Here is a 72089-nt window from a genome sequence, read left to right on the forward strand (position 1 = left end):
ATAATAATTTCAGGTTAGATTTTCAAAAATCCAAAGTTGATTTTTCTGTGGAGAGTCCTTTTAAAGTTTGCCAGGTTTTTCTTAGATTTTCTTTATTTTGACATCTGTAACTGAAAAAATTTTGAAAATCGGACCATAAACATTGAAGATAAGGAGAAAAATGTGAAAAATATAAAAATAGCCTAAAACCTGCTAAAAATCGGTCCGAACGCCAATGATGTTTTATAGTCAATTGTGCTCCTTAATGATGGGAATGTTGTCAAAAAATTTCAGCATTCTATCTTTTATAGGAGCTGAGTAAATCCCATTTCCCCAATAGCGTTACGGACTGACGGACGGACTGACTGACTGACGGACGGACTGACTGACGGACGGACAAAGTGAATTATAGAGTAGCTTCGCTACTAAAAATTTTGGGGGGGGGCGAAATTTTTTTTTTTTTTTTTTTTTTTTTTTTTTGGGGGGGTATACCCCCTCACTTTTAATTTTAGTTAAAAAATTTAATTTTTTTGGGGGGGGATTTTTCATTTTGGGAAGGGTTGGGGGTGTCCCACCCTCCTAAAAAATAATTATAAACCTTCTCGGGACCTATGAGAAGCTACCCTGTTAAGGAGAACCCGATCGGTTCAGCGGTTAGCGAGATCCTTTGGTACAGACACACAGATACACAGACACACAGACAAACAAACATCCTGTTACTTTAGTATAAGGATAATGCCTTTTAAAAAGCCCAGCTTTTCTATAATTAGGGTCGGTCCGTACGTCCGTCCGTCTGTCCGTACATAACGGATAGCTTTTTTCCGTTAATTTAGGCATGTTAGAATTGTCCTATCAATTTCAAGCTCTGCATGATGTTTTCTGTAGTAGTTAGGTACGATTTAGAAAGCCTAACAACTCTATTATAGTTACCAGAATGTCCGTACGTCCATTAAAACGAGTTGATTTTTAACCTTTTTAACAACAGTTTTTTTATGTGATATAATCATCCGATTGATCTGATTTTTGGAGTACTAATTCCCAATTACAATAAGGTACAATATTATAAGCCAAGCGTCACTATAATTAAGTCCTAAAAATGTCAGTATGTCCTAAAACAGTATTTTGTATTTAAGAAGTTTTGAAATAAATTTACGTATTATTTTGTCTAAACTTCAGTTTTGATACTCTACAAGAGTTAATATTCGTTTGTCATACCGTTTCAGAGCTTCGCTTTTATGGATGTTGTCACCCTCGTTATTAGCATTCTTACAATTTTGATTTAAATTAAAGCTTTATCAATTTTCAACATAACTATTCTTGTTTACGTTGAATCTTAATCTTTGTAATTTTTAAAAATTTATATTGATTTTTACTTTAAATATTTACTTTTTAAATATTTGTATACATAGCTTTTTACTATAAAAGATATGAAAAATATATCTAAAAATGTATAATTTTGCCAATGTTAAGCCTTGAATTATTTATTTCTTAGTTTTGTACATTTAGTTCAAACAGATTTTATATATTTGTAAATATCGAGAAAACAAAGCTCCGAAACGATAGGACAAACGGACATTAAAACTTGTACAGGGTGCGGCACATAAATCCGGACATTTTTTAAACGGCCATAGCGTCAAAACTACCAGGACGTTTGACCCCACTATAGAAAGCTTAGGTAATGACCTTCTAGAACAAAAAAATCTTTGGACGAAGATGGACGTGTACACCGAGCTGGCCGCGCATATGTTCAACAAGGCAGATTCCAAATGCGCCGGTGGTTTAATGCGCAAAATCACAAAACGTAGGGCCCGATAGGGAAGGAGTTGGCATCTTGACCCCAAATTTTGTGGGTGTCTTAGGCTCATTGAGACACACATTTTTCCGTGTTTAAATCCATTTTAGCTCAATACTAGCCGAAATGAGGTCGATTTTTCAAGATTTTGAGCCTTAAGAAAGTAGGGCCCGACAGGGAAGGAGTTGGAAATTTGACCCAAATTTTTTTGTGTGTCTTAAGCTCATTGAGACACGCATTTTGAGTACTTAAAGTCCACTGTAGCTAAATCTTAGCCCAAATAAGAGCAAAAACATGGATTTTGTCAATTTGGCGGTTACTCATGTTCCTAAGGAAATGTGGCCTCCCAGCAGCCCGATCTTAATTCAATGGAATTTGGGCCTGGGGCTACTTTGAAGCATGCACCAATAGACGTGCCCATACCACAAAGACCTCCCTCATTGCCACTATCATTGAGAACTACGCCAGCTTGGACAGGTACATTTTGACCTGGACCTGCCGGCGGTTGAGGAGGCCGGTAGAGGCGGTGATTGAGGCTGGCGGCGATTTTTTTGAATAATCTACTAGTCATATACCTATTTTGCCTCCCAGTTTTTAAAATTCAATAAAATCTTTAAAATTGACGATTTTATGTTCATTTGTTTAAAAATTAGAATTTGTCCGGATTTATGTGCCGCACCCTGTATAGTGTAAAAACTGAATAATCAGAATATAAATGAGTAAGAGTCAAAGCAAAATTGTGAGTAAATTTGTCGAAAAACTTCTTGATTTAAGGACATACTTACATTTTTAGGACTTGAATATAGAGTTGCTTAGCTCAAAATATTGTATTTTATTGTCCCAGGAATCAGTATACCAAAAATCATATCAATCAGATAATTATATCATATAAATTTTTTTTAAAGTGAAGTGTTGAAATGGACGTACGTATATTCTATTAGAGTTGCTACACTTTCTAAATTGTACCTAACTACTACTGGGATCACAATGCAAAATTTTAAATCGATAGTGCAATTCTAACGTGCCTAAATTAACGAAAAATCTAAATATTTTTTATTTCTTAATAATCTAAATAAAATTGTACATACATTTTTGCAAAATTGAACAAATACAGGATACTTAAAAGAACATACCTTGATGTTTAGGATTTGATTATAGAAATGATTCAATTATAATATTGTACATATACAAAGTTTAAAATCGATTGAATAATTCTAACACATCAAAATTAATGAGGAGAGCTATCCGTCACGAACGGCCAACCCTAATCATATAGAAGATTCGCTTTTAAATATATGATGCTTTAAATAAAAAAGTAAATTTGTACTATCTCCTTTTATACCTTTTTTCCTTCAGCGTGTCAATTACTTTTATTTTCCCTCTTCAAATACAGTTAAGTTATCATTATTTATTTGCCTGTCTCGGCAGCCGCAGTCTCAAACGAAGTGTGCGGCCTATTTGCCTTAAGAAACGAATAAGCTGCCAAAAAGTCCGACCCTTTTCAGTGCCTGTAAAAAATTATGTTGGTCTGCCATTGGTAATTTAGTCTTTGAATTGGCTTATCATTGGTAATTTGTATTGTATGACGTCATTTTTTTTATAGGCTCTATAAAGAACTTCATCAAAACAACTACAGCTTACAAAATAAAATTAAGTTCAACCAACCATAGTTTTGCGGCATCCGATCACTTTTTTGTTGTTGTTGAAGTATACTGTGTTCTGTATTTTCCGACCCTATTTCCTTAATAAAAAAAACAGATCAGCTCCAAATGGATTTCCTATTCGAGCCCTAGTTTCCTAAAGTGTACAGCAGATAACCCAATTATTGCAGACCCTATTTTCAGCTACTCCGGAAATTTGTGAGAACAAAGCGATTTATACATTATACATTCAAAATTTTAATGTTTAAAATTTTAATATTTTTTTTGGACGTTTGAAGCTTTTTTAGCCAGTAGCAAAATTTGAGATAGGACGCGGACGCTAGGTACACTTTCGGAAACTAAATTGGAGTTCATCAAAAAACAATACTTTTTTAATGAGAGGCACCTAGTTGACTGAAAATGTACAATTACTGTTTCTAAAATGGATTTATTAATGTACGGGGATATTATGACAGGTGAAAAATTGGCGTCAATTTAGGTTGCTAACATGGACCTCACTTATTGTTTAGTTCGTTCATCCAGTTAGATGGACAGGGGATGGGGTAAAGGGGGTGGATTGGGAGATTTAGCCAGCTACAAGTTTCACTTTACTAGAGTACATTATAATCTGGTTTAAGATCCAAGTAATAATAAAGTGTTGATTAATGTTTGGTTTTAAGAATGTACTTAATTTTTTACATTATAGTGTAATAAATAAATTTTTAGAAATTTTTGTACACTTGAAAAAAAAACCAATCTGTACAAAATTTGTTTAATACAAAATCAGACTCTAACCTAACCCCTCATCAAATTTTCCATGTAATTTGCTATGGATCAACTGAAAATTGAGTACCCATTTCTTGCCAAATTTCCGAAGTTGTACAACAGATAACCCAACTATTGCAAATGCTATTTTCAGCGATATAATCTATAAATGATTTATAAATTATACATTTAAAATTTTAAATTGTCAAATTTTGATTTTTTTTAGCTAGTAGAAAATATTGAGATAGGATGAGGGTGCTTTGTACACAATCTGAAACTAGAATTCAGCTGACCTTGTTATGAGCACTTATTATGAACAATATCATGGTTACTTCTTTATAGGTATACTAGCGGCTACGCCCCCAGAGGCCTCTAGGGGCACTTGAGGAGGAGAGAGTCGAATTTAATAATTTAATTTCTTATTTTATATTTTAAAAGAAAAAGCAAAAAATTTTTTTTTTTGGGGGGGGGGGGTGGTTGCTCCCCCTCATTTTTAATTTTAGTTAAAAAAATATAAAAAACAAATTTTTTTTGGGGGGGGATTTTTCATTTTTTGGGGGGTTGGGGGTGTCCCACCCCCCAAGAAAATAATTATAAACCTTCCCAGGACCTATGAGAAGCTACCCTGTTAAGGAGAACCCGATCGGTTCAGCGGTTAGCGAGATCCTTCGCTACAAACAAACAGACAAAAACTCAGACAAACAAACAGACAAACAAACAGACAAACAAACAAACACACAAACAAACACACAAACAGACAGACATCGTTCTACTTTGTATTATAGACGAGATCATTCGCTACAGACAAAAAAACCTTACTAATTTATATTATAGGATTACAATTAAATTCAGAGATCTTTAGCTTCAGACAAAAAAAAACCTTACTACTTTATCTAATAGTAATAGTTGCTTTGCTCCTATCCTACAGGGAGGAAAAAGGGTGTCAGGAAAATAGTCTAAAACCACCCCATGCTATTAATAAAACTTCAAGAATATTAAATAACAATTGAAACAAAAATAAAACAAAAAAGATGTACAAAACATGAAACCTAGATATGATCATCAGTATAAATTAAAAATATCGGATAACTGACTATAACAAATTTATGAGTTTTTTGTACAATTACATTGTTCTTAAATAAATTGATGTTACCCAAGATAACAGTCTGTTAAAGCATAACAAGGATGACAATGCCTATAATAGCGAAGCAATTGAATGATAAACTTTTTATCAGAGTTAGGCCGGATACCGAATATCTGGATGATTTATAATTCTGGAATCTGGTTCAGGCCGAATATCTGGCCAACCTTTGATATCCGGCAAATTACAGGATATCCGGCATTAAAAATCAGCCGGATATTCGGTATCCGGATAGTTTTAATATTCGGTATCCGGCCAGATATTGAAAAAGGCCGGATATCCGGCCCATCCCTACTTTTTACATTGCTAACAGAGATCTTAAGGGAAAGGGTTTTTTAATAATACTAAAATTTACAAAACAAATGAAACCAATAATTTTTTAGAATGATTATTTCAGTGGTATTTATTTACTTTTTAGACTTGCGTACATTATTTGACTACAATTAAGGTAACTGTTACCACTTTATGGTATAAAACCAGTAGGGATTTAAAAGGATAAGACAAAGGCCGATATATTGATGTACATCCTCAATGATACACAAAATTACCCCAAAGTTTACAAATATTTGAAAATTTAAAAAAATCTTTCACTATTTGTAAAAAGTAACCAACATTTTTTAGCCAAAGCATGTGTGTTTACCCAAATGTAAAAATTAGTTTTCTTTTTCCGTTTTATAATCACTATCGGCTGCGCCCCCAAACATCTAGGGAGTTTGTAGTAGTAGGGTTAGGGAATGGGTAATATAATAGCCTAAAACCATCCCCAAACATAATATAGCCTAAAACTATCTCGAAACCTATGTCAAGCTTCCTTTATTTGGCTCATTAGTCAATTAAATCTTAAGCAGTGGACCAAAAACCCTTCAACTTTATATTAAAAGGTTCACATATTGGTTTTGGTGCTTCTAATAACCTTTGTCATACTGATGCACAACTTTTCTGATTCGGCGGTTTTTATTAAACTTACTTTTGTGGGGCAGTGATAGTACTCCAGTTATACTATTTAGTAGCGAAGCTACTCTATAATTCACTTTGTCCGTCAGTCCGTCCGTAACGCTATGGGGGAAATGGGATTTACTCAGCTCCTATAAAAGATAGAATGCTGAAATTGTTTGACAACATTTTCATCATTAAGGAGCACAATTAACTAAAAAACATCAATACGGTCGGATGGCTTTTTTGCAGGTTTTAGGCTATTTTTTAATTTTCCACATTTTCCTCCATATCTTTGGTGTTTATGGTCCGATTTTCAAAATTTTTTCAGTTTAAGATATCAAAATTAGATTTTCCGTTTGGAGAAAACAACAATGACGGTCAGACTGTCTTTTTGCAGGTTTTTTTGCTATTTTTAAAAGTTTTACATTTTCCCCTACATCATTGGTGTTTATAGTCCAATTTTCAAAAATTTTCAGTTATAGATATCAAAATTAAATTTTCCGTCGTTTGAAGAAAACAACAATGACGGTCAGTAGGTTGAAATTATTGGACACTACTAGTTGTTAACTAACCAATCATAATTAAGTAAAAGTACCCAAAGTTGATCCAACGATAAAGTGACTATAAAACTTTGGGTACCAGTGTAATTAACATCCCAATGTCCCCTCCCTCCTGTAGAATACAGAAGTTTTGTACCTTTTGTCTTTATTAAAAGCATTATAATTTATTCAAATAAGCATAGGCGTCCAAGGGGGGGGTAATGGGGCGATTACCCCCCCCAAACGAATTTGGGGGTGCCGTAGGCACCCCCAACCATTTAGGAGGGGGTATTTACCCCCCCCAAAATGGAAAATCTCTAACAAAAAAAATTTTTGCGCCGCATTTTTAATACTAAATTTTTGATAGAACTTAAATTACCCCCCAAAAAAATTTTACCCCGGGGGTAAATTTTGGGAGGGGTAAACAAATTTTACCCCTGCCAACAGATTTCAGGGGGGGTAATTACCCCCCCCCCCCCCAAGCAAATTTTACCCCCGGGGTAAAAATTTTGGGGGGGGTAAAAAAAATTTGCGGCGCGCTTCGCGCGCCATTTTACCCCCCCCCAAAACCGAATTACCCTTCCCTTAACAAAATTTTACCCCCCCAAAATAAAAAGCTCGGACGCCCCTGCAAATAAGTTCTTAAAATCATTATACTTTTAATTCAGTATCACGTATAAAAAACTAACCAGTCTTGTACACCTAAACCATAAAATTAATTTGGCTTTCGCGCCATGGATGGAGGCCCCTTGTTTTTTTATATTAGGTCACATTTAAAATGATTTTTACCTCCACCAAAACAATTTTGAATGCTTAAATACAAGATACTTAACCCTATTCCAGGGGGCTCAATTTATCCTTGTTTTGGGTTGTGGGGAGAGGCAGGTTTGGGCTTTCTTAGCCCACCCTCTCTCAAAAAAGGAGTCATGTCAATAGTCGCAAAGCCTTTCTATAATCCTACCCAAATATAGCCAATCATTACAACGAAGAGAAAAAAAGGACAATGAGATCCATTAGTAGCGTAGCAGGAATAGTTTTAAATATTTACTTTATCATTAAAACTAGGTGGAAAAATTGCACTACCAATTTCAAACATTTCCTGATGAAGCCTTTAATATGAGGTAAAATTGAGAAAATCGTTTAAGATTTATAATTCATGCTTTAATGCCTTATATCCTTTTGAAACATGTTTAGAATTGATGTAATTTTTTTATGTAAATTAGTTAGGTTTTTTTGTGTCTGTAGCTTAAGACCTGAACACTGAATATATGAGGTTCTCCATTTAAGAAAAGATTTACATAGGTCCTTATGCAGTTTAAAGCCATTTTATATTCATTTCATAATGAGACAATTGGGTTGGTTTTAGGTCATTTACAGCTCTCATGTACCCTTTCAATTACAGAGCCCACTATAGAGGCTAGGAGCGCAGCCATTAATAATAAAAATAGCGTCTATATAAACTACTCGATATATAGGCTTCTTTAAAGCGTTCTTTTTTTCCTATGATTTTTAGGCTTCGCTAAAGTAAACGTTAACATTCTTGTCCAATAAAATCTTTAAAAGGAACTAAATTAATTTTGGTATTTTTACTGGTGTCTATACTGCTACCAGTTACCATAAAATTTAACATTAAATGCGTTAGATTTTTACAAAGAAGGTGTCCTAACTTTTGTGATATTTATTAATAAAGCTAGTCGGTGCTTTCTGTGTTTAGTAGATGTAAAATGATCCTTAGAATTTATATATACAATTGTTTTTTTTTGTAGACCTCTTATTTTTGAAGTAATTGAAGTTTTAAAAAAAATTGGTTTTAAGGTACTAAAATGCAACAAAGAAAGAAGCCAATTGCCATTATGAACCAAAAATATAGGATCTTTAAATTGGGAGTGGGGACAAAACCACGACAAACAAAACCGCGACAGGGACAAAACCGCGACAGGGACAAAACCGCGACATAACAAAACCGCGACAGGGACAAAACCGCGACAGTGACAAAACCGCGACAGTTACAAAACCGCGACAGTTAAAAAATAACAGAAATATAACTATGTAGGATTTTTTTGTAGAAATACATGGCCGCAGCGCTCGGCCTCCTGGCCTGCCTAGCCGCGGGCGCTCGGCCCCCTTGCCCATAACCTAACCTAACCTAATTATTGTAAAAAAGATATAAAAAATTTGAAAAAAATCTACCAACCCCTTTTTGTAAAATCCACGAAATTCTAAACTATAAATAAGTTAATGTACATTAAACATTCAAACATATAGGTTAGGTTAGGTTAGGTTATAGGCAAGGGGGCCGAGCGCCCGCGGCTAGGCAGGCCAGGGGGCCGAGCTCTGCGACCATGACCTTAATTAAGATTTTTTTATTATAGATTTTTTTGCAATGTCGCGGTTTTGTCACTGTCGCGGTTTTGTCCCTGTCGCGGTTTTGTTATGTCGCGGTTTTGTCCCTGTCGCGGTTTTGTTTGTCGCGGTTTTGTCCCCTCTCCTTATATTGACACCTTACTTTTTGAATTCTGTCGGGTAATTCTATGGATCATTTTACATCTACTAATCCCTAAAAGCACAGACTAGCTTTTTAAAAAAAATTTCACAAAAGTTAGGACACCTTCTTTTTTTTTACTTAATCTAACATTAAAGGTGTAAGATGTTAAAAGAAAATTGGCCAACACCTTATCATGCCTAAAATAGCCTTAAACTATTCCAGGACCTATGTGAAGCTTTTAGCGAAATCTTAAGCTTCAGACAAAGAAAACATTACTATTGTATAATTTGATGCTATGTATTGTTTGTTAGTCAGTTATGCTAAATTTACGATTTTAAATGTTTGGGAACGATTATAGAGTTACTATGCTTTCAAAATCATACCATACAAAGTTCTAACATGTCTAAATTAACGAAAAAAGCTAACCGTTACAGACGTATGTTCTGACGAACAAAGTGACCCAAATTATATTGAAGCTTCGCTTTTAAAAATCATATTAATTCAAACTTTATTAAATTGTATATATCTAAATAGGTAAATCTGACAAAAACATCTAGTTTTAATACATGTAATAATACATAAATTTTGACAATTAAAGGTACACACAAAACAAGGGCTCGGCAGCTGCGCGTTGGCTACTTAAAAACTGCCAAAAAATTAATGCATTATTAACCAAATTATTTGGGTTTCTAATCAAGTTCCCAGTAAGTTTTTTTTTACATAAAACTAGTTTTAATCAACAGCATTTGCGCATCTTTTGGATGGCTGCCGAGCCCTACAAAAACAATACTAGAATATGCACTAAAAATAAATGTAAATATCACTGATATGTTTTTATATAAATTTTTTTCTTATAAAAGTATGTCAAAACATTTTTAACAGTAATAAATGTATATAAATATATATTTTAATCCATCAATTCAAATTAACATTTTTTTCTTTTTTGGATTACTAATAAAATGCAATTATTTTATTTACAGGCAAAATTATGTTTTCTTAAAATAGAAAAAAAAATCTTCCCCATCGAGAGACACCTCCTAAATGCTTTTTCCCCGCAGGGTTAAAGTTCAACTTTTTTTTAGTACTGTTCCTTGATCAACAAAGTATGTTCTTTTAAAAAGAAATTTTTCATTTTTTTTTGTTTTTTTACAGACAAACATTTTAAGGGTACATAAAACAACAAAGTTATTTTTACATTGAAATTTAAGAAAAATATAAATATTGCTTGTTATTTGAATGTTATATAAGTATGTACAGCGACTACCCTTAACTAATTATTAATGATATATGTCAATTATAATAATCGAGCAGCTGCGCCCCTGGCATCTAGGGGCTATATAATCAAAGGGAAAGGTTGAAAAATAGCCTAAGACCATAATCAGACTTATCTATAATATAAAGTAGCTTGATGTCTGTCCGTCTGTCAGTCTGTCCGTCTGTCTGTCCCTTAAGATCTCGGTAACCACTGAACCAATTGGATTTTACTCTTCAGGGTATATACCTACTGTTCCTGTGGTGGTTTTAAGCTATTTTCTTGGTGGGTGGGACACCCCCAATTCCCCAAAAAACAAAAAAATCCCCCCCCCCACATTTTTTTTAGGTATCCTTAGGAGATATCCTTGGTCCTTTTTTTGTAGGATATATCCTTGGTCCTTTGTAGAAGATTTCCTTTGAAGAAGATTTCCTTTGTGGAAGATTTCTTTTGTAGAAGATTTCCTAGGTCCTTCTTATTTTTTTTTTTACGAATTTTACCTTACACTTTTTTTATCATCTCTTGGGGCAAAGCCCCTAGAGGCTAGAGGCGAAGCCGCTAGTTTATAATATAATAGCCTAAATCGTTCTTAAGACTTATGAGAAACTTCTCTGTAAAGGAGAACCATATCGGTTCAGCGGTTAGCGAGATCCTCCGCTACAGACAAAAAAGCTTACTACTTTATGTAATAGATTAAAGAGGACGGATATAGATTGACGGATTTTTTTAATACTGATAAAGATTAAAAATGCTAAATAAACAAGTATGATTTAGTCCAGTAATAGACGTTCAAGGATTGGGATGAAGGGGTGTTTACTCCTTCTACCCCCCTTAAAACTATTAAAAGAACGTGTCCTAACTTTTGTGATTTTTAAAAGATAGATAGTCCGTGTTTTTAGAAAGTAGAAGATGTAAAATGATCCATAGAATTTAGATATGCAATCGGTTTTTTTTGTAGGCCTCTTATTTTTGAAGTAATTTAAGTTTATTTTAAAAAGTTAAGTTGGTTTTAAGGTACTAAAACGCAACAAATAAAGATGAAAATTGCCATTCTGGACAAAAATAGTAAGATATTTAATTTGACACCTTACTTTGGGAGCCCGTCACGAATGGGTAAAAAAGCACAAAAGTTAGAACACGTTCTTTACAAGATTACCCAATCAAACCTTTAAAACCTCTCATTTTACCCCTCAAAAAAAAAAAAAAAAAAAATTGGACGTTCTTCCTTTCTTAATTGACATTTTTAACCTTTATGCTTGGTTTTTGTTTAACATAAATACATAAGAACTATATTACATATATCCTACATAACATAATGATAAAATTACAACATATTTTACAATATTTAAAGACTATCTTATTCTTAATAATATTTTTTTTTTATAATTTTAACAACGTAAAAAAGAAGCCTGCTTCTTATGAGTGTTTTTAAATATAATTAGGTCAATTTGATAATAAATATTTTAATGAGATTACATAGCTAATTACAATATGTAGAAATAACAGGACTCGGCAGCCGCGACTGAGCCTCAAATTCAAGACAATTTTGGAGATTTAAAAATATTTTTTGACAAGAGGGATTGTCATATTTGGGTCTGATTAATTTTTAAATGTGTAAGAGGTTGATTTCCCTGTAGCTTACAAGCGGTTGAGACGCGGCTGCCGAGCCCTGAGTAAAAAATTGAAAAAAATAAAAGTCCCAGCCACTCTGTAATAAGGGTTTTTCCGAACGCCATTATGTGTATTTAAATTGTCTGTAACTTTTGATGATTTAAGTTCCAAAATGTCAAGTAATTTCTAGAAAATAACTGCTAAAGTATTTTCTTTCCTATTAATTTGTTATTACTGCGCTACTTATGTACGGACAAGAACGTCAACATCCATAAAATATGACAATTATAAAATTTCCGTTGATGATTGGGCGTCTATGGTAACCTCAGCGTTTGTAGTAAAAATCATGATTGTATAGGCGCGGCTGGCTAACCAGTGCAACTGAAATAAAAAAGCTTATTAAAAATTTTATCGAGTATTCTAAGATTAGAGAAAAAAAAACTAGAGGGAGAAAGGGTTAAACAATTGTGTCATATATTTATGTTGTGATGTCATATATTTAAGTTTGCAGACATATGTTAGTTGTTACTCTTAATTACTCTTTAATTGCTCTCAGAAAGAATAAAGAGAAAATATATTTAAGTCAGTTGATATTGAGAGTCCTAACACAGAACATTATCTGGTTTGGGTTCGAGTCTTTATTAAGACCAATACAGCTATTTACAGACATCCTACTACTTTAGATAGTTTGCATAGGCAGATATTCTACCCCTTCAAAGTGCATAGTTAATTAATACATTGTATTAATTAAACAGACAGTCATCCTGTTGTTTGGTGTCCTGATATACAGACAGACATCCTGCTACTTCAGAACTATCCAGCTTTGAATAATCAGTAGTTTTGACTTATTAACATATTTAATCATTTCTAAATATAGTATCAATATATAATCTTATTTACTCAAAAACTGCATTTAATCCAATATAATAAATACTTAAAAATCTGTTTGCATTTTGAATTGAACATTAAGTCTACTCTATCATTAACTTATGTAAGTCTGTCTATATCACATTTGGCGCAGTCTTATTGTGCTACGTGTTATTTAGACCTACTGCTGAGTTAAGGGTGGGGGAAGTGGTGTTTAATTTGGAGTCAATCACTTTTTGAGATATTTTTTTATCTCGGATTTTTCACAGTTTTGTTTTATTCTTTTATATTTTTAACTTGATTTATATTTCAGGTTTCTGTGGAATTTCATTCTTTAACTCTTCTGATCTAAATTTCACGGCGGATCTAGTTCTCGTGCTCGGATATGGCTGATGGTGAAAAAGGAGAGCGGGGTAAAAATGAAGGCAAGCGTGGACGGCCGCCTAAACGTCCTCGGGAGACTGACAGTCAGGATGATGATGGAACTCCCGAAAATTGGGAGGAGGAGGATGCTGCGGCTGAGGATGCTGGTGCAGGTGCCAATGCGAATGTGGAGTTGGCGTTGGGCGAGGTGGAGAATGACGTTGTGCCTGAAAGCATAAAAAAATATGTTAGGGCAATGTTGAAGGAGCATACGACTGTCAAATGTCAGGTGGATAAGTTAACGGCGGCGAATAAACGGCTGGAGAATAAGGTGAAAGAGTTTAAGAACTCTGATGAGCATAAGAAGTTAGGTTATGATGTTGATTTGGCTACTATTAAGAAAAAGGTGGCGCAATTGCCAGCGGATGGGGATATTAGCGGTTTTTTGTATGAGACAAGTATGGGGGCTAGTGTATCTGCAGTCAAAGCGACGGGAGATGATTCGTTTAATACATCTTTCATTAATCGCTTGAGTGTGGAGGCTAAATTGGATTCTACAAATTTTGAGGCTAAAAGGGTGAAAAGTGCTCCTGGACATTTGAAGTTTTCGCAGATTGAGTTTTTGGGTCCTGTTGGGAATGGAAATTGGATGAATGTTCGTGAGAGTTGTCTGACCGAATATGAGAATCAATTGTTGGATATATTTCCTTTAATTGAGGAAAGGGCTGAAGTGCTTAAGGCCTATAAAAAGGTGGCCGGCGGTAGTGTAAGCCAACAGACTGTAGAGGAGCAGTTTAAGGAGTTTTGTCTTGTAAGAGGAGTCAAGTGGGATAGTGATTTTGTGCGGGATGCTCCATTTTGGGATGGAAACATAGATTTTGAGGATTATTTCTTATCCTTATGGAGGGTTGCTAGGTTCGCAAAGTTGGAGGATCCTATGCTTTTCAAGGACGTCCTGTACAATAGGATTTTTGAGTGCAAAGGGAAGAAGATGGGGAGGCTTATTACGCCGGAGGCTAATGCTTCCCTAAGTGCTTTAGGTTATTACCTGTTGATAAGAAGGTTGGTGATACCCTTTGCTGATACAGAGTCGGCTACCAAATTCTTTTACGCCCTGAAACAAAAGAGTGGTCAGAATGTGGATGTGTTTTTCAATGCTAAGTTGCGGCTGTTTAGGCTTATGCATCCTGGTCAAATTTCTAGACAATCTTGGCGTGATTTTTACAATAATGTGGCTAAGAATTTGCTGTTTTCTGATTTAGCTAGAGATATGGCTAATTTCATTGAATCTATGCATTACCTGGAAGATTACAGTGCTTTCTTGACTTATTTGATTCGCAGAGGTCAGCATTATATAAGCTGGGCTCGTTCTGGACACGTTTCACCTGAAAATGTAACGTCCTGTTATTCTCAGGCTATGGAAGGGTTGAGGCTAGAGGATTCTAGGGAGGTAAAAGCTAAGCCTGTAATCAGTGAAGTGCATGTATCTGATATGGAGGGCAGGACTGAGATTGGCGATAATAATGCGTGGATTGAAGGGGATGATGATATTCCTTGGGATCAGGTTGAGAACGTGATTGGGGCTCTGAATTCGAAGGCTAAAACTATGATTTGTTGGTATTGTGGGAAAAAAGGTCATGTAGTGGCTAGTTGCTGGCAGAAGAGAGACGGCAAGCCGCCAGCTCCTGATTCTCGCATAGGAAAGACCAAAGCTAAGTTTTTCTCAGCCGGTAGCGAAAAGAAAGAGGGTCCTGGAGTGCCTAATAATAGGGTAATACCTGAGCAGTTTCTGAAGAAGACAGTCAATCAGGTGGGGCCTGTTGTGGATTCTGAAAAGAGCAGAGATGAGAAACAGTATGAGGCTATGATTGCTGACATAGCCAGAAACAATTTTCAGCAATATCCTATGTAATGGATACGATTGATTCGATATATAAATTTCATTTTGGGATGAAATTTATAGATCGTTCTTTTATTCGTATTCATTATATAGGCTATAGTACTGTAAATAGTTAATTTTGCTGTTTTGTATTCACATTATTGCTCTCAACTTTATAAAGTATTACTGTCTTGCTTATTCTTCAGTCAAGGTGTGATCGTGTTAATGAAAACATTATATATATATATATCTACTATATATTATATTTTGATAGGTACCTATGCAAGGTTGAAGTAAATGTTAATACTTCGAGAGGTACTTACTTGTATAAGAATAGGCTTGGAGTGTAGCTGTGTGATGCTGGTAGTCTGGGAGATGTACAGGATTTCATAAATCGAACAGTATGTTGGCGGCTGGTGACAGATGGGGGGCTGACTGCTGTGTAGTGGAATGATGTATATCTAAAATATATGGATATATTAATTAATTATAATGACTAGTGTTTTCAAGAGATTGTGAAGTTTTTGAAGATAACGAAAATGCCTATTTGTGCGGATTTAGAATTTTTTGTGCCTGGGGCTGATATTCCGGTGAAGGAGTTAGGAATTATTGATACAGGAAATAATTTTAATTCTTTGATATCTAGAGAAATTCTTGATAAACATGGAATTGAGTTTTGTCCTGCTAAATTATCAGCGTATTCAGTAGATTTAAAGAAAGTTAATATTATTGGATATGTTGAGTTGAAATTTAGATTTGCTGGAACTCAAGCTGTGTTTACGGAGATATTTTATGTACCTGAGGTGACGAGTAGGTTGGTAAATCTTGGATCTGATTTCCTGAAAAAGAATAAAATTAATATTTGTTTGGATGAGGATAAGTTTGAATTTTGTGGGGAATCTGTTCCTATTAATTCCTGTTTACAGAAACAGGTGGTGGCGGAGATACAGAAAATTCCTATTTTGTCCGGACGAATGAATTCTGAAATTCCATCTAAACCTACCTTGCCAGGGATAAAGGAGGGGGGTGGGTTTGGAGAGTTATATTCAACGAAGTATAATGTGAAGTTGCTGGATAAAACTATTTTTTATCCTGGAGGATCTACCGCTGTGGTGCATGTGACTGGATTAAAGAATGATGGACTTTGGTACGTGTCCCCTAATTCTTCTAAGATGACAAGTGGCAATGGGATTATGATTATTGAGGGGGTGTATCAGCCACGGAAAGATGGGTCCTGCGTGGTTAATGTAGTTAATGCGTCAATAAAACCTATTACCTTGCTGAGAAATGTGAAGATGGGGCATTGTTTCATCATGGATAATCAAGATGTCACCTGTAATAAAACAATTAATGAATTGGATAAGCCAGAAAAGTTGTCGGGGCAAAAAATGCATGAACGGGTACAGTTTATTATTCAAAAATTGAAGTTAGATGAAAACCAGATGATTAAGGAAAATCCAGAATTGAAACCTAGGATTATTAAAATTTGTTTGGAAAATTTTGATATCTTTTCAATGAATGATTCAGATATTGGTGATTGTAGATTAATGACATATAATACAGAATTGTTACCTGGAGCTAAACCTGTGAAGGCCAGAAATATTCCATTGAATCCAGAGTACGATGCTAAGTTGAAAGAGCAGTTAACCAAATGGCTGGATGCCGGCATTATTGAGGAGGGTTTCTCGGATTGGTCTAGTCCTATTTTTGCTGTGAAAAAGAAGGCTGCACCTGGAGCAGAGGCTAAGTTGAGGTTTGTCATCGATTTCCGCAATTTGAACAACGTGACTAAGCGGGTGGCGTGGCCGCTGCCACTGATTTCTGATAATCTGACGAAGCTGGGTTCTGGCAAGGTGTTCAGTACTCTTGATTTGACAGCTGCCTACCATTCGATGACTATGGATGAAGACTCTAAACCGTTGACAGCTTTTAGTGCAGCAAACAGGATGTATTTGTTTAACAGGTTGCCATTTGGGTTGTGTAATGCACCCAGCCTGTTCTGTGCTCTGATGGATAAGGTGCTGTCTATCCTGCCAGGTATGTATGGATTCTGTATCAGTTACTTGGACGATCTGATCGTGTTTTCATCAAGTCCAGAGGAACATGTAGAGCATCTGCAGGCACTGTTTCAAGTTCTTAGGCAGGTCAACCTGAAATTGAATTTAGATAAGTGTGATTTATTGACTAGAGAATGCCATTATTTGGGGCATATTATTAGTGCCGATGGATTGAAAATGAATCCTGCATATTTGGAACGGATTAAGGATTGGGGCAAGCCTAGAACAGGGAAGGAGTTGCAGAAATTTTTGGGATTTACTAATTATTACAGAGGATATTTTGCTGATTATGCCAAGAGGTCGTGCATGTTGGATAGTCACAGGAATGACACTATAATAAAGTGGACAGAGGAATTGAACAGAGTATGGACTGAATTTATGGAAATGTTCAAGACTGAGATGTGTAAAGGCTATCCTCAATGGGATAATCCTAATCTTTTTATCGTGGATGTAGATTATAGTTCTCAGTATTTAAATGAAAATGAAATAAGGTTATGGATATTGGAAAGGAGACAGTTGTCGTCTTATGAGAGGGCGGAGTTATCGGGCAGAAAAGAACTATTGTACAATCTTATTGGCCATATGTATGTGCTAGAGGGGGTTGTAATTTTCAGACAGCCTTTGGCCGAAGGGGGTTTTGTCGAGAGGCCTGTAGTGCCTCTTTCTTTATACAATGATATATTTGATTCAGCTCATGGTGGATATGGTTCTGGACATAGAGGTGTGCAGGAGACAATACGTAAAATAAATGAGAGATTTTTTATGCCTGGCGTGAACAAGTTTGTGGAATTGAGAATACGAAGTTGTATTACATGTTTGAAAAAGGCTGGAAGTAATCCTAAACATGTTTCACCTATAACTCATTCTGTTCAAAGTAGTGAAGTTTTTGCTAATATGTCAGTGGATCTAGTTGGTCCTTGGACTCCATGTTATCATCAGGGACAGACGGTTAAATTTGTCTTAATCATGGTTTGTTTATTTTCTAGATATGTTTTTACATGTCCGTTGGTTGATGCTAAAACTGAAACAACTGTAAAGGCTATATTGGAAAATTTTGTACCTACCTATGGTTTATTTAGGGCTTTGAGATCGGATAGAGGTACAAATTTTACAAGCAGTGTGTTTAAAGGTGTGATGAAAGGATTGGGGGTGGATACTGTCCTAATTCCCCCCAGGAATCCAAATTCGAATCCTGTAGAGAGGCAAAATCAAAGTTTGTATGCTGCTTTGAAAGTAGATGAAAATCATGGAACAAAGGACTGGGCTAAAAAATTACCTTTGGCTACGTTGGTGATTAACTGCTCCAAGAGTACTAGAACTGGATATTCTCCATTTTTTCTAGTTTTCGGTCGGCAGCCACGTATTCCCCTCGATTTTCTATCACCAGTCCCGTCTGTTGAATCTTCATCCTCGCGGTCGTATTTGGAATTTCTGAAAAATATGGAGGATGTAATTAAGAGAATTTCTACAAAATCCAAGTTATATTTAGAGGTTCAAAATAAACACAGAGTACAGAGGGAAGCATTAAGAGTGACAGATGTTTGTTATGCTTTCTTTAATATTGTGAAGACTGACGTGTCCAAGAAATTACAGTCTTTCTATGGAGGGCCTTTAGTTAAGAAATTTTCGGATGCATTGTATGAGTTGGCACCTTTTGGGAATAATTCCATCAAGAAAAATCAGGTTGTGGCTAGGGATAAAATTCGAAAAATTCATGCTCGAACGGAAGTTTTAGGGGAGGAGGTTAATTTTAACGTTTTTCCTTTACCTGAAATTTGTCCGTCCGATGAGATATTTTTGGAGGTTGACAATATGCCTGTAGAGAGAGAAACTGTAGAGGAGAGAGAGAGTGAAGATGTTGTGTATTTGTCATCTGAAAATGATGGTTTTGAATTAGCAGAAGAAAGACAGAGTGACGAGATTCAGGAGAAGGAGAGTGAGGTTGAGGTTGATAATGACAGAGTTTCAGGGGATGGAAATGAGTGGAACGTTAATAGAGAAATTATACCTGTAGGGGAAGGAGTAGAGGTGGGAGTGACAGATGAATCTGTGGTGCCTGCTCCTGTAGTTGAGGGTAATTTTGACGAGGTTGAGCTTCCATCGGAACAGTCGTTTTTGACTACGGCGCCGCCGCAATCTTCACCTGAAAGATTAGTTACAATTAAGAAAAGTGGATCACGGGTGGCGAAATATTTATGGGACACTGGGAGGAGGTTAAGATCTCAGGTAGGGGGTCCTGTGGTACATGTTCAGATAGGAACTCGAGGACTGAGAAAGTAGGGAAAGGAGAGCTGATAATAATTATTTTTGAAAAAAAAATATTATATAAATACATATAAATATTTAAAAAGTATATTATAATAAGAGTTCATGAATTGTTATTTGATTATTTAAATAACAAATATGTGCTGACAAAGCTAGTAGGTGGAAAGTTGTCCTGCAATGAAAGGCTAAATCAGTTGATATTTGCGGGTGAATTGGTGAACAGTTATCAGCTAATAATGTCTGGTCATAATAATAAATTCAAATCAGGTAAATATTTTTTAATTTGGGGATTGTGTTTGATACCCTGTGGGGCTGATGTGATACCTGTGCTAGTAAAGGAGTGTGTTGGTGACGGTCCTGAGTTGAGGGCTTCAGAATGTACAGTATTTGGTCAGCATGAGTTTAATGGAACAATCAGCGGTCATCTGTTAAAAAAAGTGGGAGTGAGATTTTTGCCTGCGGTACAATGTCACGTCGACAGAACGGTTCACACCTGGTATTGTGGCAAATATAGCCACTTACATTTAGGGGCACCAGCTGTTGTTAGTAGTGATGAGTTAATTTCTAGTGAAGATTGTAAAAGGATGGAGGAACAGAGGGTGTTAGACATAGATGGACGACGGTTGCCTGTAGCGTTTTATGACCGGTCAATGACTTATTTCATAAATGGTACCATTCTGTATGATGATATGATGACGTATGGGATTGACCCTCAGTGCAGAGGGGATGGTATTTATTTAAATAATACCTTTGTGCCTAATACTTTTCAAGAAGTTCAGATTACAAGTTATTTGAAAAATATACAAATTTCAATGTTACCTGATAACAGTTGTTTTCTTGAGGATCAGTTCATTGGTGCACATTGTCTGGAGTCTGATCTGCGGCTTGGGCTTGATCGAGTGATAGTTCACAATAAATCACAGGAAGATAGACGTCATTTTAGTTATTTTCGGACTGTTGAAATTGTAAATTTAACTTTGTTTACATTTTCTAATATGGCGGATGATGCTAATAATCAGGGTGGCCAAAGTTGGTTGGCGATATCTCCACAGTTTTCGTTGGGATTGAAACTGGGGAAAAAAGTGGAGTTTTCTGACTTTCTGACTGATTTGCATTATTTTCATACTAACGTTCCTGATGTATTTTTGTGGATTACAACTGCTAAAAAGAATTTTTTTCCTTGGATGCGAAAAAAGGAGGAGGATGGTGCTTTATTATTACAGCTAACGTCTTCATATCATCAGGTGGAAAGGATTTTGCAGGCAGAACAGGGGTGTTGGGAGAATAATTTGTTTCATTCCAACATCAAACAAGTCGGAAATTTGTTGGTACAACATCTAGGGGAGATGGAACTTGTGTCTGTATGTAAAAAAAGATGGTTGAATGTGACTTTAGGAGCAAATTTGCCGTGTTATCTTGGTCATTTTTCTTTGTTCATGGATGATAGAATTGTTGCTGTAGAACCGTTCACAAGATTAGTTAAAAATGTTTCCTTGTTGATGGTTGTCGAGTGTAGGAAAAATCCAGTATTTGTGAGAGTTAAACATGGATTATATTTAGGCAACAAGGGGGCAGGAATGCAGCTGGTTCAGACTAAACGGCTGGAGGATAGTTGGTTGAAGGTACCATTGAATTTTGAGGATCTGTTGGATAAGGGAGAGAAAGGACAGGTGTTGGAGTCTGTGGAAGAGGCTAAACTTTCGGAATTGGCTGCTAATTCAAATGCTTTTGTTGTAGAGGTTACAGAAGATTGGTTTGTACATTTGTATAATACCTCGATTGATTGGTTGACTAATAGTTGGCAGCATTTTGTTATGGCTGTGATGGGTGCTGCGGGGGTGGTTGTTGGATTGCTGTGTGTTGGTTGTTTAGGCAGACTGTGTAACTGCGTTAAATTTTCGCGTTATCGGGAAAACAGTAATTAAAATTTGGCATCCCTGATAAATATAATTTGTGTAAAGTATTTCGTTTTGAATGTCGTCTTATATATGAAAAATGTTGAAATATTAAAATATTAAAATGTTAATATTTAATTATTGATTATTATCAGGAAATGGAGATGGAAACGAAAGGCGGTATCAGCGGCCGTCTGGTCGGCGGGAGGAGCGTGAACCGTCTGTTGAGATGTTGGATGCTAGTAGAGCTAATCGGCGGCATGTTGTGTATAGAAGAGATGATAGGAGGCAGTATGATGTAGAATCGCCCAGGTATGAGCCTGGGTATGATGATGAAGACGATGTTGGCAACGTGAGCCTTGAGGTTGAGCTTGATTCCAGGGATCGTCTGCCTAGTGAACAGAGTGGTTCAGAGCTAGACAGTTGGATTGAGCCTCCAACGGACAAGCCTGAAAAGGTGGCAGATACTGGTTCTGGTGAGGGACGGCGCAGGTTTGGTAAGTTTGTGCCAAATCAGGCTGCTGGGTTGGTCAGGACTAAGGGAGCCAGCAAGGCTTATGATGATGCTGGGGAAGGTACTTCCAGAAGGGGAGCCAGCAAGGCTTATAATGATGCTGGGGAAGGTACTTCCAGAAGGGGCGTGGTCAAGCGGCCTGCTGGGGCAGATTCTCTTGGGCCTAAACAAAAGAGGGAGTTACCAGATTTACGTGCTGAGGTTGAGAGAAATAAGGCTGAACGCAAGAATGACAGACGTGGCTTGGCGCCGCTCAGTGATGAGGATATAGGTAGAATCAGTAATTCTGTCGCTGTGACTCTAAAGCCTATGATTGAGGAAAAAATTCGTGAAGCTGTAAGAGAATCAGTCAAAAGTTTGAACACTGCACAGAAACTTTGGCAGACGGACAGTCATAATCGGATTAAAGATATGTTGGCCTCGCATAAGAGGGATCTAATGGACTGTATAAGGAAGGTCGATACGGAGATGCAGCAAATGGTGGCTACTACTGCACAGCAAAAGGCTTCTTATGTGGTACAGAGTGTACAGACAGCAATGACTGATAATTGGGAAAGTAGTTCAACCAAGTTGGGACAGCAGGTGGGCCAACAGGTGGAAAGTGTTTTGGCAGGACAGGGAACTAAGGTTCAAGAGGCTATTTCTGAGATGGCGCAAAAAGAGGCTGAAGTGCAAAGGCACCTGTCTAATATTTTTAGTGAGCTTAGCGAGATCCGGCGCAGAATAAACAATGACTTACCGGCGGCGGCATATTGGCAGTTGCAACAGGCTGAAACTTCTGGCGGTGCTGAGGCTAACAACGGGGTGATGATGGTTTCGGGAGGTGTTCAGGTCACTGGTGGTGTTGATATGGAGGTGGCAATGCCGGCAGATGGGCCAGCGGTTGCTGCAGAGGTGGCTGTTGCGAATGATACCGCCTCAGCGGTAAATGATGCTGTGATGGTTGCTGTAGGAGGGCCCGTAACTGCTGCAGCGAGTAATGCTGTCATGGCGGCAACAGTGGGTGTCTTGGCTGAGGTTGGTGGAGGGGCGCTGAACACTCCTCCTCCAGTGGGTGAAGGAGAGGAAGGACTTGAGGCCGGGGTTAATTTCGATGTAGGTTCACCCAGTGAAGACATTGATCCCAGTTTATTGGATCAGCCTGATGGATGGTGAAACCATGCTTAGCTGGATGGTTTCAGAAGGGGGTAAATGTCATATATTTATGTTGTGATGTCATATATTTAAGTTTGCAGACATATGTTAGTTGTTACTCTTAATTACTCTTTAATTGCTCTCAGAAAGAATAAAGAGAAAATATATTTAAGTCAGTTGATATTGAGAGTCCTAACACAGAACATTATCTGGTTTGGGTTCGAGTCTTTATTAAGACCAATACAGCTATTTACAGACATCCTACTACTTTAGATAGTTTGCATAGGCAGATATTCTACCCCTTCAAAGTGCATAGTTAATTAATACATTGTATTAATTAAACAGACAGTCATCCTGTTGTTTGGTGTCCTGATATACAGACAGACATCCTGCTACTTCAGAACTATCCAGCTTTGAATAATCAGTAGTTTTGACTTATTAACATATTTAATCATTTCTAAATATAGTATCAATATATAATCTTATTTACTCAAAAACTGCATTTAATCCAATATAATAAATACTTAAAAATCTGTTTGCATTTTGAATTGAACATTAACCCATTAGTGCCGAACCGGGCATCAAAACCCGGTTCCGAAAAATGGAAAAAAAACCGGTTTCCGGCTTCATAATTGCATCATTCTCAGAATGAATCCCCCCTCTACTACCCTGACTTTCATTTCCCCCTGGAGCAGGCAGTTTAGCTTACTTCCGTTTGCTGGTATAGCTCAACAAAATTTGAAAATCATGAAAATTCAAAATACCCTTCTAACTTTTTTGTTTTTATAGTAAAGTCGCTGATTTTTTTTGTGAAATCTAATGTTTATTGACAAGTACATCTATTTGTGAATTCGTTTTATTCAAATTATAATTTTTTATATGATTTTTTAACCTTTTTTTTACGCCCTATTATGACCCGGTTCGGCTTGGCCATAAATACCCGAAAATTTTAAAACCCGGCTCGGTTTCGGTTTTTATTACCCGGTTTTAACTTTTCAACCAATAAAAATAACAGTTTACATCATTAGTAAGGGTTTGAGCCACCCTAATAACCCTAGTAATCTCTATAGGTGTCACCCAATAGTTTTATGCTCGTTTTCTGATATGTAACACCCAAATTTTATATGTTCTTTTTTTGTAGTGTGTGTCTTTTAAAACTTCGAGCAACGGGTTTTTTTACCCGAAAACGGCGGCACCTATAGCCGAAACACTAAATTTGAAATAAATCGCTTCGTATTATACTTGTAGCTCTTTAGATTACATGAGGTTGTGTAGTTTTCAATTACGGATCGTATCAAAGTTCTAAAAAGTGTTCATCTCACTTTTGGCGTTCAAAAATTACATTTTTCGATTTTTGGTCAAAATAACCGGGTTTATACAGGTCAACCGGGTTTTAAAACTGGGGGAAAGCACCAAAAACGGGTGTTAATGCCTGGTTGGTATTTATGGCCAAGCCGAACCGGGTTTTTTTGCAACTTTCCTGTGCACGCCACTAGAGCAAAACAAAAAAATACGAATTCCGTTTTGACCATTATAAAGCTTCCCTGAAACTTACAGCTCGATCGGCCCATAAAAGTGGCGCTCGGCACTAATGGGTTAAGTCTACTCTATCATTAACTTATGTAAGTCTGTCTATATCACAATTGTATCACCCCATCGCAACCACCTTGTGCAACCTTTCCATTAGTTCATTAAAAATGGTGTCGCTTTTATTAACGCAGCCAAGTAGCAGAAAATGATTTAGAAGCAGACGAAGAAGGTCGTTGAAAAAGGAGGTGAGTAAGCTGTTTATATATACATCTATACTATAGATTTGTTATTTTAAGTGTTTTAAGGGACGATGGACAATAAATTGATGTACAACAACCCAAATTTCAAATTACCCCATATGTAAATTACAATTGGAGCATAGATAAGACATGTTTATAAAACTTTGAATTCCAGTATAATTTACTCTTCTATTCCCTCCCTATGTATTTTAAAGTATATTTTGGCGATGATTTTATGCTTGTCAAGGTTTGACTTCTAAGGCTCCTATAACCTTTAGTAACAAAAAACACAAAGTCCAGCCTTAATGCCCATACACAAAGTCCCCAAAGTTTTATAATAATGTTTTCTTATTCCTTGGCTTAACAACGTTAGGGACTATTGTTGAATTGTGATTGATTGGTTCATTAACTTGAGTGTTTAAACTTTTCAACCACTAATCTACAGAAGGGGTATTTTTGTGTATCATTGTGACTGGGGAGAGGGATGTTTATTACACAAGCCCCCAAAGTTTTATGATAATGTTTTCTTATTCGTTGGCTCAACAACTTTAGGGACTATTGTTGAATTTTGATTGGTTGGGTCATTGAGTACCTAAAAGTTTCAACTACTAATTGTAATCTATAGAGTAGGGATAATTTTGTGTATCAACATTGTGAATGTAGATTTATCCGCCATTATCTTATCCCTTTAGATAACTGAGTATGGCGCTCTATAAAAAGCGAAATGTAAAAATACTCATTTTTTATAGCATATTTTTATGATAACAAATTATATAATTGTATTTCTTTACAAAAATATCTTTTTTATTAAAAAGTTGACACACAAATATATGGATGGTAAAGACATAAAAGTAAATAAAAATCCTTTCAACTAAAAGAAAAGATGGCTAGAAACACCTTATTCGATAAGCGGGTCGAAAAAGACCACCCAAACCTTACAATTGAAGCGGCTTTTAGTGCCAAATAAAAAATGACGTCATAGAATACAAGGACCAATGATAGGTAAGTATACATTTATATTGCCTATCCTTGGTTAATTTTATTGTATGGCGACATTTTGTATTAGGCGCTATACGCTGCTTACTTACAATTTTTATTTTTAATTAAGATATTTGAAGAATCTTGTTTTCATAAGTAGAAAAGCAATATTAACATCTCAAACTATTTTGAGGAAAAGGAACAATAAAAAAGTTTTGAAAGGGCTTTTTATGGCTACTGAAAAGCAGTCAATAAACAGTTAGACTGCCAATGATACATCTAAGAAATAGTAAGTTCCTTTTTGTTAACTGCCATCACAAACTACCCATAGATATAAAGGGATAAGACAATTGGCGATAAATTGGAGTACATCCCAAATCATGATATACAAAATTACCCCTTGTGTAGAAAGCAATTAGTGGTTGAAACGTTAAGTCTCTCAACTTAATGAATCAACCAATCAAATTTAATAAAGTTCATCAAAGTTGTTAAGCTAACAAATAAAAAAACGTTATAATAAAACTTTAGGGACTTGTGTAATAAACAACCTAATGTCCCATCCCTCTCTGTAAAGTCCAGACTTACAGCCAGGCCTATATACTCTTATCTTGTATATTTGCTACGCTCATAAAAAATTATAGGAATTGATGGGACTAATATAGTGTTTCATTAGGGAAAAGAAAGATTTTGCTAAAAGATAAAAGAAAAGAAAAACATAGTGTTGTACTGTCTTTATTTTTGGACTTGAAAGTCCCGCCTTTCATGCCCGATGCCAATGATCAAGGACGTCCAAGCTTTTTATTTTGATGGGGATAAAGTGAGGATTTACTAAGGATTGAGGGGGATATTCTAATGTATTATTAAAAAAAATTGAAGGGGGTAAAATGAGGGGTTTTAAGGTGGAAGGGATAAACACTCCTTTACTCCCACCCTTGGAGGTCTATGTTTTTCATTTAAATTTTATTAAGGAAAAGAACAGTTGTGCCATTTTGTGAGCTTGGGCGCTTCCCTTACTCTGGATGATTTTGCAATAGAAACTATTCAAAATTAGGTATGGTAAAACCAAAGACCCTAATTTTTTTTTCTTAAGATAAAATATTTCTTTTTGTAAATTTTAAGATAATATCAATTTAACTGGTGCATACAAAAATTTAATATAATAAAGACAAAATAAATAGAACTTTTCTTTTTATTATTTTTACTTTTCTTCAGAATAAAATTGTCTATATGGTAAAAGTCTTATTGGATATTCAAACACTTTGAAACAATAAACGATGACAGGCAAATTTTGGGTTCGATTTATTACAGTATATACGGATTTTCTTCGAGTGTTACAAATATTATTAGTAAAAGGGTTTATTTATTAATGTAATGTATACAACTAAGGTTTAAGACAAATTAGACAAATTAAAATAAGACATTTTAATGCCAAGGTTAAATAAAAGTGTACGTGTTAATTGTTTAATTTTTAAATAATGGATCAAATTTGTAAATAAAAAATGTTATATAGATGTCAATGTAGAGTATTTTTTGTTTAGGTATCATCCTTTTTTTATATATATTTTATTTGCCTTTCTAGTCAGGAATAAGGTGTAGCCAAAAAGCGAAATAAGTCTAACAAATTATTTGGGGGGCATATACAAAGATCGTCGATTATACTATGTGTTGCACTTCAACGACAGCTAAAAATCACGTATATGTTTCATGAAGTTTTTTTCGAATTATTTTCGTTGTTAGTATTAGCTGCTTTCTAGTGTTTGGCAGCCAGAGCTGCTGAAGCAACGTTTCTGTGGCTGAATAAAATACATTCTGTGTTTAAAAACTGTTTTAAAAAGTTACCTGTTTTTCTTGCTCCCTAATAACACAATGGGTTGCGGGATCCTCTTGTGAAGTTCTTCGATGTCTAAATATTTGAATATTCACTAAATAATTAGTAATTTATGTGGCGCTAGCCCCCACCCTTATTTGAAATAAAGAATGAAATTAAAATGGTTTTTCAATCCATTATCTTTATGATATTGCATAAGCAAAAGGCTAATCCATGTCTGAGTTAATAAGTATTCCAGCGAGGGAGGGGACAGAAAAGAGGTTTTTAATACCAATAATTAAAAGCGAAGCTTTTCTATAATTAGGGTCGGTCCGTCCGTCCGTCCGTCCGTCCGTCCGTACGTCCGTCCGTCCGTCCGAGATAGATAGCTTTTATTCGTTATTTTAGGCATGTTAGAATTGTCCTATCGATTTCAAACTTTGCATGATGATTCCTGTTGTAGTTGGGTACGATTTAGAAAGCGTAGCAACTCTATAATCATTACCAGAATGTCCGTACGTCCATTTCAAACATGTTGATTTTTCTACTTTTTTAACAACAAATTTTCAAGTGTTTTAATTATCCGTTTGATCTGATTTTTGGTATATTGATTCCTGGGACAACAAAGAACAATATTATTAGCGAAGCAACTCTATAATCAAGTCCAAAAATGTAAGTATGTCCATAAACATTATCCTGTTTTTAAGCTGTTTTTCAACAAATTTACCTACAATTTTGATTCGACATTTATACATTTATGTTCCGATTTTTCAGTTCAGATACTATACAAGTGTTAATGTCCGTTTGTCCTACCGTTTCAGTGCTTCGCTTTTATGGATGTTGTCATCCTTGTTATATTCTACATTTATTAAACTATTAAAGAAGAATAAATAATTATACTTACAAAATGCTGACAGAATATTCGCGCGCAGATTTGAACGCAGATATCAGGGTTGTCCAAATAACGTCGCGAAATCTGAAATGAGCATTGATTAATAATAAAGAACCAGGTAGCGTATTGGATGACATAGTTTTAAATTTCAGTATCCCTTAATAAGCTGTTTAAAATCAGTATTTTGGTGTTTTCTTGTAAAAAAAAACTAGCGTTTTATTGTATGTCTATAACAAGTTTGAGAAAAATTTCGAAGATTTTTGAAATTCAATCTTATGCTATCCCGGGTTGAGCTGCAAAAAACACATATTTTCTGCATATGTATGCAAATGTGCTTATAAGGTTTACAGCCTTTTAATATTCTTAGAGAATGGATGAAGTATATACATGGATATTTTGATAGGGTATAAAATGGCGTTGTTAACATGAAAATTACTTTTTGGTTAGTTCGTTCATTCAGTAGGAGGGAAGGGGATAGGGTATAAGGGATGGATGAACGGTATCGTTATTTTATCCTACTGCGATTTTCACTTTATTGGATAACATGAAATTCTGTTTTAAGATCCAAGTAATAATACATCCATTTTGTAGAATAGCTTTACTACAATATGATAAGTTGTACATACCTTCTATCCTTACAGCAGTAGATTATAAAGTTGACTGAACAATTGATTGTTATGAGGGCATGGGACACACTATTGTTTTATTTAAATATTATAACATAATTAAAACGAATTGTCAATTTTTCCAATATACATCTAGCGATTTCTGAGAGACAAATAACGTTTTTTAGTGATTTTTTTAGGTTAGGCTAAGTTAAGTAAGAAAAGATACAAGAATAGTTATTTCTTTCATCGTATTATAAACCGCTTTCCGCGGATATAGAATGTGCAATTATTTTATTAGTTTTTTAGTCCCGAGGTGCCGAAGACACGGGTTAAAAAAACTGGTTTTAATCTTATGATTGTACATTTCTATATTCGTAGAAAGCGGTTTATAATACGATGATAGACATAGTTTTTTCGTATGGATGAGAACCAGTTCCTATCCACCGGATTCGAATAAATACGAGAAAAACTATTAAAATAAAAAAACAAAAAAATATTCAGACTAATAATCTTACTAATTACTAATTTTTTTACCTTTTTAACATTCGACCATTAAGAATAAATGTGTTATGAAATGATGTAGGAGAGGGGGGGGGGGGGAGGAGGGGACATAACCCTCTTTCAATTTTTTGTAAATTAAATGTTAACACCACCATAGTTTTGTTTGCGAGTGTGTTAAGCACGCCCCCTGGCTTACAAACGTCATAATTTTCAATTTAAAGTCAGACTAAGAAATTTTGGCATTCAACAGCCAGTACTGGATTCTTACGTTTTTAAATATATTACTATCACATTACGATCTATGTATTTCTTTTTATGTTCCTAAATCTGTATATTGTTATTGTATACTATCATCCAAGTAAGCTTTTTTGTCTGTAGAGAAGGATCTCGCCTACCACTGAACCGATATGGTCCTCCTTTACAGTAAAGCTTTTTAAAATGAATATAAAGCCCCTAGATGCTAGGAGCGCAGCTGCTAGCTTCAATATCAACATGCTATTATACCAATTAAGAACTAGATACTAGCCTGTTAATTATATCGGCATTATGGCAAAAATTATAAATTACTATTAGAAACCCATATAGGTCTGGCCTAATATTCATGTAAGAACAGCGGAACAACCAAACGAACAGATTGCGTTATAGAGAAGATTCTCATTTTTCTAGAATTTCCAATTTCCAAGTCAAGAATAGAGTAGCTACTCATTAATGGTCTGCACATAAACATTTTTTTACAACTATTTCTAATAGTAATCGAGAAAATCAATTATACAATTACATTCGACGCATTCGACTGTGATTCCTTGAGTTAGAACGACTAAAGGAACCACTTGGACCGCATAAATTATTAACCAATTCATGCATTTTGAAATACATTTCAAATATGACTGGCTAAAAATCATAATATACAAGAAGTACACATAAATTTTATATTGTTTCATCTCATAAAAACTATTGTAGCTTAATCGATTTTGTCAGTCAGATCCTTTTACCTGTTGTATTATTTACTTACATACTTTTTAAAAGCGAAGCTTTTCTACAATTATGGTATGTCCGTACGTAACATATAGTTATTTTCGTTAATTTAGACATGTCAGAATTGTCTTATCGATTTCAAACTTTGCGTGTTGATTCCTTTAGTAGTTAGGTACGATTTAGAAAGTATAGCAACTCTATAATCATTACCTGAATGTCCGTACATCCATTTTAAACATACTGATTTTTTGTATCTTAGAATTATCCGATTCATCTGATTTTTGCTGTTTGTGATTCCTATTACATCAAGGTACAGTTTTGTTAACGAAACATCTCTATAATCAAGTCCTAAAAATGTAAGTACGTCCTGAAAAGTATCATGTATTAAAGTTGTTTGCAACAAATTTACTTACAATTTTGTTTAGTCTCATGTGTTAGTATTCCTATTATTCAGTTCTTACTCTCTACTTAAGTCTTAATGTTCGTTTGTCCTTCCATTTCAGATCTTCGCTATTATGGATGTTTTCATCGTTGTTTACATTGAGTTTATTAAACGCTTATTAATCATCAAAGGAAGTTTTTAAGATTAAGTGCTACTTAATAATCTCGCCAATGACAAGACTTGTATGGTTTTTTTTTTCATTTTGAGGTCAAATGGTTCTCGGTAATGTTTTTATTAATTTAGGAGATGCTATTCTTATCTTCCAAAAAGAAATTCCCCCTCCCTTCAATTTTTGAAAACTAAAATTTAGGCGGGTGGGTGGATCTTACCCACTTTTAAAGTGTGCAAGGCTTATGTGCTAAAATTTAAGCTTATAATATTAAATTTCCTAACAACTATGCTCATTCTTGGACCCCATACCGACTGTGGACTTAAATCTAAACATTAAAATTTATTATTAAATATAATATTTAGGGTCGCTCAACAAAACATTCTGACATCATAAAAATGAGGGATGAGGAGAGGAGGAGTGGGAAAGATAACTTCTAAAAAATAGATGGATAATCCCTCATTTTTATGACGTCACATGCTGATTTTTTTTTACGACTTTCTCCCATCACATATTAATTAGCGCAACTTTGTAGTTATGTACATATCATCATTTTATTACAGTTTATTGTTACTTTTAAATCAATATTTTGTTCCATCTTAGCACAAGTTTTAAAATCATGTTTTTAGAAAAAAATGGAGGATTCTACAGCCATGCATCCTCCACCTGTAAGCCTAAGTTAAATAAATCATTTACAATCAAAAACAGATGGAAATCTAAACCTGACCCAAACATAGCAATCCATCTTTTTAAAAGAATTTTAGAAGATCCAATGCAAGTTTAAATTTTAGGCTTAGTCGCGGCTAACGCACAGCTGCCGAGCCCTACATATATGTTCTTCACATAGCTACTGCTACAGGATTTGTGAGAAATATAAGTAGTGTAGCAATGTAAGCAAATAAAATGTAAATATACAAGTACCTAAATTATCAACGAAACCTTCTAGGCTAAGTTACTTTTCTTAGGAACATAAGTAAGTATGGAAGTAAGTACATAACCTATTTAAAAAGTAGCTGCACCACTAAAAAATAAAACTTACTTTGTATAACCGCCCAAAGTTCAACAAAATTGATGAAGAATTTTAAACTGTGACATATCAAAAATACCAAAACTGAAATAAGAAAAGAAATTAAAATCAATTTATTGAATAAATAATACTTGGTAATTTTAATAATATTTCTTTTTGTGGAATATGAGAATAGTTATCTATCGCATCTTATTATAGACTAGCGGCTGCGCCCCTAGTATCTAGGTGCTCTATATCGAAGAAATATGGAAGGGCAGAAAAATAGCCTAAATCCATACCTACCCTGACTTTTTATAAAAATAATATAGCCTAAAAAAATCCCAAGACCTATAAGTAGCTTCACTGTCAATGAGGAACATATCGGTTCAGCGGTTATCGAGATCCTTCGCTACAGACAAAAAAGAGCTTACTACTTTATATATTAGGATAGCTTTCGGAGGATGATGTAATAAAAGATTATAAGATTAAACCAGTTTTGTTATGTCTGAGAGACCGAAGGCCTGGGCTAACAAAACTGGAATTGATTTAATCATTTTATTTAGTTGTTAATGGAAAATTGTCTATACTACTATTCTTTACGTGATTTTTTAGTTTGGCTTAGAACCTGTTCTAATCCAGCGGATTTTAATCGGTTTAGAAGCCATACTAGAAAAACTTCTAAACAAAGTTAAGTATTCAAATCCATGTTTTAAAGCTTATTAAATGTTACTTTGAACTTAGCGAAGTGTTTGATATATAATTTGGAACTTAAAATTAAAAATTTGGGATCTACTGCAGTTCACAGTAAAATATTTCTGGTAACGAATATTGCCAAAAATCTATGAATTTGAAAGGCTGCAAGCTGCCAAACAGCTGAACGTACACATCATGCCAACACACTGTTTTAAGCGGCATAAGAAGGACTACAAATAATCTGGAATAGCCATAAATCAATAATACATAATTATCTCGCAGTGCAGAGAAATGCGCAAAAAAGGCCTATTTTACGCGTTTTTTCTTCAGTGAAGCTTTCCCTGTGCATCATTGGATCTTGGCTATTCCAGATTATTTGTAGGCCTTCTAATAACGCTTTAAATGGTGTGCGGGTATGATCTGTACGTTCAGCCGTTCGGCAGCTAGCAGCCTTTAAAATTCATAGATTTTTGGCAATATTCGTTACCAGCAATATTTTACCGTAAACTGCAGTAGATCCAAAATTTGGTATACGAAAATTGATTTAAATAATAAACCTTTTAACTACTTTATTAAAATTTATAAATGATATAGCACTTGATAAAAACTATTTTGCCTTGCAGTTACAGTTTTTATTTTTTGCAAAAAGTGAATGTAAAGTATAGTATAAAGTAACTTTGAGTTTAATTTTTTTTTCTTCAATTTTCATAAAAAATGGGTCTTAAATACGATCCTATACCTGATTTTTCAGAATAGCTGAGAACTGGTTTTTAATCTAGCGGAAATTAATCGGTTTCTAAGCTATTTTGGAAAATTGTTTACCTATAACAGTCAAAACCGTTGCAACAACCATTTCTCTCTTTTGTTGACCTAAAATCAAAATTGAGATTATACTAATAGCGGAGACGTGCTAGCGTTTAATTTTGAGGGGGTTAAAATGATGGGTTTCAAAGGTTTGAGGGGGGTAATCTAATATATTTTTAAAAATTTTGAGGGGGTTAAAATAATGGTTTTAAAGTTTGAGAGGAGCTAACACCTATTTATCCCCAACTGTTGATGTCTAAATATGTGAGTTTTTGCTTAAATCAAAAAATCTCTAAAACTGGATGACCAATGGGGTTGTCAGATATGTTTTTATATGTTATTTTCCATATCAAGGCGCTGAGAGTAGTATGTATTTCCGTTTGGTGACGAAGACGAAAAAAATCCCTCAATAAATTTGCATGTTACGTCATAAAAACGAGGGATTGTCCATCTCTATTTTAAAGGTTTTCTTTTCCACTCCTCCTCTCCGCATCCATCATTTTTATGACGTCATTGAGGGACTTTTTTCGTCTTCTTTGGTGACATAAGCTTGCATGACATTGTAAATTTCTTATGATAGGAATCGAAATATTGCAATAATAGACGGAAAGTCAGTAGAATGAAAATAATAAGTCATAGAGTAGAAGTGTATTGATCTAAATAAACAGTCATGGCTTTATAGATAGATAGACAAACAGACATACTTATGGATAAAGTATAATACAGTATTAAATAAAATTCTCACAAGAAAATATAAAGAAATGCATATAAAGGATGAGCGAAAAAATGAGTAGTCTTTAAAAATTGCGCGGCTTGTGTTAATTGTAAAAAAAGGTACGCATACTGTTAGAAGAACCGCTATGAAGACTACTTTTAGGAAATATAAATGCGATCCGTGTGCTACACATAGTTTAGGAGCTACGTGTTAAAATGTCCCAACTGACTTAAAACTTTTTTTTACACCCCCTTTAGATACACATAACAGACATACGTACAGAAAATACAAGTAAAATCTAGAGAAGCTTCACTACAAAATTAATTTGTCCTACCTGACGAATTAATCAACTGTCGTCGGGCTCTGAAAACAAACAAAAATTAATTATTTTTGAGAAAAAAAATCAAGAAGAAAAATCTCTTTAAATAGACGACAAAAAATCCCTCCACCCCCCATTTATAAGTTACTAAATTTGAATTTTTAATTTTTAAATTCTTCAATAAATCCAAAATAGTTTGATTTTTCTGAATTTTTATAAAGTGTGTAAAACATCAGCCATGTGACGTCATGAGGAATGAAAGGAGAAGTGGAAAAGAAAACCCCTAATAAGAGATGGATAATCAGTAATCTTAATGACGTCACATTGTTGATTTTTGAGACACTTTGAAAAGCTTCGGGTTTTTCTAGTTACAGCTCCAAGCTAGAAACGAGTTTTAAGCAGGGGAAAGGTGTAGACCATAAAGGTTAGGTTTGTTAATCCTCAAGTAAGTTCATAGTAAAAAACTTTGTTTTGACAAAATATGTTTTAATAAATCTTGATAGTACATATTATGAAAAAATATTATTTACAATTTTATAAAAAATATGGAATATGTAGGGATCTGAAGGGATAAGACAATGGCCTATGAATTAATTTACATCCCCTATGATGATACACAAGGGTACACCTTATGTAAATTGAAATTAGTGGTTGAAAAGTTTTAACACTCAACTCTATGTCCACTCCTCCCTGATAATACGTCCAATAGTATTCCTTTTGTTTTGTAACAAAAAGGACAAAAGAACCAACTTTTTGTAGATTAGCCAGCTTCGCTACTAAAAATACAAATGTTTCATTCTCGGAATCTTTTTGTTATTCACAGGTATTTATTTGCTGATACATCAAGTAGGTATGAAGAGAGAGAGAGAGAGAGATAGATAGATAGAGAGAGAGAGAGAGAGAGAGAGAGAGAGAGAGAGAGAGAGAGAGAGAGAGAGAGAGAGAGAGAGAGAGAGAGAGAGAGAGAGAGAGAGAGAGAGAGAGAGAGAATGAGAGAGAGAGAGAGAGAGAGAGAGAGAGAGAGAGAGAGATAAAGAGAGAGAGAGAGAGAGAGAGAGAGAGAGAGACAAAGAGAGAGAGAGAGAGAGAGAGAGAGACAAAGAGAGAGAGAGTGAGAGAGAGAGACAAAGAGAGAGAGAGAGAGAGAGAGAGAGATAAAGAGAGAGAGAGAGAGAGAGAGAGAGAGAGAGAGAGAGAGAGAGAGAGAGAGAGAGAGAGAGAGAGACGGAGAGACGGAGAGACGGAGAGACAGAGAGACAGAGAGAAAGTGAGAGAGTATGAAAGTATGAAAAAAAGACACTTATATAAAAAGTTGCCTATCATTAATTAGTTTATGGATAATTTATTATTTGGAAAAGAATTGGTATGACTAACTTATACTTTAGGCCAGACGGACGTAATGACAACATATTCTGCTTATAGAGATGCTATGCTTATAAAAAATGAAAATATGAAATGTTTTATTTCTAAGATGCTGAGCTTTTAAAAAAACTTATAGTGGTCCTCTCAGCAAAAATAAAACAAAAGATTTTTAAACAATATTTTTTTTATATAATTATGGCTTGTCTGTATGTCTGTCTGTGACCCCGTCAATCTGTAAAATATGTTTAGAGGTCGCACATCATTTAATAACCTATATTATATTAGTAATTTTGACCAACAAAATTCAACCTTTATAAGTTTAAATTATTGGCAGAAAACTGTGTGTACTAAAGGTATCCAAAGTTTTTTAACCCAACGAATGAATGAACGTCAATATAAAACTTTGGATAGCAAGTATATCTTCTCATAGCCTTTAAAAGTAAATCTTTTCAAACATATGTAATTTTTTTCAAATTTAAAGTAGTAAGTTTTTTTGTCTAAAGCTCAAGATTTCGCTAATTACTGAACCGATTTGGTTTTCCAATTTCGAAAGACTTTGTCTCAGAATTATTTTATTTCAAGATTAAAGTCTTTTGATGGTTTAAGGCTATTTTTTCAATCTTTAATTACTTTTAAAATATTATGTTGAAAGGAAACTGTTACTTTTTATTGTTGGAATTTTATAGAAATGCTTTGCTGGTAAATGTAATAAGCTTATAAAAATTCCCAGTTTAATTAACTAAAAGAATGTTTAATAATCTGGTTTTATTACGTTCCTTCATTTGAAATTAATTATCAACATTTTTCTTTTTAAAAAGCGAAGCTTTTCTATAATTAGGGTCGTTCCGTTACAGTTAGCTCTTTTCGTTAATTTAAACAGGTTAAATTGTCCTATCGATTTAAAACTTTGCATGCTGATACCTACAGTAAGGTACGACTTAGAAAGGGCAGCAACTCTATAATCGTTACCAGAAAGTAAGTACGTCCATTTAAAATAAGCTGATTTTTGTATGTTAAAATTATCCTATTCATCTGATTTTTTTATTACTGATTCCTTTTACAACAAGGTATAATGTTATAAGCGAAACATCTCTATAATAGGGCTCTAAAAACTTCAGTATGTCCTTAAACAGTTTTGCAACAAGTTTAGTTACAATTTTTTATAGACATATGCATATTCAGTTTATTCAGTTCTGACATTTCAGAGCTTCGCTTTTATGGATGTTGTCATCCTTGTTAAAAATAGGTTTTGTTAAGGTTTATTTGTTATTTGTTAGTATACAATTATTTTTATTTTCTAATATAAATGATGAAAGGTAAGGTATAGCTCATATAATTTATTTAGACATGTTAGAATCACCCAAATAAAATAAAAAATAGCATAGAATCCAAGTAGACGATTCTGCCTGGCTAGCCTGAAATAAAATTGGAAATTTTGAAAGTCCTAAAAGTCAGCATGGCTTTTAGTAAAATCGTATGATTTTAGAAATTATCCAGATAAATTACTAAAATTAATACCTTTTTAAATAATTTACTGAAAGCCTTACCAACTGGCATTCGACCAATAAATTAAACTTTAAATATTGGCAAAACCATATATAAAATTGAATTTAAACGTGAATTTAGTAAAAAAATGACAAACAAATATTTGGACAAAAATAATGATATTGGCACATTTGATATATTTTCTTTTTGAAAAGTATTATTTCAGTTTTGTCCAAACTGACCAATCGTACAGTTCAAGTTGGTTATTAGTTTTTTTATTGCGCAAGCGTGACTTTTCTTCAATTTTCCAAGATATATTTTAGGTTTTCAATTCTATACTTTATCTTCTTTGGAATCGCCCTAAAGATTTCAAACTTTGGATAATGATTCCAAAAACAGTTAGGTATAGTTATGCTGATAGCGACTTAACAATAACAATTTTTAAATTTTGGCAGCAGTTTCAATTCTATAATAAGCTATAAAAATTGGAAAGGATTTTAATGAATATATTAGATTTGAAATCTGCATAAAATTTTAAGGAATTTTTTTTATAAAATTCGTTTTTTGTAATTCTTTATCTATAAGCGCAAATACAAATTAAGTTAAATAATTTTGACATCTGTGATTGGTGGATTGAAAACTATCTGCGCCCTGATTGGAGAAGCTTAAGTGACGTAAATCATTCAACCAATTAGAGCGCAGGTAGTTTCCAATCCACCTATCCTATTGGTCAAAATTTATAAACTTAAATTGGATTTGCGCTTTTAAATAATGAATTATATAAAAAACGAATTTTATAAAAAATCCTTAAAATTTTATGCAGATTTCAAATCTATTATATTCATTAAAATTCTTTCCAATTTTTATAACTTATCCTATAATCTTAAATTTAGAAACAGTAATTTTTCGTAACCAAAAACGTCCAATGGGGGGGGGGGTAAAGGGGTAATTACCCCCCCCCCCTCTCAAGTTGGATGCATTGTTTTTTGTAACCTTCACTATATATTAAGAATCAATTAAGCGTTAATGGAAGTATATTTTATGTAAGATTTATCTGTAATTAATGAATATTTGTTTTTTTTTAATAAGCAAAGCTACTCTTTAAATCTATAAAATAACTTTTTTTGTGTTATATTTTGTTTTTACATTTTATCTCTTTTATCATGAACTCTAATTTTCCTTTCTTTTTTGCTCATTTGTGCGATTTAGTTTTAAAATGGATTTCTTTGAATATTGAATTAGTTGTTACTATATTTGTTAACGTTCGTCTGTCTTTTCTCTCTGACTGATTTGTTAAGCCTCGCTATTATGTATGTTGTAATCCTTGTTCGTTCCTTACTTATAGTTACAATCTAATAGTAATTGTATAATAGTATTAATGTTTTACTATACATTTTTATTATATTCTTTTAATTATTTTCTTTTAATAAATTGTCGAATTAATTTCTTTCTTATAAAAAAAGTTTAAGCTGGCCAAATGAGGAATAGTTTTTTTGTCGCATCGTATTATGTTCAGCTTTCCGCGGACATTAAAAATTAAAAATTGTAAGATTAATAAAAACAGTTCTTTTATAGCCCCGAGGGGCCAAAGGCAAGGTTAACAAAACTGTTGTTAAAATTATAATTTTTATTTTATATTCGTAGAAAACTGGCTATAATACGATACATAATATTTAAGTATGGCTTTTAATATTTTTTTTTCACAATTTTGGCGAATATAATTCGTCCATTGTCTTATCCCAGTAATCCCTAGTTTAAGCTAAGGTAAATTTTGAAATATAAATATTAAATGGCCTTGGTATAAAATTAATGCACCCAAACCAAATCCAATATATTCTATTTAAAACGAGGACGAAAAAAAATTAAATAGCGAAGCACAATACCACATTAGAAGACAAAGTGATTTTACGGAGATTTCAGAGCTGGATCTTTAAATCATTTTAGTGGTGAGTCAGATCGGGGTGAGCCGAATTTCAGCCAATCACAGCGCGGCATTTCATAAAATGCTGTGCTCTCATTGGTGGAAAGTTGGCTCACCCCGATCTGGCTCACCACTAAAATGATTTAAAGATCCAGCTCAGTTAAACAACTTATACAGAACCACCATTGGTATAGTGAATCTTCTAGCAAAAATTCAGTTGTCTATCGGAATTAAATAGATAGAAGCCAAGAAAATCATTTTAATAAACATTTAGACGACATCTCGAATTGTAGAATAGTTTTGCAATTAAAAATTTATATAGCCGCTATAAATTTACAAATCAGAAAAATTTCCCCACAAAATTTTGTTGAAAATTAATTCCTATTAATGCATCGTCCATTTCAATGTTTTATGGAAAACATTATTCTGATACAATAGATTATGATTTTAAAATTTCTTTTTGGTATTCTAAGATAATAAATTGAGAATTTAAAGTAATGAAAATGATTACTTAACTATAATAATGGATAGCATACGTGGATATATTGACAGGGGAAAATTTTTCGTCAATTTGGTTTGCTAACAAGGACCTCATTTATTGGACAGTTAGTTTATTTAATTAGAAATGGAGGGGATGTGGCCAATGGGATGGATCGGTTTTGTTGATTTAGCCAGCTTCGAGTATTACTTTATTTGAGTAAATGAATATCTGGTGCAATATATAAAAACTAGCGGCTTCGCTTAGCCTCTAGGCGCTTTGCCCCAAGAGGTAATTAAAAAAAATATATGAGCTGCAACCACTAATAATTAAAATGCTTTTTTGTTTTTTGGGGGTTTGGGGTGTTTCACCCCCCAAGAAATTAGCTTAAAACCACCACAGGACCAATAGATATATTTCCTGAAGAGTAAAATCCAATCGGTTCAGTGGTTGTCGAGATCTTAAACTTCAGACGGACGGACAGACATCAAGCAACTTTGTATTATTGTAGTAGTATTATATCTGGTGCAACATTCATATATAAATATATGGAAAACTATCTGCCATGATATTTTTCTAAATTCCTGAATAAACAAGGATGACAACATCTATGAAAGCAAAGCACTGAGACGGTAGGACAAACGGACATTAACACTTGTATAGTGTCAGAACTGAATAATCATAATATATATGTATAAGAGTCAAAGCAAAATTGTAAGTAAATTTGTTGAAAAACTGCTTGATTCAGGATAATGTTTATGTACATACCCACATTTTTAGGAGTTGATTATAGAGTTGCTTCGCTTCTAACATTATACTTTGTTGTCCCAGGAATCAATATACCAAAAATCTAATCAATCGGATGATTAGATCACATAAAAATCAACATGTTTAAAATGGACGTACGGACATTTTGGTGATAATATATATAGTTGCTACGCTTTCTAAATCGTACCTAACTATTAAAGGAATCACCATGCAAAATATGAAATTGGACAATTCTAACATGCCTAAATTAACGAAAAAAGCTATCCGTTCCGGGCGGACGTACGGACGGACCGACACTATTTATAGAAAAGCTTCGCTTTTAAAAATGAGAAGTTCCGTCAAAATATTTACAATATTTATCTAAATATTGTAAATTCAGTTTTCAAAATATGAAAATTAGTAAATTAGCATGAAGTCAGAGATTTTAAGGGATCAGACTAATTATAAAAACATCCCTTCTGTAGCTTAAAATTTCTATCCCAAAATTAAAGAAAATACAATATGTTTTACTTTTGACTAGAGGAAAAGTTGATTGCAATGGAAATTTTTGTTTGAATTCCCACTCTTTAGATGAAAAAACAGCAATTTAAATTTTCTATTTTCTTTGATCCTTAAAGTACAAATATGATTAACATAAATTAAAAGTACTTAATATTTTAGTTTATGTTAAATTTAACTTTTAAAGTATTTTAGTATTACAATATAATTAACCAAGGATAAATTGATATAGGTAGCGCAGCCGCATGGGATAAAAATACTAACCTTATAGCCATAAAAATGGCGCAATTCAGGTAAGATAATGACACTAAGGGCACTAAGTGGAGTAGAAGGATGGACATCACTGTAGACACCTAGTGACAAATATATCAACTATATTTTCATACAAATAATTCAGATAAGATTAGGATACTAAGTAGAGTAGAAGGATGGACATCACTGTAGACACCTAGTGACAAATATATCAACTATATTTTCATACAAATAATTCATATAAGATAAAGACACTAAGTAGAGTAGTAGGATATAATACATCACTGTAGACACCTAGGGACAAATATATCAACTATATTTTCATACAAATAATTCAAATAAGATGTATGCATCAAATTAACTTTTAAAAACATCTTTTTGACACTAATGTAAGATAATTTTGATAATAAATCTATTGATCTCTTCTCAAAGATAGATGTATAATTTTCCAAGAATTAAAGCTTAAGCTTTAGCTTTATTTTATCTCTGTGGGGAAAAAGACCAAATAAAAAAATAATCCTTTGATTTTGTGTTTAAAATGAAATTATGAAATTGACCTGAAACCAGATCAAAAGCAGGGAGGAATATTTCATTTAAAAAATCTCTTTTGCCTCTTTTTTTTATCTGAGATTACAATGCCATAAAAAAAACATTACATTTTGCCAAAGGAAATATTTATGAAAGTAAAATAGTTTTTCTGGAGATTTATTATACCTTGTTGGGTGAAAACAAACCTACTTCCTACAAAGGCTCTTAGTGTGTTTATTGTTTACTGCTTAATCCCTTAAACAAATAAGTGGACCAGAACCCCCCCCCCCCCCCCACCTCAATTTGATTATTTTCCACCCATGGACATAAAATAAACATAAAGTCTATGTAATTTAATTAAAAGATTTGTTTGTGCTTCACTTTTAACTGGAGGGAAATTGCCGTGGTTTCTTTGTCTTAATTCTACGTTATGAATAATTAATTGTATTCGTCTGCAATTTTAAAGAGGGAAAGACGATCTGAAGTATTTTAAGTTTTCCCAGTCAAACGGTTTATTGAAATAAAATAGCTCTTACGCACAAAAAATTAAATTTCAAAAATAAGTTATAATTAAATATAGATTAAACCTTAAAATTTGCAGTATAGAATAATATTGACTTTTAATATAGAATTAAAATCATAACACATTAACAAATTCTTATGAAGTCTTCAGAAAAACATTTTAATAAAAATTGTTTTTCATCTAATTTTAAAGTTTTTAGAAATTAGTTTAAATGTAATTGCGAAACAAATTAAATTGAACTTTAGAAAGTAGTATGTTGTTTGTTTCTTTCTTTCTATTGAATGTTTGTCTGTCTAGTTAACTATATATCTTTCTTTTTAGCTATTAATTTAGCTATCTATGCCTTTCTATCTAGCTTGACGGTAGATGTCTTCTTATATTAATAGAAAAAGAACCAAGATATTTTTTATCAATCTATTTATCTAATTTATTCATCTATCTTACGAGCTCTTTATCTATCTAGCTACCTATCTATCTTAGTACCTGGCTGTATAATGGATGTCTTCTCATTTCAGTAGGAAACGGAATCAATATGGACATATTTGCTACCTATCTATCTTTGTACCTGGCTATATAATGGATGCCTTCTCATTTCAGTAGGAAAAGGGACCAAGATGGACATATTTTCGATACTGACACTTCCATTTGACGATATTATAGATCTAAAAATGAAACAATGTTAAAATAAATCATTATTCAGTGCTGAGTACTTTTTAAATGGTAATTAAACAGGGGGTATAACATCCATAAGTAGCGAAGCTCAAATATTATTAATATATATCGGAAAAAAGTATTATAGAGCAGTGTCATACAATAATCATTAAACTTGATTAAATAGGGAAAGTACCCTTTAAAATCACAAAAACTTCAAAATCTAGAAACCGATCTAGCACCCCAAATAACAAACAGATGGACAACACATATGTCATAAAAAACACTAAAAATTTCATCTGTCTATCTTGTCTATCTGATTTAGGATCCGAGAGAATCACGTTTCCCCCATAGCGTTACGGACTGACGGACATACAAAGTGAATTATAAAGTAGCTTGGCTACTAACAGCTATGTGACATTTATTACAAAACTTTACTTGACACGACATTTCAAAACATGTAACTAATAAGTTACGTAGCCTAAAGGCTAGAGGCACATTCAATATCCTATGTTATAAAGTAGTAAGATTTTTTTTGTCAGTAGCGAAGGATCTCGCTAACCACTGAACCAAAATGGTTCTCCTCTATAGTCTTATATGTTCTGGGAAGAATTTTAACTATTTTTTAGAAAGGTATTTCCACCCTCTCAAAAAAAATGCCTCCAGGCCTCCCCCACCCAAAAAAGCAGCTTACAGTGCCTAATAAAAATAAAGCAATACAATGACCAATGATTTACCATTGGTCAATATAAATGTAAACTGGCCTATCATAGGTCATTTGTAATATATGACGTCAATTTTTTATAAGCACTATCAGCTGATTAAAAAAATATTTTTTACTTTTTCTTTTTAAAACTCAAATTGAAAAAACTTTTCTCATTTTTAGTGCTCTTAGGGGCGCAGCCGCTAGTGATATATAATACATTATTTAATATGACATTTCCGTAGTATATACAGATTAATGCCAAAAGCAAGTAAGAACATTAGTCTGAGAATAATGTAAATGTTATAAATTAATTATAGAGGCGCAGCTACTCTTAATATAGAATTTCCTTGTATATGTCTCATATTATTATAAAAAAATTTCTCGTATTTATTCAAATCCAGTGGATAGGAACCGGTTTTCATCAATACGAAAAAACTATGTCTAGCATCGTATTATACCCAGTTTTCTACGAATATAGGAATGTACAAGCTTAAGATTAAACCAGTTTTTTAGCCCATGCCTTCAGCACCTCGGGGCTAAAAAAAACTAGTTTTAATCTCATAATTGTACATTCTATATCCGCGGAAAGCCGTTTATAATACGATGCGAGAAATAACTATTCTTAAATCTTTTGGGATATAGGAGTTATGGCACTTTGATAACGGCTTACATGCAAACGGTTCATTAGAACTGGGGGAAAAAAGGATGAAAACATCCATAAAAGCGAAGCTCCAAAATAAGATTGTATGACAAACCAACATAAATACTTGCTCAGAACTTTATAAACAGAGTATGATTGTCTAAACAAAATTGTATATAAATTTGTTGCAAAATTGCTTACTGTTTTAGAACATACTTACATTTTTGGACTTAATTATGGAGTTGAAAAATCAGGTAAATAGGATAAATATATTATACAGAAAATGTTTTCAAATAATGTTATATTATAAGAGTATTTAGAAATAAATGTGAATGTTAAAATAAATTACCTATGTGCAACAATTTCTTTCAGTTCGTATTCAAGAAACCTAAAAAAATATTTCTTTCGTTAGAATTTTAAGATTTTTTATGCCTTTTGTTAATTATATTATAATTTATACAGTTATATTTTGTCTTTCAACTGGAAATGTTATTTTAAACATAGAGAAACAAAAAGGACAATTTTATGTTGAAAATTATTTGCCTAAGAAGCTAAAACATCAAAACGTTTAAAATAAACTTGTATATTTCTTTTGGATATTGTGAGAGATTCTCGCATACCCTGATCCAATGTTTCTCCCAGCAGGCTAATATAACGATACCCCTAAGTCATACTCCTGACCATGGAGGAACATATTGACCAAAATCAACATCAGTTTTCGACAAAAAATCCTAAGTTACAATATCCACGTATTCTATACGCACTTTGTAAATTTTGAGTATTTTACAACACTTTGAATTTAACAAAGCATTTAAAATACCAGGGGTAGCTATTCTAAACCAACAATTCTACAAAAAATCACCAAACCTTAGAAAGTATCTTGTTTAATATTTTGTTCTTTTAATTTAACTGAAGATGGATGGGAAAGAAGGGGAGAAAAGGGGAATGGGGTTGTGGGGAAATTTTCCTTTAGAGTTGTTTGTCAGAATATTATTCCCTTGTCCCTGCAAAAATACTTCTTTGAATTGACAATAAAATCTTTAAGAAACATACATTAATATGAATGTAAAAATATTAAATGAAAAAGGACGACATTATTTAAAAAAAAACACTACTATTATAAAGATTCAAAATATGATAAAACAAGGGAAGGGAAGCGTACCTTGAGTCATTTGTCGTGCTCTTTGTGAAATTTCCTGTGCTCCCTTAACCTTATTCCAATGTAAGAGAAAAGACGACATTTCTTCTAACTTTATTTCCGATGTTGCGGCATTCACGTGCGAGAGCGAGACACTATCCAAAGTCAGCTTACCTAGCACTGTTGATAAATACAGAGAATAGGAAGATAAACAGGGTTAAGAAAAGTCCTATCCTTGGAGGCACCTAAAATAAAATATAAGAATATATAAAGAGTTTTTGTCTATCTGTCTGTAAACTAAACCTCTGTCTTTTTAACTGAGTATCTGTCTGTTTATCTATGTCTTTAACTTTATATGTCTCTCAGTCTATTTGTCTGTCTGTTTGTCTGTCTGACTGTTTGCCTGTCTGTCTGTCTGTCTGTCTGTCTGTCTGTATGTCTGTCTATGTGTCTATCTATCTATCTATCTATCTATCTATCTATCTATCTATCTATCTATCTATCTATCTATCTATCTATCTATCTATCTATCTATCTATCTATCTATCTATCTATCTATCTATCTATCTATCTATCTATCTATCTATCTATCTACCTATCTATCTATCTATCTATCTATCTATCTATCTATCTATCTATCTATCTATCTATCTATCTATCTATCTATCTATCTATCTATCTATCTATCTATCTATCTATCTATCTATCTATCTATCTATCTATCTATCTATCTATCTATCTATCTATCTATCTATCTATCTATCTTTTTTATCTGTCTATCTGTCTATTTATCTATTTGTCTATCTGTCTGTCTGTCTGTCTGTCTGTCTATCTATCTATCTATCTATCTATGTATATACCCTAGTATGAGGTCTGCAAACACAGATAAATCTCTCCATAGCTACAGCCATTGTTGTGTATATACTCGCTGTTAGGGAGATCTTAATAATCAAACCAATAATATTTCTAAAAATCAATATTTTATTATAAAAGATGCAAAAGAACTTTTTAAAAAATTAAATGATCAAAAGTTGTTTGACTTAAAAAACAAGAAAGTGATGGGAAAAAATGGTTGTCAATATAGGTTGCTAACATGGAATTCATTTTTTGGTCAATTAGTTAATCCAGTAGAATCAGAGGGGATGGGGGTAAAGATGCTGCGAGTTTCACTTCATAAGAGAATATGAAAATCTGGTGTAACATCCCAGTAATAATATATCCATTACTGCATATGACTATATGTAAGCTTACCTGTTCAAGGGGTAGTAAGTTAGGTATGTTGCAACATCCATGTAATACTATATCCATTACTGCATATGACTATATGTAAGCTTACCTGTGCAAGGGGTAGCAGGTGAGGTATAAGTCTTGGCATCAAGTACATATCGTAGTACACTGAGAGGCGAGGTACACTGAAAAAAAAATATTTATAATTTTTTAGTGGCTTCGTTACTAGAAGAAAGGGGCGATTATATTTGTAAAAGCCCAAATAAGTTTCTTTTAATCAGTAAGAATGTGGGGAGGGAGAATTTTTTTAGAATTTAGTGACGCACCTTTTGCAAAATTGTCTAAAACATACCAAGATTTAAGTATCCCAAAAAAATAACTTTTCAATGTATTCCATAATTATTGGCAATAAAGTAAATATTTCTTTTTTAGAACAGAAATGTTATTTTATGAGATATTAAGGTTAAATATTTTTTTCTTATATGTACAATATATTATGATGATGATGAATGTATTACATTGTCTTAGTAACTGTATTGTATAAACATATCAAGATAATCTATACTCGATCAACTGAAAATTGATTTCCCATTTGTTCCATAAAATCCGAAGTTGTACGACAGATATCCCAACTATTGCAAAAGCTATTTTCAGCTATATCATCATTAATTTATAAATAAATAATAAGACGACTTATTATACAATATTGAGATAGGATGAGGGTGATACGTACAAAATCGGAAACTAAGGTTCAGCTGACCCTATAATCATAACCAAATGGTTATTGTTTATTTGCACTAAAGAATTATATCAGCAAATCAAAATAAAAAATGTTTGGTCATAATCGTTATTAATTTGACTATCGGCCTCTTTGATTCTATGTAAAAATACCCTCAAATAGATACATTAATTGGATTGGCGGTTAGCGATATCTTAAAGGACAGCCAAAAGTACAATGTATTAAGAATATATATATTCTCTTTAAAGTTTCTATTTGAACATGGTAGATTCTCTCTAATCAATACATATCCACAATCACATACTTCAATAAGCAATTAACAACACGGATGATACATTTGAGTAAAACACTAGAGGGAGAAAGGGTTAAATAACTGTGTCTCCCCATCGAATCAACCTTGTGCAACCTTTCTATTGGGTCATTAAAATCAACCAATGGTGTCGCTTATATTAACAAAGCCAAGTCGCAGAAAATAATTTAGAAGCAGACGAAAGAGGTCTTTAAAATGAAGGGAGGTAGTTGTCTGTTTATACATCTATACTATAGATCTAGAGGCCTAAAGAAAAAATTGAGATGGGGTGGGGGGTTGGGGGAGTTCAACCCCCCAATATTTTAAATTTTTAGTTTTGAAGAGAAAAAGTAAAATACTTTTTTTTCTTTGGGCGTTTTCTCTTGGGAGGGTAGTGGAACCCTTCCTCTAAATAGTTATAAACCTTCCTAGGACCTATGAAAATCTAAGAATAGTAGCTGATTGTATGTATGCATGACCCTTATTTTAAAAAAAATCTGGGATGTTCGGTCTTAACACTTTAAGATAGCTCTTTATTGGTCCTATACAAAGACCCCCTTGAAGAGAATTTTTTTATGTTACATATGCCTTTTGTAATGCGCTTGCCGTAGCAGCAGTCAATCTTTTAATTCGTCTAAGAAGGTTATAGTTTTACCTGAAGATTAGAATAGTAAGAAATAGACACACAGAGTCCCAGGCCAATAAGGAGGTTACAAGCACTCTACAAATATGAAACTCTAGTTAATAAGAAATAGACACACAGAGTCCCAGGCCAATAAGGAGGTTACCAGCACTCTACAAATATGAAACTCTAGTTATAAGAAATAAACACACAGAGTCCCAGGCCAATAAGGAGGTTACAAGCACTCTACAAATATTAAACTCTAGTTAATAAGAAATATACACATAGAGTCCCAGGCCAATAAGGAGGTTACAAGCACTCTACAAATATTAAACTCTAGTTAATAAGAAATAGACACACAGAGTCCCAGGCCAATAAGGAGGTTACAAGCACTCTACAAATATTAAACTCTAGTTAATAAGAAATATACACATAGAGTCCCAGGCCAATAAGGAGGTTACAAGCACTCTACAAATATTAAACTCTAGTTAATAAGAAATAGACACACAGAGTCCCAGGCCAATAAGGAGGTTACAAGCACTCTACAAATATTAAACTCTAGTTAATAAGAAATATACACATAGAGTCCCAGGCCAATAAGGAGGTTACAAGCACTCTACAAATATTAAACTCTAGTTAATAAGAAATAGACACACAGAGTCCCAGGCCAATAAGGAGGTTACAAGCACTCTACAAATATTAAACTCTAGTTAATAAGAAATAGACACACAGAGTCCCAGGCCAATAAGGAGGTTACAAGCACTCTACAAATATTAAACTCTAGTTAATAAGAAATATACACATAGAGTCCCAGGCCAATAAGGAGGTTACTAGCACTCTACAAATATTAAACTCTAGTTAATAAGAAATGGACACACAGAGTCCCAGGCCAATAAGGAGGTTACCAGCACTCTACAAATATTAAACTCTAGTTAATAAGAAATGGACACACAGAGTCCCTGGCCAATAAGGAGGTTACCAGCACTCTACAAATATTAAACTCTAGTTAATAAGAAATGGACACACAGAGTCTCAGGCCAATAAGGAGGTTACCAGCACTCTAGAAATATTAAACTCTAGTTAATAAATCTAAAAATGGGACCAGTTATGACAATAAGTAGTGTTGCAATAAAAAGATATTATTTCATGTATATTTTTTTTTTATTTTTACAGGACAATTATGACCATTAGTAGCGCCAAAACAAAAATAGTTATATTGATATCTTAGATTTAAAAATTAATTATGAAAATTTGTCACTTTCAAGTTTTCTAATTCTTGAGCAAAACAAGAAATTAGAAGTATTATAAATTATTGATAGCACAAATGAAAGCTGTTTTAGTGATATCCATTAACAGATAAACAATGACATCACAACTTCTTATTAAAGATTGTAATTTTACCTAAAAATTGGTTTCAGATCAAGCTCTGTTTTTCTTAGCGTCATGGTTGTTAAAATATTACCTAAAAATAAATAAAATATTACCGAAAATGTTTAATTTTTAACAAACAGGCATAAATTACTCAAATATCTTTTTTATGTTGCTAAATCTGGATAACATCTAGAGGTTATGTACACTTAAAATTATTAGTCTGGTGTATCTAAACTTGGATAACCTCTAGAGATGATGTACACTTAAAGTTATTATTTTAGTGCACCTGAACCTCGATAACCTCTAGAGGTGATGTACACTTAAAATTATTGTTTTGTTGTACCTGAACCTAGATAACCTCTAGAGGTGATGTACACTTAAAATTATTGTTTTGTTGTACCTGAACCTAGATAACCTCTAGAGGTGATGTACACTTAAAATTATTGTTTTGTTGTACCTGAACCTCGATAACCTCTAGAGGTGATGTACACTTAAAATTATTGTTTTGTTGTACCTGAACCTAGATAACCTCTAGAGGTGATGTACACTTAAAATTATTGTTTTGTTGTACCTGAACCTAGATAACCTCTAGAGGTGATGTACACTTAAAATTATTGTTTTGTTGTACCTGAACCTAGATAACCTCTAGAGGTGATGTACACTTAAAATTATTGTTTTGTTGTACCTGAACCTCGATAACCTCTAGAGGTGATGTACACTTAAAATTATTGTTTTGTTGTACCTGAACCTAGATAACCTCTAGAGGTGATGTACACTTAAAATTATTGTTTTGTTGTACCTGAACCTAGATAACCTCTAGAGGTGATGTACACTTAAAATTATTGTTTTGTTGTACCTGAACCTAGATAACCTCTAGAGGTGATGTACACTTAAAATTATTGTTTTGTTGTACCTGAACCTAGATAACCTCTAGAGGTGATGTACACTTAAAATTATTGTTTTGTTGTACCTGAACCTGGACAAGCTCTAGAGGATGTTTATCCATTATTATTTTGGTAAACCTGAACCTGGATAAAATCTGGAGATTTTGGTGTACCTAAACATTGATAACATCTGGAGGTGGTGTGCTCTTAAAGCTATTATTTTATTTTATACCTGAACCTGTATAAGCTCTAGAGGATGTTTACACATTTATATCTATTTTGGTGTACCTGAACCTGTATAACCTCTAGAGAATGTTTACACCTTAATATCTATTTTGGTAAACCTGAACCTGTATAACCTCTAGAGGATGTTTACACATTTATATTTATTTTGGTGAACCTGAACCTGTATAACCTCTAGAGAATGTTTACACATTTATATCTATTTTGGTGAACCTGAACCTGTATAACCTATAGAGGATGTTTACACATTTATATTTATTTTGGTGAACCTGAACCTGTATAACCTCTAGAGAATGTTTACACATTTATATCTATTTTGGTGAACCTGAACCTGTATAACCTATAGAGGATGTTTACACATTTATATTTATTTTGGTGAACCTGAACCTGTATAACCTCTAGAGAATGTTTACACATTTATATCTATTTTGGTGAACCTGAACCTGTATAACCTATAGAGGATGTTTACACATTTATATCTATTTTGGTGTACCTGAACATGTATAACCTATAGAGAACGTATGACCAAACAATCTTTTTGATTGAAAAACCCTTATCGGAAAAGCAAATCAGCAATACGTTTTAATCGTCTTTAGTTATGACACGGTCTAAGCTATATTTATACGTTTAGCAAGCAAACATCCCATTACTTTATATTAATGATATCTATAATACAAAGTAGAACGATGTATGTCTGATTGTCTCTGTGTCTGTTTGTTTGTAGCGAAGGATCTCGCTAACCGCTGAACCGATCGGGTTCTCCTTTACAGGGTAGCTTCTCATAGGTCCCGGGAAGGTTTTTAACTATTTTCTTGGGGGCTGGGACACCCCAAACCCCCCCCAAAAAAATTAAAAATACCCCTCCTTCAAATTTATTTTTTATTTTTTAAAACTAAAATTAAAATCGTGGGGTCGACTACCCCCCCCCCCCAAAAAAAAATAAAAAATTTCTCCCCCCAAAATTAAAAATTTTTTTTTTTTTTAAATCTAAAATATTAAAAATTGGTTTGATTAAACCTCTTGGGGCAAAGCCCCTACAGGCTAGGGGCGAAGCCGCTAGTACTGACATAATCTACTTGTTTAATTTATCTCTTGAGAGCATTTAAGTATTTAAAGTACAGGTGACTGTCATGGATAAAAGAATTTAAAATAAAATATTTTCGGTTATGGCTTCGAAACCGATTGATATCGGGTAAATTAGAACTGTTTCTCAGACATACTGAAATATCCAATTACAGACAAGTTTTCACGAATATTAACATAAAACTAATCCCAATTTTCTTAGCATAGAAAATTCTGCTATTTAAAAATACAATTTATTAAATTTATGAGATAATTCCAATACTGTTTATATTTAATTGGTGGAAATGTTAGAGGCAAAACAGAGATTCATTGGATGCAAAATATATTCAATTAACCTACTCCTGTACCCTTAATTAAAAGCACAGTTTAAATTGTGCATTTACTAATGGCTTCAACTTTGCAGACAAAAAGTGCAGATAATCTATTTGTGATAAATGTACAGTCGGAAATAAATTAGTCTTTCATTTAATTGCACGACCTTTGTTTGGAAGCACTATTTTTGTATACGAATTAATTGCACCTGCTTCGGACAAAGGCTTTTCCTTATCAATTGGCTTTTTACAGCTTTAGCATTTTCCATAGAAAAACGGAATAAATAATGTATATGACCTTTTATGTTCGTTTCTTGGAGCAATTTAAACTGTGTAAACCTTTGAAATATTTCTTGAAGATCTGTAACAGTACATACGAAATAAAACTTGATAAAGTAGAATCTTTAGCTGAAAACTTTATTAATATCATTTTGTGTTTGTTTTTGTTTTTGCTTTTCTAATTCTTTTTAATAATTTTTTTCTTATCATAATAAAGCAAGATACGTTTTTGATAAAAAAAAAATAGGCTGCTATCTTATTGTCATATTTTTCAGGGATCGGAAGCCGCGCGTAAGCCGCGTGTAAGCCTCAGTGAAATCGTCATTTTATCACTATAAAATTTAGCTGGATGTATAAAACTGTCTCTTTAGTAGACAATCCTTCTTTCAAAAATTTCTTTTTCTGCTCACAAGTAGGTTTAAAACTGAGGCTTATGCGCAGCTGAGGCGCGGCTTCCGAACCCTGATATTTTTAATGCTTATTTTAGGTTAGGTTATTTACAGTAAAGGTTGAAAACGCCCCGAAGGGAAATTTTTGGGTCCCTTACCTCACCTCTGTTGTAGTTAGTCATTATCAAATTATCAAATATATCTGTAAATAAAACAGTACCCTTCATATGTATCTGCTATTGTTTACCCTTGCGAATTTGATCACTGTCCAAATGTGATAACATGCAGAACTAAACGCACATCTCTAATAACAACGATTTGATGATTTTTGGTCAACTGAATTTGAGTTGTCAATTGTGTACATAGTTTCCTCGGTGTTTCCTCATCCTATCTCAATATTTACCACTAGCTACAAAAGCTTTAAACCTCCAAAAAAATCTAAATTTGAAAAATTAAAATTTCGAATTTAAATTTTTTTGTTGTAGTTTTTTAGCTAGTTGTGAATATTGAGATAGGATGAGGAAACACCGCGGAAACTATGTACACAATCGGCAATTTTGATTTTTTTGAAGTTTCAAGTTTTTTAGCTAGTAGTAAATATTGAGATAGGATGAGGAAACTATGTACACAATCGGCAATTTAGATTTTTTTGAAGTTTGAAGTTTTTTAGCTAGTAGTAAACATTGAGATAAATGAGGAAACACCGATGAAAATGTGTACATAATCGGCAACTCAAATTCAGTTGACCGATTTTTTACCGAAAAACATTATTGTCTCACCAAAAAGTCCTGGTATTCCAACAACAGGCATTAAAACTCCTTCCAACCAGTAGATTGTCTACAAATAATACAAGATTTTAAATTTTTAAATTTTTAATTTATAAAATCACAATAAATAAATTGAAATAAGAAGGGATTTAAATTTGTTTGTTTATTACTCTAGGGCTGATTTGGTTAGGGTATAACGGTTACTGGGTAGTCCCGCAGGGTAAGGTATAGACCAAATAACTCTCATATTTCCAATTTAATTTAAAAATTTGGGGGAGGGGAGGGGGGGGGGGTTTAAAAGGCAATTTGTGTGATAACACTAGAAACACTTCCGGTTAGAGATTTATCCAACTTTGAAAGTAACTTTAACAATAAATCAATTTTATGTGAGGTCAAATGTCTAGGTACATTAGATAGATATACAAATCACAGATAAATCAATGATGATAACATCCATAAAAGCGAAGCTCTGAAACGGTAGGACAAACTAGCATTAACACTTGTAGAGTGTCAGATCTTTATAGGCAAAATATAAATACATAAGTCTAACCAAATTTGTAAGTAAAATTGTTGCAAAACTGCTGACATACATGATTCTGATTAAGGAAATACTTTCATTTTTAGGACCCCTTCCATCATACCAACAACATAAACAAGTCCTTTTTATGAATATACATTTTTAGGACCTGATAGAGATACTTCGCTTATAACATTAAACCTTGATGTACCACGAATCATTATTCCAAAAATTATACAAGTTTTAAATGGACAAACGGCCTTTCTGGTAAGTCGAAGGCTTTCTAAAGAACACAGTAAAAGTGTCTGAATATGACGTCAGAAAAAATTAACAATTAACCAATGAGAGGGGCCGCTATATATTTTACCATTGTGAATACTGGCTTCTCATTGGTTAATTGTTAATTTTTTCTGACGTCATAGTCAGACACTTTTACTGTTTTCTTTCTAAATCGTACCTAGCTATTAAAGGAATCGTCATACAAAGTTTGACATCAATGGGACAATTCTAAATTGTTAAAATTAATGAAAAGAGCTAACTGTCCTGGACGGACGGACCATAATTATAGAAAATCTTCGCTTTTAAAACGAAAAAGATTGTGGATAGATAGATAGATAAATGTTACCGTAAGCGCAGTTTGTTCCATATTAATTGTTTCATCTTTGTGCTCTTGAAAAGACTCATTTAACTCTGATTAATTATAAAACATTTATAAATTTTGTACAAAAATAAAGTATGCTTTTATACAATCCTTATAATACAGTAACAGGATGTTTGTTTGTCTGTATTTCTGTAAGTCTGTATGTCTGTTTGTACCGAAGAATCCCGCTTACCGCTGAACCGATCGGGTTCTTCTTAACAGGGTAGCTTCTCATAGGTCCCGGGAAGGTTTATAACTATTTATGGGAAGAGTACTACCACCCACCCCACAGAAATCGACAAAAATATAGAAAATAAGAAAATGCCGCCCTGCAGACATTTTTGCAATTAGTTAAACACATAACGCAATCTAGCGGCGAAAAATATATTTTTGGTAAATAGCTGATTTTAAAATAGATTGACAAGAAACAATTTTACGTGTCACTAGAGGCCTCTAGGGACGTAGCCGCTAGTAAATAAAAATAGCAATAAGTTTTGTCTTCATAATGTTCATTTTATTACCCTTTTATTAATGTAAATAAGAATATATATAATAATTTTATTTGTTATTAAGATTATTATATTATAGTTATTATTTTTGCTTGGTTTGCTTATTGTAATGGATACAAGAAGAGATAAATGGACAACCGATATGCGTAGAAATTAAAAAAAACTTGTTTTAAGGACTATTCTTATCCTCAAAACAGAAGTTACCTAAACCTAAATATCATTACATTACATTAGAAAAACACTAGAGGGAGAAAGGGTTAAATAGCTGTATCTCCCCATTGCAACCGTCTTGTGCAACCTTTCTATTAGGTCATTGAACTCAACCAATGGTATCGCTTATATTACACAGCCAAGTAGCAGAAAATGATTTAGAAGCAGACGAAAGAGGTCTTTGAAAAATGAAGGGAGGTAGTTGTCTGTATATACATCTATACTATAGATCTGTTATTACATTAACATAAAATGTTGTTATTAAGTTTCTGCCTATAGAAGCTTAAGATTATTGGTAAGAGGAGAAAAAATTGCATTTATTTATGTTCTTTAAACTTTTTATACTTAAATTTTAATCCAACAAATAAGGAAGTTTGTTTGTTAAGATTAGGTAAAGATTAAATTATATTCACTTTTCTTATTCCTACCTCCCTGCCCCTCTTTGTTTCTCTAGTTTCAGGGAGGGAGTGGATAATAAGCTGTTTATTACTCTAGTCCCCATAGTTTTATAGTAACGTTTTCTTATTCGTTGGCTTAATGACTTTGGGGACTTTAATTTAATTTTCGATTTGTTGAGTGTCCAATCATTTCAACCACTAATTGTAATCTACAGAAGGGGTAATTTTGTGTAACTTCATTAAGGATGTACATCAATTTATCGGCCATTGTCTTATCTCTTTAGATCCCTTTTGGTTTTATTTCAAGAGTGGTAAGAGTTACCTTGTAGTACGAGAATGTACGCAGGTCTAAAAATTACAAGGTGAAATAACCACAAAAAAAAACTAATTTTTAAAGGTTGTATTGATTATTAGTTTTAGATTTCTTTATTATGTACATTTTAAGTATATTATGAGACTGGAATAAAACCCATATGTACAGAGTTTGTAGTGTACAACATCGGAACCTTTGTTTGCTGTCATCCAAAGAGTTGAGTATGAGTATTATTAGATTTGCTTATATGGTGTTTATCAGGAATACACGAATAGTGCACTGCACGATAAATTAATCTTAACCACAACCCCCCAAAAAAAAATTATTTTATAGTAAGATTATTATACATTACATATTTTTTTTCTTTAAGAAAGTTAAAGAATATTTTATAAAAGGGGGAGGTAGGTTGTGCTAAAATTCCGTTAAGGTGTGAGTTAAGAGCTTAAAAACAGTAGTAGAACGATAATATTCACTATATATGTGCATTCCTTATTGAAAATAACTATAGAAATTTTTTTTTTAAAGTAAACATAAATTTTATTGTTCTACTACTGTTTTTAGCCTTAAAACTCACACCTTTACGCAATTTTAGCACAACCTACCTCCCCCTTTGTCTATTTCCTTTTGATAACCATTTGTAATTATTATTTATGAAATATATTAGTTTCTACTTATTATCGGGGTTAATACCCCCCTTAGAAATAATCAGGGAGGGAGGGGATATTGGACTGGAAATTATAATGGTTCCCAAAATTTCATAAACACGGTCTTTCGTTTGTTGGATTAAAAACTAATATGTGTACTTTTATTGAATATTGATGGGTTGGTTTATTTTGAGGTGTCAAAAAAGTTCAAGCAATAATTCTAATTTACAGACGTGGTTAGTATGATTATTATCATTAGGGATAAACATAAATTCATCTTAACACTTTTCGTAATTTTTAAAAATTAAATCTGTTATTTGGTGATATATTAGAAAATTGAGTACTTAGGTAGAAAAATAGCGGCTTTGCCGTACGGTCTCCATTCAAAATGGAGTATGAAGTGTACAGAAAATTATTTTAAATACATATCAAAATTAAATAGCCTAAAACCTATTTTGACCTATGTGAAGCTCCCCTAAAAATATAAATCGATATATTATTACATAATGCACCAGATTTTAATCTTTACAGCTGGCTAAAATAACGATACCTACCCCCCCTCCCCCCTTATCCACCAACTTTACCCCATCCTCACCACTCCTACTGGATGAACGAACTGACCAATAAACGAGTGTAATATCAGCAAGCTAAATTGTGATAAATCTTAACCTGTAAATATATCCACATATATCCTATATCCGTTTCCGTCATTAAATTATTGCCATTTACATTATTATACAGGTTTATCGAAGATTAAGGGCAAAACAATGAACGGTCGACTTAAATGTCCAGAGAATTGCAGTAATCAATTTCATAGCTTATTATGTAAGGTTTTCGTTGTTTGAGGCTTAAGATTTTAATAAATTTCTTTTTTTTAAGAAGCTTCACTGAGATGATTTTGGCAATATTGTTATTAAACTTGTTCCTTTTGGGTTATTTTTAATATAAATCCCCTAAATGCTTAGGGCCCAGCCGCTATTGTAAAGGAAAGTAGTACATTGTGTGTAGGGTAAGGAGTTACTTTGCAAGTTTTGGGCTATTTTAAAGGGGAACTGCTTACCAAATTACATCTTTCAATCATGATTATTTAGAAAAATATTTGTTGATTAACCTAAGTATGTTGTACCATCTATAATACAAAGTAACACGGTGTCTGTCCATCAGAAGCTGGAACGATTAGGTACTGCTTCCCAGGAAATATTACTAATGTTCCTCTGAAGGTGTTAACCTATTTTTCTATGGGTGAAGCCACTAGTTTTAAAATAAATGAACTAAATTTCTATAAATGTTTCCTAGGATTTGAATGATGTTTGAAGAATTATTGTGTTCCATCATTTTTTCTTGATTTCAAAATTAATCTTTCTTCACTTTGTTCAACATTTTATCTTTTCTGAAAATAGAATTTATAATTAGATATATTGTTAGACAATAAAATTTTTCGGCGTATTATCTTAGAAATATTTTTAAAATTTGTATACTCCCCCTCCCAACAGAACTATGATTCTTGCAGATAACAACTTTTTTTAGGTTAGGATAGGTTATAGGCAAGGGTGCCGAGCGCCCGCGGCTAGGCAGAAGAGGGTGCCGAGCACCGCGGCAAGAGTTCAGTTAGATGGTGCTTTCTCTCAATGTGTTTGTAAGCAAGTTCTGAAACCCCTTTTTTTAAATAATGGAGGATGGTAGTTTTTTTCTTGTGCCTAACGCTTTAAGATGCTTTAACCCTGCGGGGATTATAATTGATTTGCCTTAACCCTGCAAGACTTAGAAATACCCAATGATTACCTGACCTAGCTACCCCACACTACTTATTTTAAAGGGTTTCTGTGCCTAAAAATTTTAAAAATCCCTTAAATTCTTGAAGGACGTTGATAAATGATTTCTATAAAGATGATATAATGAAGTTGGGCACACAGAAATTCATCATGAAAATATATAATTTTTATTAATTTTATTTTCATTTAATTTCAAGGATTGGGAGTTTGGAAATAGGACATATTATTTAATTTTTCAACCCCCAAGTTCATGGTATAATTCTGTCTTATAATATCTATAATACAGAGTAGTACGATGTCTGTCTGTCTGTCCTTCTGTCTGTCTGAAGCTTAAGATCTCAGTAACCACTGAACCGATTGGGCTCTACTCTTCAGGGAATATACCTACTGATCCTGTAATGGTTTTAAGCTATTTTCTTAGAGGGTTGGACACCCCCAACCCCCCCAAAAAATGAAAAATACCCTCCCCCCAAAAAAGAAAATTTTCTTTTCTTTTTAAAACAAAAATTAAAAATGGGGGGTTTAATATATTAGATATTAAATAAAACACTAGAAAGAGAAAGGGTTAAATAACTGTATCTCCCCATCGCCACCGTCTTGTGCAACCTTTCTACTGGGTCATTGAAAATCAACCAATGGGGTAACTTTTATTAAACAGCCAAATAGCAAAAAATAATTTAGAAGCACACGAAAGAGGTCTTTGAAAAATGATCTATACTATAGATCTGTTATCTGATAAAATGAACTTAACCAAAGCAGACTTTTCTGTTTTTCTGATTACTTGTTACTTTTCATTAAAGAAGTGACGTAGTGTTGAACTTTATTAAAAAGGATTTCTACAACCTATCTAATGTTTGAATTGAATGGGTCATCAAAAGATGTAATGCTTTTTAAAATTATTTAGAATTACAATTCAGTTTGCAAAATAAATGTACGTTATGTATGATTATTTGTATTATTATTTTGTAAAATATTTTTTCATTATTCGCTATTTTGTATGAACATAAAACAAGTTTCACAAATGATAAATTGTTTCTCATTTAAAAGTCTTCTTTGTAGGAAATTTAGGTATTTTTAAAAACAGATAAAGGCTCTTGAAGCAAATTTCAGTGCTGCTTATCTATAGATTTTTAGCTGCATTTTGTACAAATTCTTAATGCGACATATCGGCTGCTAGTTATTGAGTTACCGTGGCTGTTAATTTAAGTTTCGCGGATGGCTGCAAAATACACAAATAATGATCAACTGAAAATTGAGTTTCTATTTGTTCCCTAACTTCCGGAGTTGTACGACAGATATTTTCAACTACATCATAATTAATTTAAAAATAAATAATAAGACGACTTATTATACGTTACACATTCAAAATTTTAATTTTTCAAATTTAAATTTTTTGAAGTTTGAAGCTTTTTTAGCTAGTAGTAAATATTGAGATGAGGGTGATACGTACACAATCGGAAACTAAAATTCAGCTGACCTACATAATGCAGTGTATATCTCGAAAGTAGAATAGTCCCTCTGTAAATTTTAAAAATTTTAAAGGTGATTTAAATAGCAATAAGGTACAATTCTAAAGTCCAGCAACTCTATAATTATTACCAATATGATGGATAATGTTGATGTTTTAGCTTTTTGATGAGAATAATGCTTATTGTTTAATGCAATCAAAAAAAATTGAAAAAAGCTTGCTTATTTTGCAACTTTGAACTGAATACAACCTTTAATCCAAAGTTTTTTCGCTTAAAGTTTTTTTTTCCCGTCGTAAATTTGCCTAATCTCATACATATTTATGGATTAGTAAAGCTAGTAAATACAGGTGGATTTTCATAATAACAATGGATATCTTAACAAATAAAAATTTCATGTCAAATTCATCTTGCTAAAGTGGACAACAATTATGGGTTAGATCGTTCATCAAGTAGGAGGGAGGGTTAATTTACCTAGCTGTTCTGAATTCAAATGGGTACATAAGAAAGGGGTTGAAAAATAGCCTATAACCACCCAGTATGGCTTAAATCTTAAAATAAGTTGACTTAAAACAATACCGACGCTTCCCTAAAAAGATTAATCAGTTCAGTAATTATTTAAATCTCAAACTTTAAACAACAAAATCCTTACTACTTTATATATACGCTGGTAAAATACACCTGAACCTAAAACCTTGATAAAAAAATTCTGGATTATCTTCTAGGTTTTCACCTAAATCTTGTAAATTCCATCAACTTTGTGCAAATTTTTCACTTTTTAATATTGCACATAGAACATTATTAGAAGCAAAGCTGCACTACAAGCTCTACATTTCTCCTTTCCTCCTCTCATCATTTTATTTTTAAAAGCGAAGCTTTTCTATAATTAGGGTCGGTCCGTACGTCCATCCGAGATAGATAGCTTTTATTCGTTAATTTAGGCATGTTAGAATTGTCCTATCGATTTCAAACTTTGCATGATGATTCCTGAAGTAGTTGGGTACGATTTAGAAAGCGTAGCAACTCTATAATCATTACCAGAATGTCCGTACGTCCATTTAAAACATGTTGATCTTTCTACTTTTTAACAACAAATTTTCAAGTGTTCTAATTATCCGTTTGATCTGATTTTTGGTATATTGATTCCTGGGACAACAAAGAACAATATTATAAGCGAAGCAACTCTATAATCAAGTCCAAAAATGTAAGTATGTCCATAAAAATTATCCTGCTTCAAGCAGTTTTTTTAACAAATTTACTTACACTTTTGCTTCGGCTCTTATACTTTTAAATTCTGATTATTCAGTTCAGATACTATACAAGTGTTAATGTCCGTTTGTCCTACCGTTTCAGTGCTTCGCTTTTATGGATGTTGTCATCCTTGTTTTTTACAGGAAGTTTGTCTGTCTCTCTAACCTTAAGTATGTCCTCTAAGATCTCGTAAACGGCTTGACTAATCGTTTCACAATATAGCGAGAAGGTCAGGTTTAAGGCTATTTTTTGGGATGATACCACACCCTTTAAATATAGGGCACAAAAAAAATAAAAATAGTCCTCTATCAATATATTTATCGAAAAAAAAATATTTTTTTTGTTAATAACCGTACTCGTTTACTTTTTTGTATAATTACAAAACAATACAGTAAATTAGAAACTTATTTAATTTAAATAAATTTAAAATAATGGTGAAAACAACTATTTTATTTAAATTAACACTACTACTCGGGGCCATACCCCTACTGAGCCTATACCTGCAGTGCCCTAACCTAACCTGAGGTAGCACACGAAAAACTCACCCACTCCTTATTTTCAACTTATTTAAAAAATAAAGGGTGTTCTCTGCTAAAATACAGAGATAGAGCAATGAACACTTGTAAAGAAAAAAACGTGATCATTATAAAAGAGCGAAAACAAAAGATGTTTAGATTAAAATGCAAAAAAGAAAATTTTGACATTTTTTACTTATTAAAAAACAAGAACAGTTTAGTCGATGAAAAAATATTGGGTTTTATTAGGTAAATGTAATGTTTAAAAGTCAATTATTTAAGAAATTTGTATATCTGTTTGAAAAATATATAATATATTAGTCTGTTTTTTGTATTATTTAGAATCGTCATATTGATTTAAAACTTTCCAATTTTAATATGAATGTGCGTTTGTTAATTGAATGCTGTGTTGAGCTTCGCTTTTATGTATGTTGTCATTCTTGTTTTCATCACATTTATAAGATTATTTTCATATTTATTGCAAATAAATATGTCTGGGTTTTCAAACTTAAGCCAAATTGCAGTAGTTTTTAAAAAAACAACAAATGCTATAGCACTCAAAAAGAAGAAAAATAGGGCGGTTTCCCTAATGAAGCAAAGAATTCCCCCCCCATATTTAAAAAAAAATGAATTGAAAAACCTTATCAGGAACGATAAAATTTAACAACTTATAGGACAATAGCGCCAGCGTCCTTAGCATCTTGTGGCTTTGTATTCAAAGAGGATAGAAGGGGCAGAAAAATAGCCTAATACCATCCCATGAACAATGTGAAGCTTCCCTAAAAAGGAGAACTAGCTTCCATCAATTCATTAGTTATTGAAGCCTTATGCTTTTGACAAAGAACCTTACTACTTTATATGAATAGGATATACATCTTGCTACAAAGGAAGAAAAAATTAAAATTATATTTTCTTTTAGACTGTTTATTTACTCGTAAAGTATGTTTATCTATTCTGCTAACAGGTATATTGCTATAGGCAATAGAAAATAAAGTTTATCCCTATTTTAACTTTTCAAATTTCTTTTTAAAAGCGAAGCTTTTCTATAATTAGGGTCGGTCCGTCTGTCCGTCCGTCCGTCCGTCCGTACGTCCGTAACGGATAGCTTTTTTTGTTAATTTAGGCATGTTAGAATTGTCCTATCGATTTCAAATTTTGTATGGTGATTCTTTAAATAGTTAGGTACGATTTAGAAAGCGTAGCAACTCTATAATCATCACCAAAATGTCCGTACGTCCATTTTAAACATGTTGATTTTTTTACTTTTTTAACAACTAATTTTTATGTGATCTAATTATCCGATTGATCTGATTTTTGGTATATTGATTCCTGGGACAACAAAGTATAATGTAATAAGCGAAGCAACTCTATAATCAAGTCCTAAAAATGTAAGTATGTCCATAAAAAATATCCTATATCAAGCAGTTTTTCAACAAATTTACTTACAATTTTGATTTGACTCATATACATTTATATTATGATTATTCAGTTTTGACACTATACAATTGTTAATGTCCGTTTGTCCTACCGTTTCAGTGCTTCGCTTTTATGGTTGTTGTCATCCTTGTTTGTATAGATCTGAATAATATGTAGATTAGAAGTGACTGAAATTTCTATTAATTTATCATCCTTTTTTTACCTGTCCCTTAAACCATGAATGCAAATACATGTTACATAATTGCGTAGCTATGTATATAGGCGCCAGGGTGAAGAACTGAGTTTTAAATGGGGGGTGAAAGACCCATCAATGAATTTTAAAATGGGGGGTTTGGCAAATGTCATAAGACGCGAAAATTAACATATTAAAATTGCGTAATTTCTCTCGTATTGTGTATGACTTATACCAATTGTTCAGCCCTTAAATTCAAAATGTTCATTTGAGATTTTAGTGGATAACCAGCTTAATTATTATTTGTAATAGATAATCTAGAGACCGCGACTGCAGCTCCGGCGGCTGCTGACGCGCAACCGCTAGACAAATCCTGAGGATAATTTGATACACATCTTTTATTTGTTTTTGTTTGAAATTTGGATGAAAATGTCAAGAACAGAAATATTTCCAAGGCCAGGGAAATGACACCAGAAAATAAATTAATTTGCCTCAAACTTTTACGTTTCTGTTGACAAAATCAACCTGTATTCAACATACAAAATATTCCTATATAAGTAACATGATGTATATTATATGTATGTCATTTCTTTTACAGAATAGTTGTCCTATAAACTATAAATATTATGGAATGTTCAAAAATCAATTTTAGAGTACGATAAACACATTCAATTACACATAGAGGCGTTATCACTCAAATTATTTGCTTGAGCTATGATAACCCCACCCCCCCCTTATTTTGAAATAAAATCAAAGTAAGTGGGGAGTTATTTTTCATTTGTTTCTTTATTCCTTCAGGCAAGGTCAGAGTTAGGTTATTAGGGATACTAGGTAACCCTGCAGTGTTTAGGCATAGGGAAAAAAGTCTTCCTTATTTTCAATTTAATTTAGAAAAGTGTGATGTGTAATGTATACGAAATTAAATGTGTATATCATACTACAAAATTGCTGTTTGATGACTTCTTAATATTTAAATATTTTAGAACAGTTCTCAAACGGCATTTTATGTAAAATTACGAACCTAGTAAAAGTGTCTGACTCTGATTATGACGTAAAAAAATAGCCAATACGAGGCCAGTTTACACTGTAATTGACCAATAGTAAAATTTATAGTGGCCTCTCATTGGCTAATTTTGTTTACGTCATAATCAGATTCAGACACTTTTACTAGGTTCTAAAAGTACCGTATTCATAATGAAACAACAGTTAGACTTTAGTAAAGCTTTTGATTACATAATTTGATTACGTTCAGAGCCTGCTTTTATAGGGTTTGCCTCCCCCCTTATTTTCAAATTATTAAAAAAATAGGGGTAGGGGGGGGGGGGGGTATCAGTACTCAAACACACCTTGTAGGAAAGCACCCATATAGCTGTGTAGAAAAAGGCAAAATTAGAAAATTCCATTTTCATTGCATCAAATGAATTTTTGCGTCAGGGTATTTTAGGTATTTACAAAATGTTATTTTGTAGCGAACCTACTTCAAGATTTGATTTTTGTAAAAAGGAAAGAAATAGTTATTATTTGCATCATACTATGAATAGTTGCCTTCCGCGGATAGTAAAATGTAAATTGTTAAGATTAACTGCCTTCGGATCCTTAAGGCTAACAAAATGGAATTAATCTTTTGATTTTCATAACATTATTCATAGAAAACTGTCTAATACGATTTGATAATGATTTTCTGTATGGCTTAGAAACGGTCTTTATCCAGCAGATATTAATTGGTTTCGATTCATGGAAAATATATTATAAAAATATAAAACGGAGCTTCTGAAAATTATCTGCAATACCGCAGTTATGACTAAATGTTTACAAATCTGTGGCCAAAAAGACAGCCGCCATTACAATCCAGAGTCGCGTCATGGCCACATTCTAAACAAATTGCTGCCACAGTCACAAAAAATATAACAGCTTAAAACGATTTTTTGCCAAGCCGTCCTTTTTGTCGCACAAGTGAAGGTTAGTCGTTCATTTTCAATGATCCAGGGCAACATCCAAGCAGCTAGAAATTGTAAGGTATTCATAACACTACTTATTTGTAAGCTAGCTTCGTCCAACTGAGATGTGATTTCTTTCTTGTTAGAATAAAAAAAAAAAGATCCACCACAACTCACTTTCAATTATGGTCATCCTTTGTAATATTTCAGTTTATTTTATCCTCAGATTGATGACATATTGAGTTATGAAGAAGCTACGCACATGCCGAATAATTGGGGGGAAAGGAAATAATCTCGCTTTTTTCCATTTCCATAGTTCCGTCTTCCACTTAATTAATATTTCATAGCAAGTCTATTCCACAAGTAAGGTCTGTGTCGGTTCTTATTGGTTTTTAGAAAGTTTTTTTTGTCTTTTTTGCACCACCACATTTAATACTATATATTTACAAAAATTCACAGCCAAATTGAAAATCTTAAATAGCATGGTATTACAGACAATTTTCCACGAATATTAAAATTGCAATTAATGAAAGTTTTGTTAGCACGGTCCTTTGGCACGGCGGAGCTAACAAATTATTTTTTTTTCATTTTAAAATCCGCGGAAAGCTGTTTATAATAAATATCAATTATGATTTAACTAAATACTCCCTTTCCTCAGGGGAAAGGGGTTAGTATTTCTACATAAGTACAAATAAGTTTCAACTGCGTCAGCTATGACCATAGTTTTTCTTTTTTTATAAAAGCAATTAGAAAAATATTTATGGTGATTGGGAATTTAATAGAAAATGGTTCAGAAAATTGCGGAAAAAAACGTTTGGGTTTTAAAAGCGAATCTTTTTTACATTTATAGTTTGTCCGTTCATTCGTAAATCACATCTGCTTCATAATTTTTAAAAGCGTCCGTCCGTACATCTGAGATGAATAGCTCTTTTCGTTGATTTAGGCATGTTAGAATTATCCTATCGATTTCAAACTTTGCATGGTAATTCCTGTAGTAGTTAGTTTTTATTTAGAAATCGTAGCAACTCAATAATCATTACCAGAATGTCCGTACGTGTTTTTTACATATTGATTTTTTACTTTTTCATCAACAAATTTTTATAAGATCTAATTATCCGATTGTTCTGATTTTTGGTATACTGATTCCTGGGACAACAAAGTACAGTATTATAAGCAAAGCAACTCTATAATCAAGTCCTAAAAATGTAAGTATGTCCATAAACTTTATCCTGTATCAAGAAGTTTTTCATTAAATTTACTCACAATTTTGTTTTGACTCTTATTCATTTATATTCTTATTATTCAGTTCTGACACTATACAAGTGTTAATGTCCGTTTGTCCTACCGTTTCAGAGCTTCGCTTTTATGGATGCTGTCATCCTTGTTAAATTAATGATTAACATGTTGATTTTAGTAAAATAGTAACGATAAAATTGCACGGGGCGATTATACTTGGGAGGATGGAGTTCCCTTTCCCCTAAATAGATATAGACCTTTGCAAGGACCATGGACCAATAAGACGCTTCAGTGTGTTGGTTTATGAGATCTTTTGTTACACACAGACAGACAAGAACACATACCACATCTTATTTTTTGAAGGATCATATAATCTTGAAAAAATATCCAAGAAAATATTTTGTTGTAAAACAATATATAAACAAAATATTAGAATGTCAATATCGTAAAAGCAACAAAATTACTTTCAATATAAAACAAAATAACAAGGGTGACAAAATCCAATAAGCAAAGATAAAAAAAAAACAATCAGTCCAAGGAGAGGATAATTGGCTGCAAATATTACTAGTCCCTAAAATTCTCTCATTCATGGCTTATTTAATCTTAATTGGTTTGTACAAACTAATATGGTCCAAACTTTTGAGAAAAAAAAATATTTTACGTAAAGGGTAATTTTGTTTACTATACTCGGGGATGTACAGTACATCCATTTATCTTCTATTGTAATGACATTTAAGAAATCTGGGAAATTTTTCTTGAGGTCTGAACAAAAATTTGATGAAAAACTGCTATAAAGTTGTTAAAATTGTTTTACCCAAAATTATAATTTTCAAGTTTGGTTCATATCTTAGAAAACCTTTTATATCTTATATCGTATAAAGCTATTTTCTTGGGGGGTGGTACACCCCCAACCCTCCCAAAAATGAAACTCTCCCCCTCCCCCCAAAACATTGTATTTAGGCAGTTACTTCACATAAATTGGCAGCACCATTATTTCTTGAGACATTACAATAAAAAATAAACCATTAATATTTAAAATACGAAATTACAAAATAAATTAGACATTAAAGACTTACTTAAAAGAATGAATTTCATTAGCAATGAATTAAAAACAGATTGATTTGTTTTTACACATTTTGATAGCACTGCGAATCCACATGCTCCACCTACCCAAATTAAAATACTACTGGACTCTTTCCTACTTCAATTTCCTTGACGGAGAAAATCTGTCGGAGAAGATTAGAGGATGTTGCACATCTATACTCTCAGAGTATAGGTGTGTGTGTGTGTGTGTGTGTTGAGACGTTCAAGGTGTCCCATAAAGAGTATCTATAATACAAAGTAGAATGATGTCTGTCCGTCCGTCCGTCTGAAGCTTAAGATCTCGGTAACCTCTAAACCCATCGGATTCTACTCTTTAGGGAATATACCTACTGGTCCTGTGGTGGTTTTAGGCTATTTTCTTGGAGGGTGGGACACCCCCAACCCCCCAAAAAACAAAAAAAAATATTTTTTTGTTGTTTAAGATTTCCTTGGTCCTTTTTTTCTTTTATTTTTTGCTGAAGATTTCCTTGGTCCTTTTACGAATTTAGTCTTAATTTTTATTTTTGATCACCTCTTGGGGCGAAGCCGCTAGTACCAATATAAGGAGAATACAAAACGATGTTTGTCTGTTCGTTCATACTTTAAGATCTCGATAATAGTTTAATCGATTAGGTTGGGATTGATTTAAGCTACTTTTTTAGGGCGTGACATTCCTTTATTAAATATTTACCCCAACCCCCACAAAAAAAAACAATTATTAAGATAATAGTATAAGATCTTAAAAAATCTGAAACATGACTTAGGCTAAATAATAAGGAATAAGTTTTACACAGAAATAATTATAACACTCAAACAAAACTTTAATGAATTAAATCTTAAAAGGTAAGTTTGTAAAACACAATTATATTCTTTTTTAAATATTCTGTTGGGCACCATGTGCCCGTATAAATGTGTGTATTTACTAGGCCCCGCGTGTTTACATGGGAGTTCAATTGATATTTCCGTCTGTTAGAGAACCAGGATATTTATAAAAATTGTACAATTTATTTTGAATTCATCTCATGAAAATTTTATTTTAATATAAACCATTTTTTATATTAACTGGATACTTTCTCTACGCTTATGGGGCTCCAAGAATTATTAAAGGGGGGAGGGAGCGTTTCCGGAGTAATTTATCTAAAAGTGTCACTCATATGAAATAAAGACGACTAGCCGTAGGGAGCGTTTCAGGGTAAATTTATCTAAAAGTGTAACTCTTGTGAAATAAAAATATCCAGCCGTTTAAGAGATCTTGCTTTGTATGTATTCATATGATATTCATCTTGATTTATATATAGGGCCAGTATTAAAATTTTACAGGGATTGTTTATCTTAAGCAAAAACTATTTAATCAAAACTTTTCACCCTTAAAATATAACATTTTCTTTTGGATGTTGGATCTGAGACTACAGAAAGTGAAAAAAAAATAAGATTAATGTCAAAGCTTTTTGAAATTGCGCGCAGTTTTACACTCCCCTTAATATTAAGGGGTGTGTGACTTTTTTAACTAACAAATCCATAGCTCAATCAGGGAGTGATAAAAGAGGGTTTAGACCCCTATCAAGGGTGGTGGATCCAACCCCCTTTGTCAAGAGATGGTTTCAAACCACATATGCACGCTTGGCATCTCTACATTTATAAAATCAATATTTGTACATTATCAAAAGTTGTACAATATGCTTAATGTAAATTGAATTTAAACAAGGATGACAATAAGGATGACTATAAAAGCGAAGGACTGAAACGGTAGGACAAACGGACATTAACACTTGTATAGTGTCAGAACTGAATAATTAGAATATAAATGTATAAGAGTCCAAGCAAAATTGTAAAGAAAAACTGTTTGATAAAGGATAATGTTAATGGACATACTTACATTTCTAGGACTTGATTATAGAGTTGCTTCGCTTATAATAATGTACTTTGTTGTCCCAGGAATCAATACCAAAAATCAGATAAATCGGATAATTACATAACATAATAATTTCTTGTTTAAAAAGTAGAAAAACCAACATCTTTAAAATGGACGCACGGACATTCTAGTAATGACTATAGAGTTGCTACGCTTTCTAAATCGTACCTAACTACAACAGAAATCGCCATGCAAAGTTTGAAATCTATAGGAGAATTCTAACATGCCTAAATTAACGAAAAAAGCTATCTGTCTCGGATGGACGGGCCGACCCTAATTATAGAAAAGCTTCGCTTTTTAATAAATATTTAAAATTCATATAATCATATCAAGAGACAGCCACGAAAATATAGATGGTATTTAAAGTAATATTTGATGATATTATGAAACAGAACTCAGACATTATGAAAGCTGCATCCAACATTGCATGCTTTTTAATTATTAATTATGAAATGATAAGAGGATAAGAGGATTCACAGTACAATACGACATTTACATCTATAATACAAAGTAGCTTGATGTCTGTCCGTCCGTCTGTCTGCCTGTCCGTCCCATAAGATCTCGGTAACCACAGAACCGATTGGATTCTACTCTTCAGGGAATATACCTACTGGTCCTGTGGTGGTTTAGGCTATTTTCTTGGGGGTTTGGGACACTAACAAAACCAAAACCAAAACAACCCCCCCCCCCCCATTTAGGCAGTTAATTAGAAATGTCGTGTTTGCAGCACCAGAAGTACTTAATTTTTTTTGATTACCTCTTGGGGAAAAGCCCCTAGAGGCAAGGGGTGAAGCTGCTAGTAAGTAAATGTGGATCTGTTTTTTTTTGTAAAAAAAGCTTTTTTATGATACAGGGTTTTGCGAGTGGGATGTGTTAAGAGCACCCGAAATTTCGGACAGCCCCTTTACGATTTTGACACCCAACTTAAACTAAAATCAATGGGGATGTAATACAGGAACTTGATGGGGCTTGGGGAGTCGTTATTTTAGCCAGCTACAAGTTTTACTTTATTAGAGTTCATGAAATACATGAATACATAGATAGGTCAATAGGTAATTATTTAATTTGTAGACTTGAAAAAAGCTCAAAAGCCTTGAAAATCACATAAATAGAAAAAATACAGCAAAGCCAATTTTTATTATAGTTGTATTAAATAATGAAATATATAATATTTTGTAATTTATGATAATTTTATAAATTGTTTACTATTGTTGCTTAATAATTGTATTGGACCCATTCTGCTAAAAAAAACAGGCATTTTGTGATAGTATCCAAAGTCTTTAAAAATAGCCAATTGGTAACAGTCTAAGAGAGCCACAATTTAATAGATTCTTTTAAAAGGAAGAACCCCCTTTTAAAAATAAAAATAATATATTTTTTATGGTGGAATGTACATATATTAATGGAACAACGGTTGTTGTTGTTTTTTATGTTATGTTGTTTTTATTTTTTGGTTTCCTATTTTCCATGTACTATTCTTTAGCATGAAGAAAAGTAGAGCAACAATGTCAATATAAAAGCGCTAAAAAAAAGAGGAATATTTTTTGGGAGTATTAATGGATATAGTATACATGGATATTGTCAGAGATTCTCACATAACCTGACAAAATGTATCTTCCAGCTTGCTAAGATAACCCCCTCCCCAACTCTGACCCCGAAGGAGAATATTGACCATTATCTAAAGACTATATCAGCAACCTCAATTGATGACAAAAATTCTCCTGTCACAATATCCTTGTATACTATATCCATTGGTCCATTTGATTCCCGTATTTTTCGTCTGACTAATTTTGTTTTATTTTTGAACAGTTTTGATTAAGAAGATAGACTTTCTGTCAGGGATATTTAGGAAAAAGATAATGGAGGATAGATTAATGAAAACAAAATTACCCCTTATAAAGATTTAAATTATTTGAAGATTTTTTGGATACTTCTATTTTCTACTTTATAATAGGACTCGCGGCTACGCCCTAGAGGCCTCTAGGGGCATTAGTTGAATCACAAAACCTATTTTTTAAATTTTTTAAAAAGTAAAAAAAAAGTTTTTTGGAGAGAAGGGGGGTTGGCGTGCACCCCCCGACTCCATTTTTTATTTTAGGATTTAAAAAATTTAATTTAATTTTTTTTTCTTGGGGGGGTATTTTTCTAGAGGCGATTTCTTTTGGGAGGGTGGTGGTTCCCTCCCCCAAAA

General features: G+C 33.1%; 2 protein-coding genes and 2 long non-coding RNA genes across 4 annotated transcripts; all 4 read right to left on the reverse strand.

Moving 5' to 3' along the window:
* Positions 1–11120: 11120 nt before the first annotated feature.
* On the reverse strand, positions 11121–29273 carry LOC145327691 (uncharacterized). Its single transcript, XR_013882224.1, has 4 exons — positions 29187–29273; positions 28573–28644; positions 27701–27764; positions 11121–12521 (listed from the first exon to the last, which is right to left on the reverse strand). It is a non-coding gene; the product is annotated as an uncharacterized LOC145327691 (long non-coding RNA).
* LOC145328337 (uncharacterized) lies at positions 15528–17326 on the reverse strand. The gene is made up of 4 exons (XM_080171967.1): positions 16822–17326; positions 16526–16582; positions 16048–16088; positions 15528–15710 (listed from the first exon to the last, which is right to left on the reverse strand). The coding sequence occupies exons 1-4, from the start codon at positions 17009–17011 to the stop codon at positions 15528–15530; spliced, it is 471 nt and encodes a 156-aa protein (XP_080028093.1). The 5' UTR covers positions 17012–17326.
* On the reverse strand, positions 17794–20605 carry LOC145328039 (uncharacterized). Its single transcript, XR_013882315.1, has 4 exons — positions 20391–20605; positions 19896–19996; positions 19315–19449; positions 17794–18737 (listed from the first exon to the last, which is right to left on the reverse strand). It is a non-coding gene; the product is annotated as an uncharacterized LOC145328039 (long non-coding RNA).
* A 2164-nt stretch (positions 29274–31437) lies between the features above and the next one.
* Positions 31438–55089, reverse strand: LOC145328412 (FMRFamide receptor-like). The gene is made up of 14 exons (XM_080172052.1): positions 55029–55089; positions 53899–53956; positions 49961–50021; positions 48593–48658; positions 47019–47094; positions 46543–46623; positions 45857–45927; positions 44894–44932; positions 43113–43209; positions 41509–41597; positions 34748–34776; positions 33717–33764; positions 32235–32306; positions 31438–31523 (listed from the first exon to the last, which is right to left on the reverse strand). Exons 1-14 carry the CDS (start codon positions 55047–55049, stop codon positions 31438–31440), a joined length of 894 nt encoding a protein of 297 aa, XP_080028178.1. The 5' UTR covers positions 55050–55089.
* Positions 55090–72089: the final 17000 nt, after the last annotated feature.

The sequence above is a fragment of the Acartia tonsa genome, chromosome 9 (assembly GCF_053477335.1).
Source record: "Acartia tonsa isolate MP-2025a chromosome 9, ASM5347733v1, whole genome shotgun sequence".
NCBI lineage: Eukaryota > Metazoa > Arthropoda > Copepoda > Calanoida > Acartiidae > Acartia > Acartia tonsa.

Bases quoted from the DNA above. Each gene is read 5' to 3' on its own strand.
- LOC145328337 (XM_080171967.1), bottom strand. From the start codon at position 17,011: ATGACAAACCTCAACTTAGCCTCTGCTCCAGGTGCAGCCTTCTTTTTC. The intron at 16,089-16,525 runs GTAATAGGTTTT...ATTCTTTTTCAG, and splicing joins TCTTCACATTTCTCAGCAAG to GAAATCAGATCCAAGATTTA. The intron at 15,711-16,047 runs GTACATAAAATA...CATATATTTTAG, and splicing joins CAACCTACTCGTCACCTCAG to ATATACATCATTCCACTACA.
- LOC145328412 (XM_080172052.1), bottom strand. From the start codon at position 55,049: ATGGAACAAACTGCGCTTACG. The intron at 48,659-49,960 runs GTAAAATTACAA...TCATATTTGTAG, and splicing joins GATCTGAAACCAATTTTTAG to AGTGCTTGTAACCTCCTTAT. The intron at 46,624-47,018 runs GTAAGCTTACAT...TTGATTATTAAG, and splicing joins ACCTGCTACCCCTTGCACAG to ATCTCCCTAACAGCGAGTAT.